At 40.3% G+C, this 72,089-nt stretch overlaps 1 protein-coding gene and 1 pseudogene across 1 annotated transcript; both read right to left on the reverse strand.

Moving 5' to 3' along the window:
- Positions 1 to 17,081: 17,081 nt before the first annotated feature.
- LOC104111134 (uncharacterized) lies at positions 17,082 to 17,405 on the reverse strand. Its single transcript, XM_009620747.2, has one exon. It carries the CDS (start codon positions 17,403 to 17,405, stop codon positions 17,082 to 17,084), a length of 324 nt encoding a protein of 107 aa, XP_009619042.1.
- A 15,800-nt stretch (positions 17,406 to 33,205) lies between these two features.
- On the reverse strand, positions 33,206 to 50,154 carry LOC104111135 (uridine nucleosidase 1-like; annotated as a pseudogene).
- Positions 50,155 to 72,089: the final 21,935 nt, after the last annotated feature.

Genomic DNA, 72,089 nt, shown 5'->3' on the forward strand with positions numbered 1-72,089 from the left:
ATATTCACAGCCTTTCTACTCAAAGCATCGGCCACCAGATTGGCCTTTCCGGGGTGATACAAAATGGTGATATCGTAGTCTTTCAACAACTCCAACCATCTTCTCTGCCTCAAATTAAGATCCTTTTGTTTGAACAGATATTGAAGGCTGCAATGGTCAGTAAATACCTCACACGAGACACCGTAGAGGTAATGCCTCCAAATTTTCAGTGCATGAACAATGGCTGCCAATTTTAAGTCATGAACAGGATAATTCTTCTCGTGAACTTTCAACTGCCGCAACGCATATGAAATTACCTTGCCATCTTGCATTAATACTGCACCAAGCCCAATGTGAGATGCGTCACAATATACCGTATACGATCCTGAACCTATGGGTAATACCAACACTGGCGTCATAGTCAAAGCGGTCTTGAGCTTCTGAAAGCTCAACTCACACTCATCTGACCATCTGAATGGGACACCTTTCTGGGTCAATCTGGTCAATGGGCTTGCTATAGATGAAAACCCTTCCATGAACCGGCGATAATAACCTGCTAAACCCAGAAAACTCCGGATCTTTGTAATTGAAGTAGGTCTAGGCCAATTCTGAACAGCCTCAATCTTCTTAGGATTCACCTTTATGCTTTCTGCCGATACAACATGTCCCAAAAAGACAACTTGAGTCTAACCAAAACTCACATTTTGAAAACTTGGCATATAACTGATTATCCTTCAAGGTGTGAAGCACACTTCGAAGATGTTGCTCATGTTCCTCTCGACTGCTGGAGTAAATCAAGATATCATCAATGAATATAACCATAAAAGAATACAAATAAGGCTTGAACAACCGATTCATCAAATCCATAAATGCTGCTGGGGCATTTGTCACCCCAAATGACATCACTAGGAATTCGTAATGCCCATACCGAGTTCGAAAAGCTGTTTTAGGGACATCAGATGCCCGAATCTTCAATTGATGGTAACTAGACCTCAAATCGATCTTCGAAAATACCTTGGCACCCTGAAGCTTATCAAATAAGTCATCAATTCTTGGCAGCGGATATTTGTTTTTGATAGTGGCCTTGTTCAACTGCCGATAGTCTATACACATCCACATAGAGCCATCTTTCTTCTTTACAAATAATACTGGTGCACCCCAGGGTGAGACACTGGGTCTAATGAATCCCTGGTCAACCAAGTCTTGTAACTACTCTTTCAATTCTTTCAACTCTAGCGGGGCCATACGGTATGGCGGAATAGAAATGGGCTGAGTGCCCGGAGTCAAATCAATACAGAAGTCAATATCTCTGTCGGGTGGCATCCCCGGAAGATCTGCAGGAAATACTTCTGAAAATTCATGAACAACTGGTATTGAGTCCATAGAAGGGACATCCGCACTGGGATCGCGAATATAAGCCAAATACGCTAGACACCCTTTCTCTACCATACTCCAAGCTTTCATATAAGAAATAACCCTGTTGACAGAATGACCAGGAGTTCCTTTCCACTCTAACGATGTAACCCTGACATAGCTAGGGTCACTGTCTTGGCATGACAATCCAATATAGCATGATAAGGAGACAGCCAATCCATACCCAAGATGACATCAAAATCTACCATATCAAGAAGTAGAAGATCCACACTAGTCTCAAGATTACAAATAGTAACCACACATGAACGATAGACATGATCTACTACAACAGGGTCTCCCACAGGTGTAGATACACACACACAGAAGCACTCAGAGAATCACAAGGCACAACCAAATATGAAGCAAAATAGGAGGACACATAGGAATAAGTAGATCCTGGATCAAATAGAACTGAAGCATCGCTATGGTAAACTGGAATAATACCTGTGATCACAGCATCAGATGACTCAGCCTTAGGCCTAGCTGAAAAAGCATAAAATCGGGGCTGGGCCCCACCACTTTGAACTGCGTCTCTGGGACGGTCTCTAACTGGCTGGCCTCTACCTCTAACGGCCTGACCTCCACCTCTAATGGCCTGACCTCCCCCTCTAGCTGCCTGACCCCTACCTCTAGCTGGATGAGTAGGCGGTGAGGCAACCGGTGCCGGTATGATGGCACGGGAATCTTGCCGAGATCTGTTACTCGCCAATATAGGGCAATACCTCCTGATGTGACCAATGTTTCCACACTCATAACACCCATCTTGATGCCGTGGCTGCTGAAGCTGAAGCTAACCCAAATGGGCCAGATAACCGCTGTAGTAACTCTGGAGTGGTGATGCACTGATAGGAGCTGAATGTGCAATGAATACTGGCTGCCCAGAATAAGGCATAATAGGACCGTGACTCCCTGAAGCACCGGGAGATACATGAAGTGCTGAATGAAACGGTCTGGGGGGATGGACCCTACCAAAATTACCTCTGCCTCCAGACGAGGCACCACTGAAACTACCAAACTGACGAGGCCTCTTATCGGGCCTCAACCCTCTCTCATGTGCAAGAACCATCTCGATCCTCCTTGCGACATTAGCAGCCGCCTGAAAAGAAATCTCACTTCCGGTCTCCTTGGCCATCTGAAGTCTGATAGGGTGAGTGAGTCCCTCAATAAACCTCCTCACTCTGTCTCTCTCCGTAGGTAGTAAAAGGAGAGCACGACGGGCCAAATCCACAAAACGGGACTCATATTGAGTAACAGTCATACTGCCCTGCTATAGACGCTCAAATTGCTTGCGAAATTACTCTCTCAGTGTGATAGGGAGGAACTTCTCCAGAAATAGCTGAGAGAACTGCTCCCAGGTAAGTGCAGGCGATCCGACTGGTCGGGTCAATGTATAATCTCTCCACCACCTCTTGGCGAAACCCCTCATCTGAAATACAGCAAAATCAACCCCATTGGTCTCAACTATGCCCATGTTCCGCAGCACCTCGTGGCAGTGTTCAAGATAATCCTGTGGGTGGTCCTCAGAAGGTGTACCACTAAAGTGAATTGGAAAGAGCTTGGTAAACTTATCCAGTCTCAATAAGGCCTCAAAAGACATGGAGGGCCTATCACCGATCTGTGCTGCAACAACTGGCTGAACTACCCCAACTGGCGGGGTTGCTGGAGCCTAATTTTGGAGAGCTATCTGCTTTAGAGCGGGAGTAGTGGAGTTTGTGCCCCTCCCCCAGCCTGCGAGACGACTGGTGCCACTGTAAATGTACCATTCTGGGCCACACCCTCCATAAGACTTACCAAACGAACTAGAGCATCCTGAAGTACTGGGGTGGCTATGAATCCTTCTGGGACCTGAACTGGTCCAGCTGGTACATTCTGAACTGGAACCTCCTCCTGAAGGTCCGCCTGAGGTTCTACAAAAGGGGTAGCTGCTCGAGCTCTGGACTAAGCTCTACCTCGGCCTCTAGCACGACCTTGACCTCGACCTCTACCCCTGGCCATAGTTGCCACCGGGTGTTCTGGTCCCTGTCCATCGGTAGAGGTATTACGTGTTCTCACCATCTGCGAGAGAATAAGAGTAGAATGATTCAATCATCTATGATAGAATAAAATCGCACGACAGAATAAGAAAGAAGTGATATTGTTCCTAAACTTCATAGCCTCTAAGAGATAAGTACAGACGTCTCCATACCGGTCCTTCAGACTCTACTAAGCTTGCTCGTGACTCGTGAGACCTATGTAACCTAGTGCTCTGATACCAACTGTCACAACCCGAAATTCACACCTTCGGACCGTGATGGCGCCTAACATTTCACTTGCTAGGAAAGCTAACGTTAGAATGATATTAACCAATTTTTAAACAATCTTTAGATTTATTAATAACAAAGAAATAAACGCGAAAGTAAGGTCTGAAATATAGTGATTAATCCATAAAAACAACGGTGTCTAAATACCATCCCAAAATTGGTGTCACAAGTGCACGAGCTTCTAGAATAAATACAACTAAAGGTCTGAATAAAATAAAGATGTCTGGAAACAAACACGCAGCTAAAGTAAAGTAGACGGGAACTTCAGAACTGCGAATGCCGTGCAGTTATATCTCAAGTCTCCTCTAAGTAGCTGAAATCCGAGCAAATCTATCGTACGCCGCTAGGACCAACTCCAAAATCTGCACAAGAAGTGCAGAGTATAGTATCAGTACAACCGACCCCATGTACTGGTAAGTACTGAGCCTAACCTCGACGAAGTAGTGATGAGGCTAAGGCGGGTCACTTACATTACCTGTACGCAATATTAGATAATAGAAATAAATCAGGTAACTTGTTTATAATAATTGAAGCCAACTCAGCAGTCATAACCAATTATCATTTCCATCAATTCTGTTGCAGCGTGCAACCCGCTCTCACAATATATTCACATTCAGTTCTATTGCAGTGTGCAACCCGCTCTCACAATATATTCACATTCGATTCTGTTGCGGCGTGCAACCCGATCCCCCAATATATATATATATATATATATATATATATATATTATATATATATTGTGTGTGTGTGTGTGTGTCGACTTTTAAATAAGTCTCTTGCGGCGTGCAACCTGATCCTCCAATATGGACTATTAATAAGTCTGTTGCGGCGTGCAACCTGATCCTCCAGTATGGACTTTTTAGTAAGTCTGTTGCGGCGTGCAACCCGATCCTCCAATATATTCATTATAATCAATTATGTTGCGGTGTGCAACCCGATCCTCCAACATATTCATTTACCAATTCTTATAAAAGAAATTTCCCCAATAAATGCAACAATTAATATAAAATTATAAGACAACAATCATACAATAATTCTGATTTAATTATGAAACAAACAAGGCAATTAGCAAATTATTATGGAAATCAGAGAGAAAATATGCAGTTTAATATTTAATATGCTAAATATCAAATAACAATTAAGGCACATAATTCAAATAGCATATAACAATTAATGCAGGAATTAAAGAATTAATATTTGACAAAGAATAGGAGAGAAATAATTATTATAATAATTAATTCACGATTTAAAACAATTTATGATTTTTCTAGTAAATACGCAAACAATTAATTTGACGACGTATAGACACTCGTAACCTCGCCTATACGTCGCTCACATGCATTTCACATAACAATTCTATTCCCCCAAGTCAAGGTTAACCACGACACTTACCTCGCTTTGAAAATTCCAATCAATTACTCAACCACAACTTTTTCTTTTAAATTTGTCTCCAAACGCTTCAAATCTATTCACAAACAATTCAATATACTCAATACGAATCATAGGAATTAATTCCATATGAATTTACTAATTTTTCGGAAAAAATCCGAAATTCATTAAAATATTTAGCAGTGGGACCCACGTCTCAAATTTCGGAAAAACTTACAAAATTCGAAGACCCATTCCGAGACGAGTCCAACCATATAAAAATTATCCAATTCCGATATCAAATGGATCTTCAAATCCTAATTTTTTGTTTTTTGGAAGAATTTATAAAAATCTGATTTTTCTTCCATAAATTCACGGATTCATAATATAAATGAGTATGAAATCATGAAATATAATTAATATAGTATAAGGAACACTTACTCCAATATTTTTCTGTGAATATCGCCCAAAAAAGCGCCTCTTGAGGTTTAGGGTTCGAAAAATTGAAGAATGAATGAAAAATCCCGTCTAAGCCCCTTTTACTCAGTTGCAGGTGTTGCAATTGCGACATGAGCTTCGCAAATGCGAAGAAACACTCGCAATTATGATGCCCATCACAATTCCGCTGCCTTCGCAAATACGGGGAAAGTGTCGCATTTGCGACCACTGAACCTCGCAAATGCGAGTATATGTTCGCATTTGCGAACCTGCCCTTCCCAGACTCCCATCGCAATTGCGAAGAAAATCTCGCAATTGCGAGAACATGCTGGCCCAGGCCTTCTTCGTAAATGCGATAGATACCTCGCAATTGCCAGGCCTGCTTATTTCGCATTTGCGAAGCCTGATCTCGCAATTGCGAGATCAAAGGCCTGCAACAGGTTCAGTTATACCAGCAAAATTTTCCAAGTTCAAAACATCCCGTGGCCTATCCGAAACTCACCCGAGCCCTCGGGGCTCCAAATCGAACATGCCCACACGACTAAAAATATCATACGGACTTGCTCGCGCGATCAAATCGCCAAAATAACACCTAGAACTACGAATTTAGCACCAAATCAAATGAAATTCTCAAGAACACTTAAAATTCATATCTTCTTAATTGGACGTCCGAATCACGTCAAATCAACTCCGATTTCTAGAAAATTTCACATACATGGCTTATATATTATATTAAACCTGTACCGGGCTCCGAAACCAAAATACGGGCCCGATACCAACGAGATCAAACATTAATCAATCTCTTTAAATCCATAGAATTTCAGTCTTACAATTTTCATCAAAAATTTATTTCTCGAGCTAGGGACCTCAGAAATCGATTCCAGGCATACGCCCAAGTCTCATATTTTACTACGGACCTTTCGAGAATGTCGGAACACGGATCCGAGTCCGTTTACTCAAAATGTTGACCAAAGTCAACTAAAAATTAATTTTAAATCCCAAAAATTATTACTTCATAAATTTCCACATAAAGGCTTTCCGGATTTACGTCGGGACTGTACACGCAAATCAAGTTGAGTAAAAATAAGGTTTTAAGGCTAACGGGACAGGAATAGAGTCTTAATTCACTAGATGACCCTTTGGATCATCACGAAAATCGTACGTTACCTCGCCCCGCAGGGAGGGGGTCGGCGATGTCCATTTCCCCCTTGATGAACAGCCAAGGGAAAGTGACTGAGTGGAGGTGCTCACCCGCTTGATAGATCATTGGGGCATATTTTTGGCACTGCTCGCATTTTTTCACGAAGTCCGCGACCTCTTTTTTCATAGTGGGCAAGTAGTAACCTGCCAGTATGACGCATCTGACCAGAGCTCGATTGCCGGAATGAGCTCTGCAGTGACCATCGTGTACTTCTTCTACGACGCATCGAGTTTGATTAGGGCCTAAGCATTTCGCCGGGGGCCGCCATACGTCCTCTTGTATAGGTCGTAATGAATGATGTTATACCTGGCTGCTTGCATCCGAAGCTTCTTGGCTTCCTTTTTATCATCTGGGAGTACGCCATCCTGTAAGTATGTAAAACATACGGTTGGGCCAGTCCCAAGTTAGATTTATGGTCCTTACCTCGATTTTATATATTGATGAGTGGAGGAGGGTGACCACGTTTCTTTCTCCGGTTATGCTTTTAGTGGCTGCTGCTAATTTGCCGACGTCGTCTGCTTCAATTTTTGTGCTCGACGAATCTGGTCGAGTTGGCATTCATTAAACTCGGACAGTAGTTTGCAGATCACAGTCTGGTATTTTTGTAACCTTTTCTCTTTGATCTGGAAAGTCCTCGCGACTTGGTTGACGATGAGTTGAGAGTCACAACGTAGAATGACCCGTCTCACCCTGTACTTGAGTTTTAGCCTTAATCCTACAATCACGGCCTTATACTCGGCCGCGTTGTTAGTCATGTCCGAAAACCTTATGGACTGGCGAATCACTTCGCCTATTGGGATTTCGAGTACAAGACCCAGTCCGGACCCTGACGCATTAGAAGTGCCACCGGTGTACAAACTCCATAGGTCTTGTGTTTGTGTAGAAGCATGGGCCGCTTCTTTGTTGATTTCGGGCATTATTTTTGCGCTGAAGTCGGCTAGGACTTGTGATTTTATCGTCGTTCATGGTTGATATGTGATATCATGCTTGCTTAATTCTATGGCCCATTTGGTTAACCTGCCTGATAGCTCGGGCTTATGCAAAATACTTCTCAAGGGGAAAGTTGTGACTACCGAGATAGGGTGGCACTGGAAGTAGGGTCTAAGCTTTCGTGAAGCTACGACCAAGGCCAAGGCCAATTTTTCATGGCGGGGGTACCTCGTCTCGGCGTCGACTAAGGTTTTGCTAATGTAATAGATGGGTGATTTCATACCTTTATCTTCTTGGAATAGGACTGCACTCATCTCCACTTCAGATATGGCGTGGTAGACGAGGAGGCACTCCCCAGGCTCCACTTTGGAAAGCAACGACGGTGATGACAGGTAAGCCTTTAAATCCTTTAGGGCTTGGGCACTCTCAAAGGTCCACTGGAGGCCGTTGTCCTTTATAAGTACACCGAAAAACTTGTGGCTTCTGTCGGATGATCGCGAAATGAATCTTGACAGGGCGGCGATACGGCCAGTCAGCCTTTGAACCTGTTTTTTGTTGGTTAAGTGCTCTGGTATTCCTTCTATGGCTTTGATTTGATCGGGGTTGACCTCGATACCTCGTTGTGATAGTAGGAAACCCAAGAATTTTCCTGAGATCACGCCAAATGCACACTTTTCAAGATTTAGTTTCATCTTGTATCGCCTGAGTATATCGAAGGATTCTTTCAAGTGGCCGATGTGATCTTCTTTCCTTTTGGACTGGAACAGCATATCATCTATGTAGACTTCCATAGTCTTGCCGAGTTGATCTTTGAACATTTTGGTCACCAACCTTTGGTATGTCGCCCCTGCATTTTTCAGTCCGTAAGGCATAACTTTGTAGCAGTACATCCCTTGATGGGTGATGAAGGTGGTCTTCTCCTGATCCTCCTCTTCCATGAGTATCTCATTGTAGCCTGAGTAGGCGTCTAAGAAGCTTAACAATTCATGCTCGGACGTTGCGTCAATTAGCTGGTCGATATGGGGTAACGGGAATGAATCTTTGGGGCATGATTTATTCAAATCTGTAAAGTCTACACACATTCGCCACTTCCCGATTTGCTTTTTCACCGTGACCATATTGGTGATCCATTTGGGGTATTTTGACTCCCCAATGGAGCCATTTTCCAGTAAACTTTTTACCTCTTCGCGGACTGCAACGTTTATTGTAAAACTGAACTTCGCCCTAACCTGCCTCACTAGGGGGTGGAATGGGTCGACGTTCAACTTGTGTGTGGAAATCTCCTTTGGGATACCTGGCATATCTACATAGGAAAAAGCAAACAAGTCTGCGTTAGCAGTTAAGAATTGACGGAATTTACCTGGTTTTTGAAGCTTGCAACCGATGTAGGCTTTCCTGCTGTGGTCGTTATCATCAAGTTGAATGGGGTCGAGGTCTTCTATGGTTTATCATGCGGCCTCTATTATTTCGGGATCTCTGATGACGTCCTCTCTTTCATCACAGCTCGACCTCGACCCTCTTAATTGCTATGCCTCTTTTGCTTTGCCCTTCATTTGTTGGGTAGTCGTACAATCCAGGGTGGTGCGGTCACATTCTCTAGATGTGTGTTGTTCTCCTCGTATGCTGAATATTCCCCATGGGTTGGAAATTTGATAACTTGGTACAAGCTGGAGGGGATGGCCCTCATGGCGTGTATCCAAGGTCGGCCTATTATGGCATTGTACGTCCTTTCCTGGTCCATGATATGGAATGTGGTTTCCAGAGTGACGTCGCTGGCCAGGACGGTGAGTGTGATTTCTCCAGACGTTCGTTCAACGGCATTGTTAAAACCTGTTAGCGTGATGCAGCGCGACACTATCTTATCCTCGAGTTTCATTTGTGCAAGTACTCGAGGGTGGATAATGCATGCACCGCTCCCATCGTCCATCATAATGCATCTTACATCTGTATCTAATATTCGTAAAGTGATAACAAGGGCATCATAGTGAGGGAAAACCAAATCGTGGGTATCTAACTTATCAAAGATGATACTTTTTTCGAGTTCGTCATACCGTTCGTGAGTGAGTGGCCACAAAAATACTTTCTTTGAGCTTGTGGGTTATGGTGAACTTTACACTGTTGATCGAAGCATCGTCGCCGTCTCTGATGATCATTTGAATGGTGCAAGTCGATGAGGGTGGTTTCGGCAGTCCCTGGTGTTGTTCATGTCCTCGAGAAAAGTTGGTCCTTCCTCGGTCGCTCAACAATTCTTTGAGGTGTCATTGGTGAAGCATGTTTACGAACTCCTTCCTTAGGTCGATGTAATCCTTAGTTTTGTGGCCTCGCTCTTGGTGGAACTCGCAAAGGGCGTTTGACTTTCTGGTGCTTGGGTCTGACCTCATCTTTTGTGGCCACTTTACTTTTGGTCTGAGCTTCTCTAATGCGTAGACTATTTCTGAGGGTGACACACAAAAATTGTGAGCGGCTAATAAATGGGGCATACCTCTCTCATTCCGGTGAGTCCCTGTCCTTGGACTAGATGGGCCCTCTTATTGGCGGGAGGGGGGGAATGATGGCGCTTCTTATATATGGCTGATGCCTTTCTCGGTTGGGTCGTGGAGCTGCAAGATCCACCTAGCATCATTTCTTCGATCCTTCCTAGATTCGGCGTATACCAGGGTCAACCGATGAGTTGGCCCATTCAGGTCATCTTCGTCTGCACGGACCTCGGCACAGTAGGCGTTGTGTATTTCATCCCAAGTTGTTGGAAGATATTTCATAAGTTGACTTAATAATTTTCTGGTCGCCCTTGGCCCATTCCTGTTCAGCCCGTTTTGGAAAGCTGCTACAACCATTCCTTCTGATACATTCGGTAAGGTCATCCTTACTCGATTGAATCGATCGAGGAAGTCCCTCAATCCCTCTCCGGGCGATTGTTTGATGGCAAATACATCGTTCACTCTTGCCTCCGCCTTTTTGGCCCCAGCATGGTCCGTTACTAACTTGTCGGCCATCTCTTCGAAAGTTTTGATGGAATGCGCGAGCAATTGTGAATACCAAGTTAATTCTCCTCCGGTGAGGGTCTCGCCGAACATTTTCAACAAGATGGAGGATACTTGTTCTTTGGAGAGATCATTTCCTTTTATCGCAGTGACATAGTGAGTCACATGATCTTCGGGGTCGGTCGTAGCATCATATATTTTCAAATAAGGCGGCATCTTGAAGGTCTTGGGTATGGCATACGGAGAGGCTTCATCTCTATAGGGTTGCTCAACGAACCGACCAGCATCTTCTTTTGGAAAGAGTTTTGGGGCACCCCATATTTTGTCGACTCTTTCTTGGTGCTCTCTCATTTGGTCCAGAAGCATTTTGTTCTAATTTTTCATTTCTTCCATCTTCCTCAGAATGGCTGTGAGGGTGTCGTCACCTGTATTGTTAATATTGTGAGTGATACCTGTTACTGGAGGGAGAGGGTCGTGCTGCTCGGCCGCGGTGTAATGCTGGTCCTTGCGTTTTCTCTAGCTGCCTCCTGGGCGGGCTTGTCGAGGATGCTGGTTAGCATGTTCGTTAGCCAAGCCTCAACTGGGTTTTTCACTCCTGGTGGCGTCTCTTCCGTCGTGGACGCCGAAGCTTCTTTACCGCGGGATGTTATGATACTGTCGTGAGGGAGGGGCGACCCAACTCGCCTGGGGGAGGCGTTGGGCGTTATATCCTTGCCTTCTGTTTCAGAAACCTCATTGATGGTGTTCAAGAGGTTGGTGGTGAGATCGGCTACTGCCTTCATCCTTTCTTCTCCATTACCTGACATGTCAGATCCGTGTGTACGAGGAAAAATGAGTTTTGCTCTTCTTTTTTTTGTAAATTGTGCTAGGTATAGATCTAGAAGAAACTAAATATTTAACTAGGAAATATCCATAGACGGCGCCAAATTGTTTGGCCAAAAAGTGTAAATCTTCGGTTAAACTAATTAATTTTATGTAATGAGGGATTAAGCCTAGTTGATAATAATATCACTGGATTTACAACTAGCTAACACAAATAACGCAGGGTATTGTTGGTGGGGGATTAAATGCAGTGTGCATTTAATATTACAAGAGGAGTAATGATGGAAGAATATTAAGCAATAAATAACAATAAATGACATTCACATAAATAAGGAGAATGATTCACCCAATATTGAATGAGGAGGATGATTCTTCTTTCTAACAGTGATGAGTGATAGACAAATCCTAAAATATTAGATCTATTCTTGGATTTGATGAAAAAGTCTAGAATAAATGATGGTAGAATCTTATTAGAAAGGTAATACTTCTATCTTTTCTAGAGATAATCTTCTTCTCAAAAAGTTCTCTTATCCCAAAATATTACATGCCCTTTCCTCTTATCTCGTTTTCCCTTTATATGGGACATATCCCCAATCTACCCTAAAAGTACCAGTATATAGAATATTCAGTGGAATATTTCTTTAAAATATCCTATTACAAAAACTAGCCGTTAGTACCGTCCTTGATACTTGACCTTGGCCATTATTGACCGTTCGGCTATGAGCCCCGTTGTCCACTAGTCGACCTCTGTAATGACCCAACCAGTCGTTTTGACTATTAGAATCCCGTTCCCCTAAATAAAACTTTCCGTATGTATTTTAATGATTTATGACTTGCGGGGATAGTTGGTTCGGGATTTGGAAGTGTGTGAGTTGAAATCGGAACACTTGGCTCCTTAAGTTAGCTTTAAATGAACAAGTTTGACTTCGGTCAACATTTTGAGAAAACGACCCCGGAATCGGGATTTGACAGTTGCAATAGATTCGTATGATGATTTTGGACTTAGGCGTATGTCCAAATCGGGTTTTGGATAACCCAGGAGCGTTTTGACGCTTAATAGTAAAAATCAACTATTTGAAGGTTTAAAATTCTTTAAATTTGGTTTGGAGTAGGATTTTAAGTAATTGAAGTCCGTTTCGAATTTTGAGTTTGGGAATAGTTCTGTATAGTGATTTAAGACTTGCACGCAAATTTTCGTGTCATTCCGAGTAGTTTAAGTATATTTCGGCGCATTGGAAGTAAATTGAAGAACTTGAAATTCTTAAGCTTGAATCAATTTGGTTTGGGGTATGATTCTTAGATTTGATGTTGTTTTACACGTTCCGTGAGTTCGAGCGAGTCCGTTTTATAATTTCAAACATGTTGGTATGTTCTGGCAGGGCCCCGAGTATTAATCGGACGAGACTCGGATCAATTTTGGAGTTTTGAAGAAGAGCTGAAGCCTTCTACTTCTGGTACGTTCGCATCTACGCTTGGACAGCCACAGGTGCAACTCTCGCAGATGCGAGGTTCATGCACAGAAGGGGGAAAAGGGAAGGGGAGGCGATCGCCGCAGATGCGGAATTTTGGCGCACCTGCGATTCGCGCATGTGCGAAGCAGTGTGCGCAGATGCGAGTTTGGCCAAGGCTAGTGAGACTCGCACCTGCGAGGATTTTTCCGCAGGTGCGAAAGCCGCAAGTGCGGTACCCCTTCCGCAGGTGCGAAACCACTGCTTGGCAGAATGGTTAAAAATCGGGGCTCAAACATTTTGAGCCCATTTTTCCTCCATTTTCGGGCGATTTCAGAGCTTTTGAGAGGGGAGTTCAACTAACAACCTGGAGGTAAGTTAATTCTATACCTCTTGAGTTAAATACATAGATTATAAGTAGATTATAACTAGTAAATCTTAGAAATCAAATGAATTTTAACCACGAAAATAGTTATGGAATTGGGTAGAAATTATATATTTAAGTTCTTGAGATTATGGGTAACGTGTTCATCCAAAAATTTTCAGAATCCGAGCACGTGTGGCCGGGGGTGAATTTTAGGAATTTTACCATTTTGGATAGGGTAATTTATTTAATAGACGAATTTCGAATTATTGAACATATATTAATTATTTTATATAACTTTTGGATAGTTTCGGCTTTTTCGGCATCGAATCGAGAATTTTACGCGATGCGATAATTGGAAAGTGGATTTTGAGACGAGGTAAGTCTCTTGTCTAATCTTATGAGGGGAAAATTACCCCATAGGGATTAAATTGAATAATTTTTGCTAATTGCGGGGGCTACGTACACACGAGGTGACGAGAGTCCGTGCGTAGCTACTATTTATGCTAAAGTCCGGTTAGTTTAGGACTCAAAGCATGAATTATATGTGTATATTGTATTCTTTATTTATTTAATATTAATTGATATATATGAATATATTGTGAATTGTCAAATAAAGATATTAAAGGATGTAAATCTCATATGCTTGATTTTCTGTTTAAATTAATTAATTGTTAAAAAAAATCTTTCTTCCTCCCGAATTTATCTTTAATAAATATACTCTCTTCCCGGAGGTACATAAGAAAATGTCCTCCTTCTTGTGGAGCGGGCCGAACGCCTCGGCAGGATAGATGCATCTATGGATCGTGTCGCACGTCCCTCGGCAGTGTACACAATACTCTGGATCGGGTCGTACGTCCTCGGCAGAAATCGTGCTTAATAATAATAATTACACGATACCTTAATAGTTTATTTCAGCTTGCGAAGCTCATTGATAAATTAAAAATCTTTGGAATTTAATGAATTATTATTCCTGCTTGTTAAGAATTATTGTTATTCCTGTAAATGAGACTAATTGATAAATTTAGAAATTTATTTGAATTGAAGAAATTTAATTAATATATTGAGAATTACTGCATTTGAAGAAATTTAATTATTTCTACTGGTCAATAAAATTACTGTTAACTCTGTGAACCACGTTGATATAAGTATTTCTATTTCATGATTATTTAATACTATTGACCCATAATGAGTGTTAAAGTCGGCCATCTCGTCTCTACTACTTCGAGATTAGTCTTGATACTTACTGGGTACACGTTATTTTTGTACCTATACTATACTTGCTGCACATTTTATTGTGCAGCTACATATATGTATAGCGGCCTTGTGGGTGCAGAGGTGTGGTTAATAATTGCGGGGACATAGGTGAGCTACATTCTATATTACGATCCGCAGCTAACAGAGTCTCCTTCAGAGTTATTATATTTTTCTGTCTAATTTGTATTCTGGACAGATGCTGTATTTTATTTTTAATTTTCTAGTAAATGTTCAAGCACTTGTAACACCGGATTTTGGGAATGGTTGTGAATTGTTTAGAAATTTAGTTGCTAAAAATATTTATCATTTACTTTATGAGTTTTATCTTTATTATTTCATTGAAGAAATTTTGATTTCAAAAATACTAAAATTGATAATTAAGTGAAGTTTGTATTGTTGGCTTGCCTGACAGCGGTGTCCGACGCCATCACGACCTTAATAGATTTTGGATCGTGATAACTTCGGTCACATCACTTTCCATAATACCACTCCATGCTAAATCCCATTGAGGCAGATTTTGACCTATACAAATACAAGTAAATGGTTACGCAACTCTTGAGGCTTTAAATGTATTGAGTTGTATGTTTTGTACACCTAAATAAATAAATAAAGAGTCACACACCCATCCAAAAGAAAAGAAAAAAGATTTTACGTGCTTGACAAATAAAAAGGTTCAGAATCGAACATGAGGGTAAACTGAAAACCAAAAATATTACATTATTATCTTCTTAACGAACACTAGTTAATTTATGTTTCTAGTGTTGTACTGTTGCCCATGCACTTGGGCTAACGAGATAAAGTTGTTGGGCCTATAGTTGTGGGAGCAGGCCCAAATACTTTGGGTGAAAGTCAAAAATAGCCACAAGTGGTAATTGAAAAATAGCCACAGTTTCAAAAGTAATCAAAATTTAGCAACTTTTTATGTAAAGATAAATTTGAACTAAAACACTGTTCAAAATTCGGAAAAAATTTCAGAGTGCGTGTGTATGTATATATATGCACACACACACACACTCTCGATTTATGTGTGTCATCCTTACTCTCTTTATTGAGTAAATTTCATGGGTGGCCATTCAACTTTGTGTTCATTATGCGAAAGTCATTTTTCTTCTTTTTGTTACGTAAAAATCATTCAACTTTGAGTTCATTACCCAAAAGTCGATTTTCTTTCTTTTGTTATACAAAAAATATTTTACTTTGCTCTATTTATCAAAAAATCCACCTTGGCCAGATTTTATCATACTTTTACTTGAAAGTCTATTATGTCCTTGATATTATAAATTCTCTCATTTATGTAATACCTTCTATATTATATATTATATAATATATTTTTACCTAGGTATTTTACTTATAATTAAAATAACTTTAAATTATTTTATTTATTATTTTAATAATATATCGATACATTTAATTTTTTCATTACACTAAATTTGTTTAATCATATTCAAACATGAACATATTTTAAATATAAAAATGATTTAAAAAATTATTTATTTTTTAGTATTTATTTAAAATAATAAAAATATATTTGTTTAACAAATGATAGTTTTTTATAGTCGAGAAAATTTTTAAAAGAAGTTTCAAAGATATTTGTGTTTAATATTAAGTTTTTAAAGCTTTATCTATTAATATTAGTTATTTGAAAGTATTAATCTGATGTGATATTTTGCTAAATGTGGGTATTTTATTTATTAAATTAATGGGTATGGCTTGGCTAATAAATCAATGAGCTTTGATTTTTTAATTTTCATTAAACATATTTCATTAAGCATGTTTAAGAACGTAGACTTGAGATTTGTTCACGGTAATGTTACTGACAAATTTAATAATGCTACTTATATATCTTGAAAATTAATATTAAGAAAAAATTAAATGTACGAATATATTATAAAAATAATAAATAAATTAATATTAAGTTATTTTAATTATAATTAAAATATCTAGGTAAAAGTATATTATATAGCATATAATATAGAAGGTATTACATAAATGGGAGGATTGATAATGTCAAAAGCATAATAGACTTTTCAGGTGAAAGGTTTGTAAAATCTGATCAAAGTGATTATTGTGATAACTAGAGCTTAGTAAAATAATTTTTGTGTAACGAAAGAAGAAAAAAAAAATGACTTTTGGGTAATGAATACAAAGTTGAATGACTTTTACCTAACAAAAGAAAGAAAAATGACTTTTGGGTAATGAACACAAAGTTGAATGAAGAGAATAAACCCTGTTTTTTTTAAGAGATTGACATATGCAAATATCTACAATATATATTGTATTTCCTTCTCCAGTAGGTGAAATCAAAGTTGAATTGACGAAATTCAGGTGTCCTATTAATTTCCCTCTTCATTTGTTCTAAGTCCCGTTTAAACATACCTAAAATAAAAGAAAAAGAGAAGTTGGATAGAAAACAAGATGTTATATATATAGGTTAATGCCACTAACCCTCTTGAGAGTAAAATTTCTTGAAAAATCAGCAAATAGAAATTAAATTACACAGAGAGCTCATGCATATACATAAGTAAAATTCAAAAACATAAGTAGTAACAAAACCACAAGTTTAATTTTTTTCCTTTTTAATTACGTATTCTTGTAAGGAGTAATCTTGATAACTAAGCCAGGGAAAACATCATCAGGATCATGAATATGTGGATTTTCTTCAACAATAAAAGGATCTCCACATTTCTCACTTATTGTATGCAATGTTTCTCCTTCTCTCACCACATAAATTTCATCACATAATGGCAGCTTCTTCATAGCCAAATTCTGCTGCTCATGCATTTGCACTGCGAATTCACTTTCTGTGGATTCGCAGCAGCTCAAGACCAACATGATTGCCAAGAACAAGGTACAATACCATGAAATTGTCTCGGCTAATATTGTCGATGAATGAACACTAGACATGACTACAATATTAATGATTTTTGTTTTCTTGTTCTTAATATTCCTGGAGATGTTTTTGGAGGGTATTTGTAGGGTTTTGTAAGAGGATTAGGAAGGAACAAGACAGAGTGTTGGTTTAAATTGAATTGCAGTACTTGTAGGTCGAGTGGTTATTATGTGAAATTGTTGGGAGTTGAAAAGGTTACTTCTAAGGTTGGGAGTAGGTAACTGTCATAGCAAGAAATTGAAATGTATGAGATGAGAGGGAAAATAAGTTTGTTCAACTGCTTTTTTCAATATATGATACTACATTTCAATTTTTTCAACTAAACAAAGAGAAGTTCTCTCTCTCTCTCCTTTCTTTTTGGTGCTGCAAGTTAATTTATAACAAAGTCAAACAAACAACAACAATACTCACACAGTGTCACACCCATTTATATAGCTTTGACTTTGTTTCTTTCTACTATTGACTTTTTGTCATAAGTTTTTCCTCAAATATATAAGGAGAAAGAGGGTCCAACATTAGAGGAGAAGGTAGACTTTGAGCTCCTAAGGATAAAAATCTTAATTTATATTAATATCTAACGTTCTATAATTTTACTACCATCTTGGAACTTCTGAAAATTTGACATGTATCCAGTTGTATGTTCCAATATGTTGGTAAAACTTGATTGTAATAAAACTATAAACAATTGATAGAAGTTTTACATGATTAGAGATTGGTTTCTTATAATTATCTAATGATGAGTAGTTTGAAACGAAAACATCTTCTATGAGCGTTTGGGAATAACAAACTCTTATTGCTAAATACTGCATCTCAAAGGAAGTCTGCCACTACTTTCGAATTAATTAATTACGTTCATCTCAATTATTTTAAGGGTACCTATTATTTAGCTAGTTTTCACCAACATAGGTACTATATAACTATGTGAACCAAAACTTAGATAAATGAAAAAAAATCGCTTAGTATTTTTTATCTCTAGTTAAGATTTAAATTTTAATTTTCCATGTTTTCATTTGCTAGTTTATTGATCGATAGGACAAACCCTTTGTATGCTGTTTGAGATTAGTATTTGTTTAGACAAAGGCGACATTCTAACTCCTTTGCATAAAAACTATGGTAAGTGGTAGGTCAACAAGTCCCTTTCTCACTTTCTCCTAATTAATTAGTACTAGCAAATTGAAAACTAAAATGCTAGGGTTCCAAAAACTGAGTCCTTGGACGTTTACCATTAGATGACTTTTTCTTTTCTCCTTTACTTTGACCTGGTTGTGTTTGAATGCGTGACTTCTCAAAGAACTTTAATTCAACTATAATTTGATAAAATTTCCACAGAAAGCTTTATGACACTTACTAATATTACTGAAAAAAATAGAAATTTAAATATCTTGAAAAGTGTGATGACCTGATAGGTCATCTTATGTTTTAGAACCTAGTTATGCGCTTTGAAGCCTTAAAAATCTCATTTTTACCCTTTTCGATTTGCGTGCGCAGTCCGGTCGTGTTTCCGAAAAGTTTTTATGTTAAAAATTGTGAAAAATATGAAATTTTGCTTTGAAATCCATTTGAGTTGACTTCGGTCAACGTTTTAAGAAAACGGATCCGGATTCGTATTTTCACGGTCCCGATGGGTCCGTATCGTGATTTGAACTTGGGCGTATGCCCGGAATCGAATTCGGAAGTCCCTAACCCGAGTTATCGGACTTTGTTAAAATTTGAAAGTTAAAGGCTTAATGATTTTGAAATGTTTGACCGATGTTTGACATTTTGGATATCTGGTCCGTATTTTAGTTCCAGAACCCGGTATAGGTCCAATACTATATTTATGACTTATGTGTCAAATTTGGTGAGAAACGGAGTTGGTTTGACGTGATTCGAATGTCCGGTTGTTAATATAGCAATTCTAAAGTTTCTTGAAAATTTCATTTGATTTTGGTTCTAGGTGTTATTTTGGCGATTTGATCGCGCGAGCAAGTTCGTATGATGATTTTAGACTTGTGTGCACTTTTGGTTTAGAGCCCCGTGGGCTCGGGTGAGTTTTGTATAGGCTACGGAGTGAATATTGGACTTAGAGCATTGTTGGTGTGCTTCAGTTTTATTGCAGGCCTCAGACCCCGCAATTGCGAGGTCAATCATTGCAATTGCGACCACTGATGGGTTCGCATTTGCGAGCTACTCATCGCATTTGCGAAGAGTAACTAGGAAAGCCTGAGTTCGCATTTGCGAACAAAGCTTCGCATTTGCGAAGAGGGACAGGGGGAGACAATGATCGCAAATGCGATCAAATGGTCGCATTTGCGGAGATCATTGTTCGCAATTGCGAACCATTCTTCGCATTTGCGAAGAAAGCAGAAGTGTGGAGAGCTTTGCATTTGTGATGGTTTCTTCGCATTTGCGGTGTTCGTATTTGCGAACCCTAGGTCGCAAATGCGATATCTGCACCTGATCAAATATAACTTAGACGGGATTTTTGGTTCATTCTTCAAATTTTCAAACTCAAGAACCGTAGAGGCAATTTTTCAAAGAATGTTTCTTCCCCAAATCATTGGTAAGTGATTCTAAACTAGTTTCTTTCAATCTTTCACTACTTTTTCCTAAGATTTCAACCTAAAATCTAAAGTTTTCATGGTGAAAATTGGGGGGTTTGGGTAGAATTAGGGATTTTTGAAAAAAATAGAATTTAGACCTCAAATTTAGGTCGGATTCCAAAATAAATTACATAACCGGGCTCGGGGGTGAATGGGTAATCGGATTTTGGTTCGAATTTCGAGTTTGGACCAAGCGGGCCCGGGTGTTGACTTTTTCAATAATGACCTAAATTGAATTCTTTGCAATCGTGGGTAGTTCCTAAGGCTTAATTTGAATCGTTTGGTTGGTAAATTGCTAGATTCTATTAGTTCGGAGGCTTGTTTGAAAGAAAAAGTCATGATTGAGCTTTGAGTTTGGTCTTCGGAGCGAGGTAAGTGTCGTGGTTAATCTTGACTTGAGAGAATATGACTTGTTTATCTATTTGCTACATGTTTAAATATTAGGGAACAACGTATATGTGAGGTGACGAGTACTTATGCGTTGTAGTCGGGTTAAAGCATGCAGACGGGGCTTGGTTTCTTGCAATTATAGCTTCATTTGTTCATATTATCCATGTTTAGACTCATATTGTTAAATTGATCGTTCTTATCATGTTTACGGATCTTCTGGTGATAATGGAGTATTGATTCCGAAGTTGAGGTTGATATAGTGGAACCAAATATTGAAGTAAGACTTGTACTTGTTATTCTATCTCCTTGTTATTATTTGTTCATTGCATTATGATAAGGGAGAGTGTTAATGCACGAAGGGTGATGCCGTGTATATTGTGAGTGTTAATGCACGAAGGGTGATGTCGTGCCATATTGTGAGTGTTAATGCACGAAGGGTGATGCCGTGCCATATTATGAGTGTTAATGCACGAAGGGTGATGCTGTGCCATATTGTGAGTGTTAATGCACGAAGGGTGATGCCGTGCCATATTGTGAGTGTTAATGTACGAAGGGTGATGTTGTTCCATATTGTGAGTGTTAAAAGCACGAAGGGTGATGCCGTGTCGTTTCTATCGATTTTATGGTGAGGTTGAGAGTAAAAGCACGAAGGGTGATGTCGTGCATTTTTCCTTTACTGTATTTACTTGTTCTTATTGGTTCATAGTGTATTGGCTGTTCAAGTTACCATTCTGTTGTAGTTCTCTATTTCGTATTCCCTTCAGCATGCTCCCCCTCCCAATAGTATATGTTTAGCTGTTATTTGTACATATACTGTTAAATTGCACATGTTTGTTAGGTAGGTGTCGTGTCATAGCCTCGTCACTACTTCGTCGAGGTTAGGGTCGACACTTACCAGTACATGGGGTCGATTGTTAATGTCGCCCAAACTCACACCACTGATTGTGATTGTGAGGCAGTCGATGCAATTATAAATACCCAACGCGAGTCGGGGTCGATTCCACAACGAGCTTTATGTTGGATTAGGTATATACCTAGTCTAAGTATATGACGTACCCAAGATTGCACTTCCACATATTCAGTTGTTTCTTTTATACTTCTAATTTTTATGTTATTGCTTGTAATTGTAAAGCTAAGGGACAATTTTTATGGTATTGTTGTTTTTCAGGTTATAAAAAATCTAGGGTTGTAACTTTCGCCTAGTTGGTTACCTACCGGATTGAGAGCTTTAGGGAATGTTTGGTTGGTCGGGATACAATATAACAATCACACGCGATTATTCACTCTATACCTCTCGGTAGTTTGAGTGATTTTGCCCAATTTGGCTTTCTCAAGTCCAAATGGGTATCTCACGAAACAAGTAATAGATGCTCGAGTCGGGTCTTACTATCTCTAGATTCAACTCTTTAATTGGGGCTATCAATTTCTCGAGTTCAACCCAATTTCTTGTTAGCCAAGTTTTCCTAGACTTAGTTTCTCTTTCTTAAGTAGAGACTTAGTAAATTAGGCATGAATCAATATTTGCAACCATCAATTCTTAAATTCAAGCAAGAACTAGGCTAAATATCATATACCCAATCATAAAAATTCCCTAAACCAATCACCCATTAGATACCCATACTAGGGTTGGGTCACAATCCTAGCTAAGGGTTTAGCTACTCATAGGAAATGAAGAAATTAAAGAAGAAACTAAGATAAAACTCATAATAGATGATTAAGAGAAGAAACTCTAATGTTAAAATGATAAACTGTTGCAAAGTTACCCAAAATAGTAAAGAAAAATGGCTATCTATTCTCTGGTGTTCAAAACTTAACCTAAAAATGACAAAAAGATCTATTTATACCCAGCTAAAATTATCGAATAAAATTACCCCTGCGGAGGTTGTGTGGCCGCACAATTTTGTGTGCGGTTCATACTTTGAAGCTGACTTAATAGGGTGGTTTTCTGCGGCCGCATAAATCTGGGGTGCGGCCGCACTTCCTCTGATTGTGCGGACCACACATTTCTGAGTGCGGCCGCACTCTTGGGTTGGACATGGAAAATTTTTGCGGACCGCACATTCATAAGTGCGGCCTCACTTTTGCATTCTGCGGCCTCACATCTTCAGGTCCCTAAACACATCTCTCTGAACCTTGTCTTCTGCGACCGCACAATAATTGTGCGGTCCGCACTTTGTGAAGGAATTCTGACAGTGGCTCTTCAGAGTCTGCGGCCGCACACAGTATTGTGTGGTCCGCACTTTGGTCCCTCTTACCTTGTGTTGGTTATTGTCCAATTTTTACTCCTTCTTAGTTGATTTTCATTTCTTTAGCTCATTTTTCAATATTCCTGCAAGAAAGCACATTTCATTAGTTCTCGGGAATACCTTTAAGCATTTTTGAGCTAAAACGTAAGTAAAAGAGAGCAAATAGGAGTCAAAATCTCTACTTATCAGTTGTACCGATACTGCACTTTGCACTTCCTGTGCAGATTTTAGTATTGGTCCCAGCTGATCGAGAGGCGTATTAGCTCGGACTGGTTCATCGGAGACTCAAGGTAGATCTGTTGGCGTTCGCACACCTTGAAGTCCCCGTCTATCTTTTCTGGTTTTTTTCTTTACTGTTTCTTTCATTCAAACAGTTGTATTTCTTTCAGTATTTTACTTGTAGTAATCCTAAAAGTTCGTGAATTGTGATCCCAGATCCGGGTGGTAGAAATAAATGAAGTTGTTATATTATTCCGCACTCGCTGTATTTTATTTTAGCTTATTTGTTGTTATTTACTGAATTGAATAAGGATTGGTTTAATAATTCTCTAAGGTCGGCTTGCCTAGCAAGTGGAATGTTAAGAGCCATCATGGTCCCGACGGTGGGAATTCCGGGTCGTGACAAGTTAGTATCAGAGCACTAGGTTGCCTACATCTCACAATTCACGAGCAGACTTAGTAGAGTCTGGAAGATCGGTACGGAGACGTCTGTACTTATCTTCCAGAGGCTATGAAGTTTAGGAACAAATTTCACTTCTATTCTTCTCTGTCGTGCGAGTTTTGTTCTCACAATGCTAATTGAACTCTTCTACTCTTATTCTCTCGCAGATGGCGAGGACACATACTGCGACCGTATAAATCTGGGGTGCGGCAGCACTTCCTCTGATTGTGCGGACCTCACATTTCTGAGTGCGGCCGCACTCTTGGGTTGGACATGGGAAATTTCTGCGGACCGCACATTTATAAGTGCGGCCACACTTTTGCATTCTGCGGCCTCACATCTTCAGGTCCCCAAACACATCTCTCTGAACCTTGTCTTCTGTGACCGCACAATAATTGTGCGGTCCGCACTTTATGAAGGAATTCTGGCAGTGGCTCTTCAGAGTCTGCGGTCGCACACAGTATTGTGCGGTCCGCACTTTGGTCCCTTTTTCCTTGTATTGGTTCTTGTCCAATTTTTACTCCTTCTTAGTTGATTTTCATTTCTTTGGCTCATTTTCCAATATTCCTGCAAGAAAGCACATTTCATTAGTTCTCGGGAATACCTTTAAGCATTTTTGAGCTAAAACGTAAGTAAAAGAGAGCAAATAAGCGGTCAAAATCCCTACTTATCAGTTGTACTGATACTGCACTCTGCACTTACTGTGCAGATTTTGGTATTGGTCCCAGCCGATCGAGAGGCGTATCAGCTCGGACTGGTTCATCGAAGACTCAAAGTAGATCTGTTGGCGTTCGCACACCTTGAAGTCCCCGTCTATCTTTTCTATTTTTTTCTTTATTGTTTCTTTCGTTAAAACAATTGTATTTCTTTCAGACTTTTACTTGTAGTAAATCCTAAAAGTTCGTGAATTGTGATCCCAGATCCGGGTGGTAGAAATAAATGAAGTTGTTATATTATTCCGCACTCGCTGTATTTTATTTTAGCTTATTTGTTATTATTTACTGAATTGAATAAGGATTGGTTTAATAATTCTCTAACGTCAGCTTGCCTAGAAAGTGGAATGTTAGGCGCCATCATGGTCCCGACGGTGGGAATTTCGGATCGTGACAAGTTGATATCAGAGCACTAGGTTGCCTATGTCTCACAATTCACGAGCAGACTTAGTAGAGTCTGGAGGATCGGTACAGAGACGTCTGTACTTATCTTCCAGAGGCTATGAAGTTTAGGAATAAATTTCACTTCTATTCTTCTCTGTCGTGCGAGTTTTGTTCTCTTAATGCTAATTGAACTCTTCTACTCTTATTCCCTCGCAGATGGCGAGGACACATACCGCATCTTCAACTGAGCAGCAGCCAGAGCCTCCAGTGGCAGCTCCTATGAGGGGCAGAGGTCGAGGCCGAGGCCGTGCAAGAGGCTGAGATAGGGGCCGAACTCAGCCCAGAGCTCGAGCAGCAGCACCAGCAGGGGAGCCTCAGGTAGAGTTTGACGAGGAGGTCCCAGCCCAAACTACTCCTGCCGGACCAGCTCAAGTTCCGAAGGGGTTCATCGCCTCCCCAGTGCTTCAGACACTTATGGAGAGTGTGGCCCCAACTGGTACATTTCCCATGGAACCAGCCGTCTATCAGGATGGAGGAGGAGCACAAACTCCTGCTACTCACACTCCGGAGCAGATGGCTCCCCAGTATCAGACTCCAACAGCTTAGCCAGTCGGAGTAGTTCAGCCGGTTATTGCGGCACAGGCCGGTGATGAACCAGCTATGTCTTCTGAGGGCTTATTGAGATTGGACAAGTTCACCAAGCTCTTTCCAGTTCACTTCAGTGGTATACCTTCTGAGTACCCACAGGATTATCTTGACTGCTGCCATGAGGTATTGCGGAACATGGGTATAGTTGAGACCAATGGGGTCGATTTTGCTGTGTTTCAGATGACGGGTTTCGTCAAGATATGGTGGAAGGATTTTATATTGACTAGACCAGCGGGGTCGCCTATTCTTACTTGGGACTAGTTCTCTCAGCTCTTCCTAGAGAAGTTTCTCCCTATCATATTGAGAAAGGAGCATCGTCCTCAGTTCGAGCGTCTCCAGTAGGGCAGTATGACTGTTACCCAGTATGAAACCTGTTTTGTGGATTTGGCCCATAATGTTCTTCTTCTGCTTCCTACTGATCGAGATAGGGTGAGGAGGTTTATTGACGGACTTGCTCAGCCTATCAGATTGCAGATTGCTAAGGAGACTGGAGTGAGATTTCTTTTAGGCGGCTGCCAATGTCGCCAGGCGAGTCGAGATGGTACTTGCTCAGGGAGGTCAGGGGTCTGACAAAAGACCACGTCACTCCGGGGGTTCAGCAGTGCCTCATCTGGAAGTAGGGGAACTTTTGGTAAAAGCCATCCTCCCAGGCCGTTTCATTCAGCACTCCAGGCATCCCACGGTGCCTCAGGTGGTCGTGGCCCTCATATGCCTCATTCCGACCAGCTAGCCTATAGTGCACCACCAGCTCCTATTAGTACACCTTCACTCCAGAGTTTTCAGGGTGGTTACTCGGGTCGACAAGGTCAGTTTCAGTGTCAGCAGTCATAGCAGCCGAGGTCCTGTTATACTTGTGGTAATCCGAGGCACATTGCTAGATTTTCCTCTCGGGCATGGCATATCACAGCATCAGGGTTCTCGTGCCATGGTCTCGGCATCGGGTGCTTCACCGCCCGCTCAACCAGCTAGAGGTAGGGGTCAGGCAGCTAGAGGCGGAGGTCAGGCCATTAGGGGTGGGTTCATTTTTGCTAGAGGTGGAGGCCAGCCAGCTAGGGCCCGTCCTAGAGATATAGTTCAGAGTGGTAGAGCCCAGCCTCAATGTTATGTTTTTCCAGCCAGGCATGAGGCTGAGTCATCTGATGCTGTTATCACAGGTACTGTTTCAGTTTGCAGTAGAGATGCTTCAGTTCTATTTGATCCGGGTTCTACTTACTCCTATGTGTCATCCTATTTTGCTTCATATTTGGTTGTGCCTCGTGATTCTTTGAGTGCTCTTGTGTATGTGTCCACACCTGTGGGGGATGCTATTGTTGTAGATCGTTTTTATCATTCGTGTGTGATCACCATTGTGAGTCTTGGGACTAGTGTAGATCTTCTACTTATCGATATGGTCGATTTTGATGTTATCTTGGGTATGGATTTATTTTTTACCTTATCACGCTATATTGGACTGTCACGCTAAGACGGTGACCTTAGCCTTACTGGGGTTGCCTCGATTAGAGTGGAGAGGGACTCTTGGCCATTCTACCAGCAGGGTTATCTCTTATGTGAAGGCTCGACATATGGTCAAGAAGGGGTGTCTAGCTTATTTGGCTTATGTCCGTGATTCTAGTGCGGAGGTTTCTTCCATGGATTCAGTACCAGTTGTTCGTGAGTTTCCAAAGGTTTTTCCTGCAGATCTGCTGGGGATGCCACCCGACAGAGATATTGACTTCTGCATTGACTTGGCTCCGGGCACCCAGCCTATTTCCATTCCGCCATACTATATGGCCCCGCCAGAGTTGAAAGAATTGAAGGAACAGTTGCAAGATTTGCTTGATAAGGGCTTCATTAGACCTAGTGTCTCACCCTGGGGTGCACCTGTGTTATTCGTGAAGAAGAATGATAGATCGATGAGGATGTGCATAGATTATCGGCAGTTGAACAAAGTCACCATCAAGAACAAGTATCCATTGCCAAGGATTGATGACTTATATGATCAGCTTCAGGGTGCCAAGGTATTTTCGAAGATTGATTTGAGATCTAGCTACCATCAGTTGAGGATTAGGGCATCCGATGTCCCTAAGACAGCTTTTCGGACTCGGTACGGGCATTATGAGTTTCTGGTGATGTCCTTTGGGTTGACAAAGCCCCAGCAACATTCATGGATTTGATGAACCGGGTGTTCAAGCCTTATTGGGACTCCTTTGTGATCGTGTTTATTGATGATATCTTGATCTACTCCCGCAGTCGAGAGGAGCATGAGCAACATCTCAGGATTGTACTTCAGACTCTGAGAGCCAGCCAGTTGTATGCTAAATTTTCAAAGTGCGAGTTTTGGTTGGATTCAATCACTTTCTTGGGGCACGTTGTATCAGCAAAGGGCATTCAGTAGATCATAAGAAGATTGAGGCAGTTCAGAACTGGCCTAGACCCACTTCAGCTACGGAGATCATGAGTTTATTGGGTTTGGCGGGCTATTACCGTCGATTTGTGGAGGGGTTTTCATCTATAGCAGCCCCGTTGACCAAGTTGACCCAGAAGGGTGCCTCGTTCAGATGGTCAAATGAGTGTGAGGCGAGCTTTCAGAAGCTAAAGGCTGCTTTGACTACAACGCCGGTGTTGGTGTTGCCCACAGGTTCAGGATCTTATATGGTATATTGTGATGCGTCCCATGTTGGGCGCGGTGCGTTATTGATGTAGGAGGGCAGGGTGATTGCATATGCGTCATGGTAGTTGAAGGTTCATGAGAAGAATTACCATTTTCATGACTTAGAGTTGGCATCCATTGTTCATGCGCTGAAGATTTGGAGGCACTATCTTTACGGTGTGTCGTGTGAGGTTTTCACAGATCATCGGAGCCTTCAGTATTTGTTCAAGCAAAAGGATCTCAATTTGAGGCAGAGGAGGTAGTTGGAGATATTTCAGAGCCCAGCCGTGTTCTAGCTTGTACAGTCGCTCGGTCTTCTTTGTTTGAGCGCATCAGAGATCGGCAGTATGACGACCCTCATTTGTTGGTCCTTAGGGACACAGTGTGACACGGTGGTTCCAAGCAGGTTACTGTTGGAGATGACGGAGTTTTGAGGATGCAGGGTCGTGTTTGTGTGCCTAATATGGATGGACTTTGTGTGTTGATTCTGGAGGAGGCCCGCAGTTCTCGGTATTCTATTCATCCAGGCACCGCCAAGATGTATCAGGACTTGCAGCAGCATTATTGGTGGAGGAGGATGAAGAAGGATATAGTTGCATATGTAGCTCGGTGTCTAAATTGTCAGCCGGTAAAATGTGAGCATTAGAGACCTGGTAGTTTGCTTCAGAAGTTGGAGATTCCTGAGTGAAAGTGGGAGCATATCACTATGAATTTCGTTGTTAGACTCAGATAAAGTTCGATGCAGTTTGGGTCATTGTGGACAGGCTGACTAAGTCAACGCATTTCATTCTTGTGGCAGTTACCTATTCTTCGGAGCGGTTAGCAGAGATTTATATCCTCGAGATCGTCTGTCTTCACGGTGTGCCCGTGTCTATCATTTCTGACCGAGATACGCAGTTCACCTTACACTTCTGGAGGGCAGTACAACGTGAGTTGGGCACGCGGGTCGAGTTGAGCACATCGTTTCATCTACAGACGGACGAACAATCCGATCTCACTATTCTGATATTGGAGAATATGCTTCGCGCATGTCTTATAGACTTCGGAGGATCGTGGGATCAGTTCTTTCCCCTTGCAGAGTTCTCCTACAAAAACAACTACCAGTCGAGCATTCAGATGGCTCCCTATGAGGCATTATATGGTAGGCGGTTCCGGTCGCCAGTTGGGTGGTTCGAGTCGGGGGAGGCTCGGTTGTTGGGTACAGACCTAGTACATGATGCCTTGGATAAGGTCAAGATTATTCAGGATTGATTTCGCATAGCTCGGTCCAGGCAGAAGAGTTATGCCGACCGCAGAGTTTGTGATGTTGCATTCATGGTCGGGAAAAAAGTGTTGCTCCGGGTATCACCCATGAAGGGTGTAATGAGGTTCGGAAAGAAGGGCAAATTGATCCCTAGGTATATCGGACCTTTTGAGATTCTGGAGAGAGTGGGAGAGGTGGCTTACAGGCTTGCATTGCCACCGGGGTTATCAGCAGTTCATCCTGTATTCCATGTGTCCATGCTCTGGAAGTATCATGGCGATCCGTCCCACGTGTTAGATTTCAGCTCTGTCCAATTGGACAAAAATTTGACTTACGAGGAGGAGCCGATGGCTATTCTAGCCCGGCACGTTCGTCAATTAAGATCGAAGAGTTATCCTTCAGTTCGAGTGTAGTGGAGAGGTTAGCCCGTCAAGGAAGCTACTTGGAAGTCCGAGTCGGATATGCGGAGTATATATCCCCACCTTTTCACCAGCCCAGGTACTTTTCTATGTCCATTCGTGGACGAACGATTGTTTTAGAGGTGGAGAATATAATGACCCGATAGGTTATCTTATGTTTTAGAACCTAATTTTGCGCTTTGAAGCCTTAAAAATCTCACTTTTCCCTCCAAGATTTGTGTGCGCAGTCCGGTCGTGTTTCCGAAAAGCTTTTATGTTAAAAACTGTGAAAAATATGAAATTTTGCTTTGAAATCCATTTGAGTTGACTTCGGTCAACGTTTTGAGAAAACGGATTCGAATTTGTGTTTTGACGGTCCTGGTGGATCCATATCGTGATTTGGGACCTGGGCGTATGCTCGGAATCGAATTCGGAAGTCCCTAGCCCGAGCTATCGGACTTTGTTGAAATTTGAAAGTTAAAGGCTTAATGATTTTGAAATGTTTGACCGATGTTTGACTTTTTGGATATCGGGTCCGTATTTTGGTTTCGGAACTCGGTATAGGTCCAATAATATATTTATGACTTGTCTGTCAAATTTGGTGAGAAACGGAGTTAGGGTTTGACGTGATTCGGACGTCCGGTTATTAATATAGCAATTCTAAAGTTTCTTGAAAATTTCATTTGATTTTGGTATCCGATTCATAGTTTTAGGTGTTATTTTGGCGATTTGATTGCGCGAGCAAGTTCGTATGATGATTTTAGACTTGTGTGAACTTTTGGTTTAGACCCCCGAGGGCTCGGGTGAGTTTTGGATATGCTACGGAGTAAAAATTGGACTTAGAGCATTGCTGGTGTGCTTCACTTTTATTGCAGGCCTCAGACCTCGCAATTGCGACCACTGATGGGTTCGCATTTGCGAGCTATTGCGATGAGTAGCTGGGAAGGCCTGAGTTCGCATTTGCGAAGAGGGACAGGGGGAGACAGTGATCGCAAATGCGATCAAATGGTCGCATTTGCGGAGATCATTGTTCGCAATTGCGAACCATTCTTCGCATTTGCGAAGAAAGCAGAAGTGTGGAGAACTTTGCATTTGCGATGGTTTCTTCGCATTTGTGGGGTTCGCATTTGCGAACCCCAGGTCGCAAATGCGATATCTGCACCTGATCAAATATGACTTAGACGAGATTTTTGGTTCATTCTTCAAATTTTCAAACTCAATAACCCTAGAGGCGATTTTTTAAAGAACTTTTCTTCCCCAAATCATTGGTAAGTGATTCTAAACTAGTTTCTTTCAATCTTTGACTACTTTTTCCTAAGATTTCAACCTAAAATATAAAGTTTTCATGGTGGAAATTGGGGGGTTTGGGTAGAATTAGGGTTTTTAAAAATACATAGGGATTTAGACCTCAAATTGAGGTCGGATTCCAAAATAAATTACATAACCGGGCTTGGGGGTGAATGGGTAATCGGATTTTAGTCCGAATTTCGGGTTTGGACCAAGCGAGCCCGGGTGTTGACTTTTGTTGACTTTTTCAATAATGACCTAAATTGAATTCTTTGCAATCGTGTGTAGTTCCTAAGACTTAATTTGAATCATTTGGTTGGTAAATTGCTAGATTCTATTGGTTCGGAGGCTTGATTGAAAAGAAAAGCCGTGGTTGAGCTTTGAGTTTGGTCTTCGGAGCGAGGTAAGTGTCGTAGTTAACCTTGACTTGAGAGAATATAGCTTGTATTTCTATTTGCTACATGTTTAAATGTTGGGGAACAACGTATATGTGAGGTGAAAAGTACTTATGCATTGTAGTCAGGTTAAAGCATGCGGGCGAGGTTTGGTTTCTTGCAATTATAGCTTCCTTTGTTCATATTATCCATGTTTAGACTAGTATTGTTTAATTGATAGTTCTTATCATATTTACGGATCTTCTGGTGATAATTGAGCATTGATTCCGAAGTTGAGGTTGATATAGTGGAACCAAATATTGAAGTAAGGCTTGTACTTGTTATTCTATCTCCCTGTTGTTATTTGTTCATTGCATTATGGTAAGGGAGAGTGTTAATGCACGAAGGGTGATACCATACCATATTGTGAGTGTTAATGCGCGAAGGGTAATGCCTTGCCATATTGTGAGTGTTAATGCACGGAGGGTGATGTCGTACCATATTGTGAGTGTTAATGCACGAAGGGTGATGCCGTGCCATATTGTGAGTGTTAAAAGCACGAAGGGTAATGCCGTGTCATTTATATCGATTTTATGGTGAGGTTGAGAGTAAAAGCACGAAGGGTGATGCCGTGCATTTTTCCTTTACTGTATTTACTTGTTCTTATTGGTTCATAGTGTATTAGTTGTTTAAGTTACCATTCTGCTGTAGTTCTCTATCTCGTATTTCCTTCAGCATGCTCCCCCTCCCAATAGTACATGTTTAGCTATTATTGTACATATACTGTTAAATTACACAGGTTTGTTAGGTAGGTGTCTTGTCATAGCCTCGTCACTACTTCGTCGAGGTTAGGCTCGACACTTACCAGTACATGGGGTCGGTTATACTGATATTGCACTTGTACTTCCTGTGCAGATTTTGGTATTGGTCTCAGCTGATCGAGAGGCGTAGCAGCTCGGATGGTTCATCGGAGACTCAAGGTAGATCTGTTGGCGTTCGCAGACCTTGAAGTCCTCGTCTATCTTTTCTGGGTTTTTTTTCTTTACTGTTTCTTTCGTTCAAACAGTTGTATTTCTTTCAGACTTTTACTTGTAGTAAATCTTAGAAGTTCGTAAATTGTGACTCCAGATCCGGGTGGTAGAAATAAATGAAGTTGTTATATTATTACGCACTCGCTGTATTTCATTTTAGCTTATTTGTTGTTATTTACTGAATTGAACAAGGATTGGTTTAATAATTCTCTAATGTCGTGCCTAGTAAGTGGAATGTTAGGCGTCATCACGGTCTCGACGGTGAGAATTCCGGATCGTGACAAAAAGCTTTCTATACTGTCTAAGATATCCTGAAATTCGCCTTATGTGTTTTTTCAATATAGTTTGGCTAAAGAGTGTTGTTACATATTGTGGAAAATGGGATAGTAATATAATATTCGCCTCTGTTTTTTAGGAAAATTTTTTACTTGATTATTGGTAAGTATATCAAATTTTGCTCGTAGATAATCCCAATTCTTGCGGAGATGAACATGAACATTAAGGTAAATTGCACTAGTCTACTTCCTAATTTGAAGCTTTCAGATGGATATTCCTATTTGATTAATACTACTATTTAAATTAATATTATACAAAATCACATTAAGTTTCTTGATTTTCTTTTTGAAAAGTTCTTATCATTTGTTGTTCGTCCATCAATTTTAAACTACTCTCTTCTCTCTTAACTTATACATCTTAACCAAAAAAAAAAAAAAGAATAACATAAGTAATTTTGATGGTGATCAAAGTTTTCTTTTTATGGAAAAAATTAATGACTTTGCTTGGGACTTTCCCAAAGGTGAAAAGGTAAAAAGGAATGAAAAGATAACAAATGAGAGCTTTTCTTTAATTAGAAAGTATAAGTTAAGACGTTACTTTCGTGTTCTTGGTATTTCATTTTGAGCTCCTTGAAAATGCAATTAATTAGGTAAGGCCAATCAACCTGGCAATACATATTTGACACACTAACATGATGTATATGTAAAAGCAAGTAATCTGTATTGTTGAAAAGGGATGTTTCGTTTTCCCTTTTCTCCTCCTTTTTTTTGGGGGGGGGTTTACTTTTATCAGTTTTAATTTGCAAACTATTACAAATTCTAAAATACGCTTAGTAGCTGCTCTAACATGTGAATAAAAATTAAAGATTCTCTTTCATATAAAGAAGCCTGTTAAAGAACGTTTGATAACGGAGCAAATGAAGACCAAGAATCAAGGGATTTCATCATCAAAGTGGATAAACTCTTTTACTTTCAGCTTCAACATAAATATGTGTACATGGGGCATATCATGCCCAAATTTCAGTACAGAATACAGTTTAAATAAAGCCCTCTACATCCCCACAACTGCGGTTTATCAAATGTATATATAAGGAAGAAAAGAGATAAAGAGGACCAAAAACAATGGATACCAGAAGTCAGAAAATGCATTCCTCAATTCAAGAATAGGATTGCTATGGTACAGGGATGAGAATTTCATATGATATTCAAGGTTTCATTAAGGTTTTCTTGATATAATTCAGAACTTTGTCCACGTCAACTGTCCATGCAACTGAAACTGGAGAACACTCTGTCCACGGATTGCTTGTATTCCACCTACATAAAATTTATTGTTATAATCCAAATCTAAAGATGAGCCGAGGGTTTACGGAAACACTTCTCTGCCTTCCTATAGGTAGGGGTAGGGGTCTGCATACACACTACCCTCCCAAGATCCACTTGTGCGATTTCACTGGGTTGTTGTAATTCAAATCCAAAGAATGGAGTTAGACTCTAAGATTTGCGTGACGTGATCAGTTGAGGATACTTACTTCTTTAGTCCTTTGTCCAAGAGCGTGTACCCAACGCAAATGCCCTGTGTCTCAACCCGTACAACGCCTTTCTTGTACGAGAAGAGGTCAGGTCTAAGTAGTGCCACAAAAGTGACAGGATCGTGAAGAAAAACTCCTGAAAAGTAAAATTTGCTCGGAATTATTACAGCGAGGTATCAAGTAACAAGGGTCAAGAAATAAATTGAGGGAAGGTGGGTTAAGAACATATTGTGCGTCCAAAAACAATGTAAGAACTGAATCAACAACAATAACAGCAAACCCAGTATAATCTCACAAGGAGGTCTGATGAGGGTAATGTGTACGCAGACCTTATCCCTACCTTATGAAGGTAGAGAGGTTATTTCCGATAGAACCTCAGTTCAAGAAACAATGACAAGGAAATGTAAGGACAGAAAAAGAGTACCATAATAGTCATCTGACTTTACATTAAAATCTCGGTAAAATTTGCACATGTTGCACAATAATTTGACATGTTTTCTGTCGGATTGCCTCAGTTCGTCAAGGTCAGCATCTAAAACAAGAAAAAAAAGGAAAATATGAAGTCTGAACTGAAAATTGAAATACATCTACACTTAAGGTGGAAAACAAGAAGAGTGATAGAAACTAAGAGTCCACCAAATTGTATAGGTTCCCACAGTAAGTAATAGACTGTAAAACCAAATATTATAGGAAACCGGGTTCTCTATCTGTTCCCACAGTAAATCGGCAGTAAATAAAGAACATGTGATATTTACGTGGAAAACTCCTTGCTCAAGGGATTAAAAATCACGACCTACCCTAGTAGGATTTCAACTCCACTAAACGGAGCAAACGTCAGATTACAACCTATTGTAATCTAGGAATTAAACTATTAATCTCTCACCCCTTACAATAACTCTATTGTAAGCCCTTTGCAATAACTCTATCACAAAGCAACAAGCCTTGACTAACTATAGTCAAGAAACTAAACCAAACAATGGTTTAAATATGTCCTACAAAGATACTTCTTGAAAGTAGTGTAGGATTACAAATGAAGAACAAAATAACAAAGACTCAACAAACCTAAGGACTTAAGATATTTTCAATCTTTGGATCTGGTCCTTGAAGTTGCAACAGCTTTGTTCTTGAGAGAGAGGTGGTGGCTAGCACTTGAGAGAATATTATCTTTTGATTGGCAAGTGTTGAAGAGATGAAATCCCTTGCCTCATGTTGATAATATGTGTGTGTGATGTCATCAAGGATGATGCAATAAAGTGTCCTTTAGTTTGGCCTTAGCAAGCTACAACTGTGCTGTTGTACTGCTGCCAGACGGTACAGTGCAACAACCTACCAGACAGTACAGTGCAACAGCTTTTACAGCTGTAGAGTTGACTGTACGACGACCAGGGGAACTGATCCATAATTGTTCCTTCTGATGTTCCCTTATCTAATTTCATTGAGAATTAAACCAGACATCTGACTAGTTACTCTGAATGTAAGGGAACTAATTGTATTAGGTTCCTTATCTGATTTTCTCATGAAGTTTGTCAAATCATCAAAACAAAAGACATATAACTTATCAATTTCCCCCTTTTTGATGATGACAAACTTAGAATTGATATTCCCCCTAAGAACCAGATCTCTACATTATTTAACCTACGAATCAGCCAATTCCCATTGAGAACCAGAACAAAGGAACTGATCAAAACCGGTTCCTCGAGATTATTTGGTAAATCATCAAAACACAAAATAGTATAACTTATCAATTTCCCCCTTTTTTGGTGATGATAAACGCAGAATTGATATTCCCCCTGAGAATCAGATTCCTTACATATATTGATCACATCTGGTCCGTACTTGGTTCCTTGAGAATATTTGGTAAATCATCAAAATATGAAACATCATAACTTAGAGCAATTTTCCCTTTTTTGATGATGACAAACCCAAACATGATGTTCCCCTTGAGAACCAGATTCCTCATATGTTCCCCTACGGATCAGACCTATAACCAACATGATATCAGCAACGTTCCCCCTGCGAAGCAGAGCTATCTTTCATGCACAACACATAATATCAATTCAATTTTGTTCCTCCCCCCTGTTGACACCTACGTAACTTCCCCCTTTTTGCATCATTGAAAAGAATAACAGAAGAAGCACAACCAAAAAGAAGTTCAACAACATTAACTCATGCTACTTGGGCAACACAACATAAATAATAACAAGAACAACAAGTGAATGTCATTGCACAAAATAGAGTGATTGCCCATAGTAGAGTAATTATAACAAAAGCACAGTAATTTCAACAATACAGAATATGACAATTTAAACTCTAAAGTACTAATATCATCAAACATAGGGAATAAAAGAAGATATGAATTCGAGGGAATTTTGAAGGAGTGAAAGACATGGATCACTGGGCAGGAAGAAAAGTAAGGGGCTAAGGCATTGATAAGCTTGTCCATTCGTTCATTCATAATCCTTTGATCAATGATCATATGCTCTCTCAGGTTCTCCACGTGTTTCCTCAATCTTTCATTCTCACCCTTCAAATTAGAATTATATTCTGCCAAGGGTCCACGGGGACCTGGTTCTCTACCTATCTGAGCAGGTTGATCCATCAATCAGATCACCAAGAATCTCTCCAAGCTTCTCCTCATCAAGAACAAACTCAGTCCCATGCACATATAGCATCAGAGTATCACATACACCATAGAAGTTTTTACTTCTTCTTCATATATGTTGGGACTTGGAGGAACAAAGAGGTGATTCTATTTTTGGAACTCAACAATGTCAAGAAGTTCCTTCATTTTTCAGCAATATCAGAGTCAACATTCTGCCTAACAATACTTTTTGAGACTTCAGAGTCTTCTACCTCTCCAAACCCGATAACTCAACCTTTTGCTTCTGTAAGGAACCAGGTTCGTCACTCACACTACCCTTTCTTTCCCTGAGCGGCCATGTCTCCCTCTTCTTCTTCTCAATCTGTTCACCCTTATCATCTGCTGCATTTTTCTCAGCCAACTTTCTTTTCTTCATTTTTTTTTTGAATTCTTTCTCACAAGTGAAGATTTTTCCACTTCATATTCTCTTCCACAATCACCACATTAGCAGGTCACACCACTTCATCATCAATCAGCCTACTTTTCATCAATTCTTTCTACTGGATCGGAGGTTCGTTTAAGCACAGAACTCACGAGAAAAAGATTTTCATCGGAATTAACATCCTAAGAAGGATTTGAGGGACCATGTCCCTCATTCAGTTCCCCATTTTCCAGCACATTTACTGATTTTCCCATCCTTCAAGTCTTCTACAAACCCAACAACAATTTCAGCCTCACTCTCTAGAATGTTATATCTACCCTATTCCTTTTCAGTTAAAGTCCCATCAAAACCTACCAAAGACTGTTTGGGTTTCGATTCAGATGGAGTTAGTATTTTGGAAGGTGACAGAGTTGGGTTCACTTCTGGTATATTTGGAGAGAATGATTCTTTTTGAGATAAGGTTGATTTAGTTTTGAAGAAAAGAATCAGTTTTGGTTGGGTGTGAGAGAAGGAAATGGTTTCTTAGGGCAATGGGTCAGTTCAGAAAAGGTTTAACATTTTGGACTTCAAATATTTGGAGAGAGACGGGGATAAATTAATGACATTACACTCCAGCAGTTTAAAAGTCATATAAGTATTGAAGAGACTACTAACATGAGTCACAGGAACCAGGTTCCTTGACGGTTTTTGAAAATTTGAGCAAAAACTCCTAGAAGTGCAATGTCACTCTTACTTGTTTTATCCTGAAACTGCCATGTATGTATACCAGTAACACTATAGATTTGAGTTAGATGTCGCCAAAAAATACTTTTTAGCATTGTACCTTTCCTTCTTATCATAGCCAATCATCGAGGGACCGGGTCCTTAGTTAAGCTTGATCAACCCCAACTCCTGACAATTTCTTTCAAAGTGTTCCCTGCTCAGTGCCTTAGTGAAGATGTCTGCTACCTGGTCCTCCGTCTTCCAGAAGTTCATACAAATCAAACCCTTTTCAACATTATCCTAAAAAAAGTGATGTCGCACATCAATGTGCTTTGTCCTTTTGTGTTGTACCGAGTTCAAGCTGTAAATACACCGAGGTCTTCAAGATGTTTCTTGATCTGTAGTAGTTGAGCACAACAAGAAGCATCAGCCACGTATTCGGATTCAGCAGTAAAAAGAGCCATACAGTTTGTTTCTTTGTACCCCATGAGATCAAGCATGACCCCAGAAAATGTGTCGTTCTAGATGTGCTCTTTCTATCCACTAGATATTCAACATAATCAGCATCAACATATCCAACCAAGTAAAAAGTATCTCCTGAAAAATATTCAAGGACCAGGTCCTGCGGTCCCTTAGGATACCTCAAAATTCCCTTGGCAACATTCAAGTGAGAGTCTTTTGGACCAGGTTCCAATCATTGTTCTGTCTGAAGGCCTAGGGACCAGGTGCCACACTTTGTTCCTCTCAACTAGAGGTGGCAAAATGGGTAAAAGAAAATAATTATCCCCCCATATTATCCATTAAAAAATGGGTTGGATAATAAACTTTTTAAAAATGGGTTGAGTATGGATAAGAACCATATTATCCACTTAGAAAATGGTTAACCAAATAGATAACCAATGGATAACTAATGTGCTTAACTTTTTCATTTGTAAAGCCTCAAATTGGGGGTTCCTCAAGTTTGAGAGACTAGGAATTCCCCCATAAGTGATCATATTCAAGAAGTCATGGATAATATCGATATCAATATCCATCGGATAACCCATTTTTTATCCGTCTCAAATACGGGTCGGGTCGGATAATTTATCCGTTTTTTGAATTACCCGTTTTTGACCCGCGAATATCCGACCCTAGCCGACCCGCCTGTTTGCCGCCCCTACTCTCAACTGATGGAGTTCTTTTTGCATAGCAGCTATCCAGTTAGTATTTTTCAATGCATCTTTGATGTTCTTAGGCTCGATTGAGATAAGAAGGCTGAGAGGGCAAACATGTTCCTTGTCTTAGAACTAGGTTGAATACCAGAGTCTAAGGGTGTGATTTTATTTTGAAGGGATTTGAAATCTTTTGCTTCTAGTTGGATACTTGAACTTTAGAATTTGAAGGACCAGGTTCCTCCATATTTGAAACATCATTAACATTAATAGAATTATGACTTCTACTCCTTTGTTTTGCATCAGGAGTGTCTAATGCAGCATCAACAACCCTATGTTCAACTTCAGTTGAGGTGATAAAGGGACCAGGTTCCTCTGTGTCTTTTGGAGATTGTGCTGCATCTCCTTAATCGTTTTGCTTGATTTGACTCATCAAATCAGTTTTTCCATCTACAATATTTATAGCTTCACCGGGAGCATTTGTAAATTCTCCATCTTCATTTTCTTTGTTATGTGACCATTTTCCACCATTCTTGAGAACAAAATATTTTGCATCCAAAGGCTATCGGGTAAGTCAGATTGAGTTTTCTCCCATTGAGTAATTCATAGAGAGACTTTTCGAGAAGGGACCTGATCATGCATTTGTTAATCAAGTAGCAAGCAGTGTTGAATGCTTCATCCCACGAACCAGGTCCTTTATAACCAACTTGTTCAGCAAATAAAAACTCACATGCCCCAATGGTCTGTGCCATAACTCTACATTTTCATCAATGACACTTAGGCATATTATATCACACCATTCAGTGAATCAAGGTCTGCAACATAGATGTTCTTGAATCGCTTGGCTATCAATACCATTTCACCAATTTTAAGATTGGTGAAAGTGCAAGATTTGGACAAGAACTTCACTTCATTTTTCCTTATCACGGATTTGAGACACACTCAACAAGCTATATTTCAAGCCATTCACATAGTACACATTTTTAATTGCATGGGAGAGTGTTTTGTCAATTTTGCCAACACCAAGAATATAGCCTTCTTGACATTTCCAAAGGACACACTCCCACCTTGGAAGGCCTAGAGTGAAAGGAAATCATTCATTCTTCTAGTTTTATGCTTAGAGCAACCACTATTCATGTGCCATTTATTTGATTGCTTCCTCTCACTCCAGCTTGCATACGAAATCAATAATTAGACTTAGGAACCCAAGCCAGCTTGGGTCCCTTATAATGATAGAATGGGCGGATCAAACTTCTGTTTGCCCATGCAGGCAATACATATTTTCTTTTCAGGGAACCAGGTTCCTCAACAGTAGGCCTCTTTTCAACAAAAACTTTATTTTTCTGCAAAGACTGAATTTTAGTTTTATAACAGTCCTTATAATGACCCGTTTGACCACAGTGAGTACACAACCAATTATCAGCCACTTTTACATACTTTCTATAGGGATTATAGGAGGTTTTAGCTTTTTGGAACTCGATTCCTTGCTTGTTTCCACCATTACTCTTGTACATAGATGTTATTACATCAGAGGACCAGGTACAATTAAGTGACTTATCAAGATCATTTTTAACCCTTTACAAATCCTCCTGAAGTTGTCTATTCTTTTCAAGCTCAGCAACAAGACTTGTTTTAACTTTCTTAAGCTCACTCTCAAGCTCAAGTTGAGCCTCACAAGCCACTTCTTTACCCTTAGTATTGTCCATCCATTTTTTCGTTTGGTTTGTCAACAAGTTATTTTCTCTAGTTACTTCTTCCACTTGTTCCTTCAAATCTACAATGAAAACTACCATATTATCCCTCTCTTGTTCTATGTTACCAATTTCTTCTATTAAAGTATTTTTCTCATTAATGAGGCTATGATAGGCATCAATCAACACATTTGCTAAGGACATCAATTTTTTCTTAGAGTAGGTTTTCAAATTTCTTTGAACATCAAGAAAACTTACCTCATCCTTGTCCTCATCATTATCAGATTTGGCCATGAGTGCAAAGATTGACTCATATTCTGAAGATACATTGTTAGCAACCATCAGAGATGTATCTCTTTGGTCATCTTCACCTTCAGATTCACCAGAGGAAATTCCCCAGTCAGCCAGGGCTTGCTTCACCATGTTATCAGCAGCATCTCTTCTTTTGAACTTTCTGTCAGGGACCTGGTTCCTCTTAGCCATATTTTCAACATTGGTTTTGTAATGATACTGCTTATGAAGAGGATAGTCTTTAATGAAGTGTCCAGGCTTTCCACACTTATGACAATAATCATTTCCTTTGAAATTCTTGTTGGAACTTCCTTTCTTTGGAATCCCACCATTTTTTCGAATCATCTTTTGGAATCTTTGAGTGAGATACTCCATGTCGGATTCATCACTACTTGAATCCTTCTTGGCGGCCTTGAGAACCAGGTTCTTCTCCTTCCTGGGCTCTCTTCTTTCGAGATCCTTCTTTCTCTTCATCTCATAAGTTTTGAGATTTCCAATAAGCTCGTTAATAGTCAGCTTCTACAGTTCTTTGGCTTCAGTGATAACATTAACATTGCTCTCCCAGAAACCTGGTAGAACACTGAGTATCTTCCGGACCAGCTTGTTGGTTGGAATGATTTCACAAGTGAATGAAGCTCATTGATTATGGAGGTGAAGCGGGTATGCATCTCTTGAATGGACTTATCTCTTTCATTTTAAAGAGTTCATACTCAGTTGTAAGCATATCTATTTTCGACTGCTTTACCTGAGTAGTCCCTTCGTGAGCCGTTTGAAGAGCTTCCCAGATTTCCTTGGCAGATTCACATGCCGAGATACGATTATACTCGTCTAGTCCAATACCACACACAAGAATCTTCTTCACCTTCTTCTTAACAGCTTTTCGGTCAGCACCATTGTATTCTTTCTTGTCTTTGGAACAATCTTTGTTCCCTATCCAACAGCCTTCATAGGGACAAAGGGACCATCACAAATCACGTCCCAAAGCTCGTAGTCTTAGGCCATAATGAAGTCATGCATTCTTATTTTCCACCAACCATAGTATTGGCCGTTGAATCTTGGGGGTTTATAGGTTGATTGTTCTTCCTCGAAGTTTGGTGGAGCAGCCGTGATGGGGATCCTTTCTAGGTGTTAACCTTTTAGAAAGAACCTGCTCTGATACCAATTGATAGAAACTAAGAGTCCACCAAATTGTATAGAGAACCAGGTTCTCTATTAGTTCCCACAGGAAGCAATAAACTATAAAACCAAACAGTATAGGGAACCAGGTTCTCTATCTGTTCCCACAGTAAATCGGCAGTAAATAAAAAATACGCGATATTTACGTAAAAAACTCCTTGCTCAAGGGATTAAAAATTATGACCTACCCTAGTAGTATTTCAACTCCACTAAACCGAGAAAACTTTATATTCCCTCACCCCTTACAATAACTCTATTGTAAGCCCTTTGCAATAACTCTATCACAAAGCAACAAACCTTGACTAACTCTAGTCAAGAAACTAAATCAAACAATGGTTTAAATATGTCCTACAAAGACTCTTCTTGAAAGTAGTGTAGGATTACAAATGAAGAACAAAATAACAAAGACTCAACAAACCTTAAGGACTTAAGATATCTTCTATCTTTGCATCTGGTCCTTAAGGTTGCAACAACTTTGTTCTTGAGAGAGAGGTGGTGGCTAGCACTTGAGAGAATATTATTTTTTGATTGGCAAGTGTTGAAGAGATGAAATCCCTTGCCTCATGTTGATAATGTGTGTGTATGATGTCATCAAGGATGATGTAATAAAGTGTCCTTTAGTTTGGCCTTAGCAAGCTACAGTTGTGCTGCTGTACTACTGCCAGACGGTACAGTGCAACAACCTAACAGACGGTATGGTGCAATAGCTTTTATAGCTGTAGAGTTGACTATACGATGACCAGGGGAACTGATCCATATTTGTTCCCTCTGATGTTCCCTTATCTGATTTCATTGAGAATTAAACCAGACATCTGACTAGTTACTCTGAATACAAGGGAACTAATTGTATTAGATTCCTTATATGATTCTCTCATGAAGTTTGTCAAATCATCAAAACAAAAGACACATAACTTATCAAAGAGTTTGGAAAATCTCATTCCTGAACAAGCGCTTACCTGTCATTTTGATTTGTGTAGTAATGTTAATACCAACAACATCAATATTTGCTCCTGAGGTAAACACAATATCTGCAGCCTCTGGATCCCCATATATCTGCATTGTCAGAACACTTTCTAAATTAGATAATCAAATAATACAAATATTTTTGAACGGCCGAACCACAATGGTCTATTGTACGCAGCCTTATCCTATATTTCTGCAAGAGATTGTTTCCATGGCTCGAACTTATGATCTATTGGTCACATAGCAACAACTTTATCAGTTACGCCAAGTTCCCCTTCTAAGTTAACGATGAGCTTAAGAAAAAAAAAATCAGTTTTAGATAGTCCTATGAATTAGGGTTTCAAACAACTATGAGATATACTGGCATGTTTTTGCACATTGTCAATATCGATTTACTTATAAACGGATTAATGTGAAGTCAAACTAAAAGGGAAAGAAGATGACGCACATTTGCTTCTGCAGCAGGATTAACATTTCCCAAAGCAAAGAAGGAACCACCAAGTATCACCACCCTCTTCACCTTGCTTGCAAAGGTTGAGTCCCTTTTATCAGCCTAAACCGAAACACAACAACTAAAATGTTGCAAATGAAAAGCAATAAAAACCCTCGAAAGTTTCTAATTTTTGAGATACAACTCACCAAAGCCAGATTAGTCAGTGGTCCTAGTGCAAGTATAGATACTTCACCAGGATATTCGGATACTTTATCAACCAGAAATTCAGATGCAGATTTCTCAATTTTCTTAGAATTTGGAGCAGGTAAACATAAGTTGCCTAATCCGTCGGAACCATGAACAAAGTCCGCAACATGTGGCTCCCCTCTCTACATAATGTTAATATCCAAGTCAGGTGATAGTTCACTTGAGAAAATATGGACGAGAAATGAACGCGGGATGCCTTGTGCACCAGATACAAAGAACTAACTGGCCAAGCAAATTAAACAGTGATCATAGCAGGAAAGATAAGCATAGAATTATGATTGCATATTTCCCTAGCAACCTGAAATATGGTTAAGCTTTTGCAATTATACATAAACCTAATTACCTTCAAAGATTCAAGGCTACCCTCTGCCACTGGGATATCTGGATATCCTTCAGTCTCACACTATCCTTTTGCAAATTAAAAAGGTGACTGATCGAGATTTTGTTCTGAAGACATCAAAATGCTTAAATCAAGGATTAATGTAAAAGCATACCAAAATTAATGCATTTCTTCTCAACTTCTGGAGTTTGGAATGCCATTAGTATCGCCACGCTGTCATCTACATATCAATAAAACTCAATCAGATCAATGAGAACATGTCGAACAGGACCGTACTTGGCCAAATAAACTACACAAGTTAACCAGATCAAAATTTGTCTTGAAAATGAAAGAGGCTTCACAGTCCATAGAGTGGACAAGTTATTTCCACATTTTAGAGGATAACAAAGAATAGAGTATCTTCTATGATTATATTAAAAGGGCATATAGTTCGGTTTGTTCTGTAATGAACTGTGAACATTTTTTACATTTCAGAGAGTTGTTTGGCTCAACAAGAAAGAGCTCTTCTGAGTTCTAGCTTTTCAAATTCCCCACATTGATGCTCCCAAAAATGTTTCTTCCAAATTAAGAAAAACATCAAGAAAGAAACTCTCAAAATTTTAGTATAAGGTAAAAACCTTCTACCTTATAGTTATGCGTAAGGCAATCAAAGTTAGCAAACAAGAACTTGTCCTAAAGCTATTGTCGAACAATGACAGAAATCATAAACAACAATTAGCCAAAAGAGTCATAAAAATGATGAACTCAGCCAATTTTGGTAATTGGCTATATCTCTGCATTATATCTTTTCTTTATGAAGGCAACACACATGTCTTTACAGAGAGAATATCAAATGTTTAATCCTACGATCGACTAGATGGAACTCTTAGAATTTGATCCGATCAGCAAAGATCATAACATAAATAACGAAAATAAGTGAATGTTCCAGCAATGTTAACTTTTTCAAACATCTCTTTGAAGAATGATAGCAGAGAGTATTAAATAATAAAAATCCATAGAGCCAAAGGATATGAACTGATCATCTTTGTATCAGAAAATTTCATGTATAGATGTTTTGTTTAACCATAATCGGCCTATTTACTTTTCACCCAATGTTATCAAAATACATGGTTCTAAAAACGAACTCATAGGATGGCACCGTAGCAGTGGCGGAGCCAAGATTTTCGCTAAGGATTATCAAAATATAAGAATTTAAATACACCGTAAAATGAAGAGGAGTCAATGTATCGTAAATATACATAAAATAAAAAAATTTAGGATGTCAACCGACACACCCCTGGTTCAATGTGGCTCCGCCACTAATCATCAGTATTTTCTTTCTTTAATGTTGTGGAGGTACATACAAATATTCCTAATATGTCATCGTTCATTCAAGAAATTTGAAACTCAATAGCAATAGAACAAAAAATTGCTCAAAAATGCTAAAGAATACAACTTTAAGGAAGAGGAAAATCTTACCAATGCCAGGATCAGTATCTATGATGATCTTTTCACGCTTTTTAGCAAGAAAATCGCTCAGTATTCGACATCTTTGTCTAGGAAACTCCACGGATTACCAAGAAGTTGAAATTCAAGAAAATGAAGGAGCTTTTAGAAATGGTTAATATTTAGTGCGTTTAGAAAATGGAAGTGTAATAAACAAATGAACTTCAAATTACAAACGTGTGGGTTAAGCTAAAAAAAGATGGAGTTGTATAGTCAGCTCTGACGATGAGCTGAATTTTTATATACAGCAAGCTCTATTATTTCCCACCAGCTGTTCTCTCCTCTATATATAGTGTCGTCGATTTACATGAGTTAATGGGTTCGTTCTTTATGCATACAAACAAATAGTATTAGTACTACTATAGGCTTGGGAATATTATAGTGCGTAAACAAATGGCTTAGTTTTACTGGCTACGAGTATCCTAATTTTATTAACTTTGTCATTATAATGCTAAGCAAGTCATAATGGCGAATAAAGAGGCGTGATGATCTTCACCTTTACACTTTCATACTTTATACTTAATCACTTATGAGTTGTTTGTTGAAATATTCGAGGAGATTAATTATCTCACTTTTTATTAGGAATAACTAATCTCACCATTTTAGTAAACATTATTTCGGGATTGACTAATACCCCAAATCAAACATGGGATAAAGTTAATCTCAAATTTTATCCCGAAATTATTATTCTTTTCTCGTGTACCAAACTACCACTCACACCTCTCGTAGGCTATATAATAAAAAATAAATTATTAATACCTCAAGAACAAGGAAATAATCAAGAAAAGAAAGTGCAACGTTCTTGGATAAACTCATAAACTGAACTCAGTAAGGGGATAATTAAGAACCTAAACATTTAACTAAAGGTGAAGAGATAATCTCATAATCATCAGGCCACATCACTTGGTAATAGTATTATTGTACTTCGTATTCACTTATTTGATAACGAGTACTCCTAAGATTTTTATTCTTTAAATGTATAAATTTCTCTTAGACGATTAATAAATATTATTGTAGTAAAGGATACTAATTACTATAATATTAATTGAGTGAAACTATTGGAAGTAACAGCTTGTCAGAATGGTTGATATGTATTGTTTCGTAATGTATCATATAATATTGTATCTGTATCGTTTTGATGTACATAATGTTTGGATAGATTGTATTGTTTATCGTCGTTTCATGATATCATGCACCAATAATATGAAAAATAAAATTACAATATTATAAAGCAAAAGTAAGGTATAAGAAGTAAAATTATTATATAAAAGGTAGAATAAAGGATAAAATAGAATTATTTAATAATAAGGAAGGGCAAGATGAGCGAAAAAATAAGGTAATGATGCGATCACATCAAATCGGTCGTTTCATAAAGTGACATTTTTCGTCGTTACGTAACGACGGATTTAAAAATACGATACAATAAAATTTAAGTAAACAACAACAACAACCCAGTAAAATCCCACTAATGGGGTCTGGGGAGGGTAGTGTGTACGCAGACCTTACCCCTACCCCGAAGGAGTAGAGAGGCTGTTTCCGAAAGACCCTCGGCTCAAAAAAAAGAAGACAAAAGGGACAGAAAGGGAGACAATATTAGTATCACAACAACAATCATAGGATAAATAGGAACACCATGAAATCCAGAAGAAAGATGCAAAGTAAAGGGAGACAATATTAGTAAATATTAGTATCACCACAACAGTCATAAGTAAAATAGGAATCTCATGAAATCTAGAAGAAAGATGTAAAGCAAAAGCGATAGCTAGTAAATAGGACCTGCACTGAAAAGAGAAATAGTAAGCCACAACATTTTCACTAGTTATCTTAAAAAAAAAAAAAAAAAAAAAACCTACATGGCTAGTCCCACCATGTTACGAAGTAAGGCACGACTCAACTACCTCCTAACCTACAACCCTAATACTCTACCTCCACATCTTCCTATCAAGTGTCATGTCCTCGGAAACCTGGAGCCTCGCCATATCCTGCCTGATCACCTTTCCCCAATACTTCTTAGGCCGCCCTCTACCTCTTCTCGTGCCCTCCGTAACCAGCTGCTCACACCTCCGTACCGGAGCATCTGGGCTTCTCCTCTGAACATGTCCGAACCATCTAAGCCTCGCTTCCCGCATTTTATCATCAATGGGAGCCACATGCACCTTCTCCCGAATATCATCATTCCTAATCTTATCTATCTTAGTGTGCCCGCACATTCACCGCAACATCCTCATCTCTGCTACTTTCATCTTCTGGATATATGAGTTCTTAACAGGCCAACACTCAACCCCATACATCATGGCCGGTCTAACCACCGCTTTATAAAACTTACCTTTGAGTATCGGTGGCACTCTCTTGTCACACAAGACTCCAGATGCTAACCTCCACTTTATCCATCCTATCCCAATACGGTGTGTGACATCCTCGTCGATCTGCCCTCCCCCTGGATAACCGAACCAAGGTACTTGAAGTTGCCTCTACTCGGGATGACCTGCGAATCAAGCCTCACATCCACACCCACTTCCTCTGGCTCAGCGCTGAACTTGCACTCCAGGTATTCCGTCTTCGTCCTGCTCAGCTTGAAACCCTTAGACTCAAGAGCCTGTCTCCAAACCTCCAGCCTCTCGTTAACACCGGCTCGCGACTCATCAATCAGAACTATGTCATCGGCGAATAGCATGCACCATGGCACATCCCCTTGAATATGGTGTGTTAACGCGTCCATCACTAGGGCGAATAAGAACGGACTGAGCGCAGAACCTTGGTGTAGCCCCATTACAACAGGAAAATGCTCAGAGTCACCTCCTACTGTCCTAACCCGCGTCTTAGACCCTTCATACATGTCCTTAATCGCCATAATGTAGGGAACCAACACACCTTTTGCCTCCAGGCATCTCCAAAGAATTTCTCTAGGAACCTTGTCCTATGCTTTCTCTAGGTCAATAAACACCATGTGCAGATCCTTCTTCCTCTCTCTGTATAGTTCCACCAACCTTCTAACAAGGTGTATAGCTTCTGTAGTCAAACGACCCGGCATGAATCCGAACTGGTTGTCGGATACAGACACCGCCATCCTCACCCTCGCTTCAACCACCCTCTCCCATACTTTCATGGTATGATTCAGCAATTTGATACCCCTATAATTGTTACAATTCTGGATATCACCTTTGTTCTTATACAATGGAACCACCGTACTCCACCTCCACTCATCCGGCATCCTTTTCCCCTTAAAAATAATATTAAACAACCTAGTCAACCACTCCAAACCTGCTCTCCTCACACACTTCCAAAATTCCACCGGAATCTCATCTGGCCCGGTCGCTCTGCCCTTACTCATCTTACGCATAGCTCCCACGACCTCCTCAACCTCGATACGCCTGTAGTACCCAAAGTCACGGTGACTCTCGGAATGCTCCAATTCGCCTAGCACAATATCCCGATCCCCTTCTTCATCAAGAAGTTTACGAAAGTAAGTTTGCCATCTCCTCTTAATCTGGGCATCTTCTATCAATACTCTACCATCTTCGTCCTTGATGCATCTCACTTGGTCCAAATCCCGAGCCTTCCTCTCTCTCAACTTGGCCAGCCGGAATAACTTCTTCTCCCCACCTTTTTCCCCCAATTCTTCGTACATACGACCATAAGCCGTAGTCTTAGCCTCTGTGACCGCCAGCTTAGCCTCCTTCCTAGCTGCCTTATACCTATCCATGCACACTCGCCTCTCCTCCTCGCCTATGCTCCCCACTAACTTCAGGTACGCCGCCTTCTTTGCTTCCACTTTACCTTGGACCACTTCATTCTACCACCAGTCTCCTTTGTGCCCACCAGAGACGCCCGTCGAGACCCCTAACACCTCTCTCGCAACCTCCCTAATACAGTCTGCTGTCATTGACCACATAGTGCTCGCGTCACCACTGCTCCTCTAAGCTCCTATAGCCGACAACCGCCCCTCCAACGCTTGGGCTTTATCCTTAGTTAAGGCTCCCGACCTGATTCTCGGTTTTCCTCGAGTAGACCTTTTCCTCCTCTTTAACATAATACCAACGTCCATCACCAAGAGCCTATGCTGCATCGCAAGTATCTCACCCGGAATCACCTTGCAATCCTTGCACAACTCTCTGTCACACCTCCTGAAGAGGAGATAGTTAATCTGGGTCTTCGCCACCGCATTTTGAAAAGTAACCAAATGCCCCTCCCTCTTCTGAAAGCTAGAGTTCGCAATCACCAACCCAAAAGCCTTAGCGAAGTCCAACAATGATGTACCTCCTCCGTTCCTCTCCCCAAAACCAAAGCCTCCATGTACCTCGCCATAACCACCTGCGGTTGACCCAATATGCCCATTGAAATCCCCTCCTATGAATAGCTTCTCAGCAGGCGGAACCTGACGCACAATCTCATCTAACCCTTTCCAGAAGCACCGTTTAACCTCCTCATCTAGGCCCACATGCAGCGCATAGGCGCTAACGATGTTTAGGGTGCACTCTCCAACCACCAACTTAATAGTCATCAATCTATCATTCACTCGTCTAACCTCAACCACCGACTCTCTAAGTTCCCTATCCACCAAGATGCCCACTCCATTCTTACCTTTCTGGACTCCTGAGTACCAAAGTTTATACCCGTCCACGTCCTCGCCCTCGACCCTACCCACCTTGTCTCCTGGACACACGCTATATTGACCCTCCTCTTCTCAAGGATCTTCACCAACTCTATAGATTTACCTGTCAATGTACCTACATTCCATAACCCAATTCTCAACCTACAGACACCCTTGTTCCCTTTACCTCCTTTGCCTTCCGCCCCACCCACTAAACCCTGCCCTACCTCCCGCCCCACCCCCTTTCCCCCCGAGGACATGACCTTACTCGACCATCGCAGACCACAGCCACTCTACCTACGGCAGAGTAAGGGGAATCACTATCACACAAGGTAACATACCAAACCAGAAGAATACAAGTTACAACAACAGGCACACTAATATGGTAAATAAACTAGTACGAGGTAAGATGTCAGCAATTTAACTCACACAACAAAGGGAAACTGGAAAACGGGAGGTACCAACTCCCACGGGCAGAAAAAATACAATAAAAATACCGATACCACGAGTACCAGATATAGAACGAAAGAACCTGGAGCAAGTTTTCCTGAAGCGTGTCGGATCTGCTCAAGAGCACTGGCAAGTCCTGCTATGTCTCGCCTGAAAGTTGTTCGGAAGTCGCCAGAATTTACGAAACTTGCCGGCAATCTAAACACACCGGGAAATAGTCTGTCCTCTTCGGGAAGAAGTAACAATCAAAATAAATATTATATTTAAAGTAACAATACTGTGATAACCCAAAATATCATCTTTAAATTTAATGATTAATTATGTGATCTAAGCACTATTTACCATTACTCGACTTGTGTGTGCAGTCCGTAAAAATTTTTTCGAAAAGTTTTCAGGTAAAAAATGGATTAAAATGTGAATTAGATGCTTAAAACACAATTAAGTTGACTTTGATCAACATTTTGAGAAAACGGACTCGGATCAGTATTTTGACAGTTCCGGTAGGTCCGTATCGTGAATTGAAACTTGGGCGTATGCCCGGAATCAAATTCCGAGGTCCCTAGCCCGAGATGTGGAATTTTGACGAAAAATTTAAAGTTTAAGTTTAAATAGTGACCGGATGTTGAATTATGTGAAAATGACCCCGGAATAGAATTTTGATGATTCCAACAGCTCCGTATGGTAATTTTGGACTTAGGAGTGTGATCGGAATTTTATTTGAAAGTTTGTAGTGGAATTAGGCTTGAAATGCCGAAAGTTGAATTTTTGGGAAGTTTGACCGAGGGGTTGACTTTTTGATATCGGGGTCGAAATCCGATTCTGAAAATTTTTATAGCTCCGTTATATTATTTATGACTTGCGTGCAAAATTTGAGGTCAATCGGACTTGATTTGATAGGTTCTGGTGTTATTTGTAGAAATTGAAAGTTTCAAAGTTCATTAGGCTTGAATCTATGTGTGATTCGTGATTTTAGCATTGTTTGATGTGATTTGTGGTTTCAAATAAGTTCCTATGATGTTTTATGACTTGTTGGTGTATTGGGTTGAGGTCCCGACGGCCTCGGGTGAGTTTCGGATGGTTAACGGATCAAAAATGGTACTTAAACAGCTGCTATAAATTCTCTTCTGCTGTGCAATCGAGCCCCAGAAATCAAGCCGAGGATCAAAGGCAGGCTCGAGATCCATGATCGAAGGCCACTGATCGAAGGCCCAGGATCGAGGGTTATGACCAAGGCCAGTGATCGAAGGCCATAAGGATCGAAGCCATGATCGATAGCCAGGATCGACGGCTGTGATCGAGCCCCAGCATCGAGGGCCATGATCGGACTCCCCATGATCAGACTCCCATGATCGAGGTCCAGAATCGTTCTCTCATGATAGAGGTCCAGGATCGGACTCCACGATCGAGGTCAGCCTGGACAGATCCGTAAGTTATAAAAACAAGGGGGTTTCGTCCCATTCGCCATTTTTAACAACTTGGAGCTTGAGCAGAGGCGATATTTGATATATCTTCAAGGAAAAACATTGGGGTAAGTGCTCTTAACTTAATCTTGGTTAGATTACCCGAATCCATCACTGTTTTTAACATTTAATTGGTGATTTAAGTTGAAAAAAATTGAAAACCCTCTTGGATAGATTTGTGAATTTGAGTGTCGAATCGTTATTGGAATTTAGTCATTTTGGTATGGTTAGACTCGTGGTTGAATGAGCGTTCATATTTCGTAACTTTCGCCGGATTTCGAGACATGGCCCCACGGGCCATTTTTGAGTTAATTTCGGATTTTTATTGAAAAAAAAATATAGTATTTTCATATAGAATTAATTCTATAATTTTTGTTGACTGTATCGAATTAATTATGACTAGATACGAGTCGATCGGAGTCGAAAAATCGAGAAAAATACATAATACTTGATTAAATTAGAGCAAGTCGAGGTAAGCGACTTGTCTAACCTTGTGTGGGGAGAATTTTCCCTAGAATTGATATTAATGTGATTGTTGAAATGTGTTGAAAGTCATGTACACGAGGTGACGAGTGTGTACACGGGCTAAATGTGAAAGATTATATTTTTAAATTGTGTAGATCATTGTTGCGTAGTTATTAAATTATTTTATCTTGTTATATTCTTCATCATTGATCTGTGATATATATATTTTAGATTTGTTTACCTTTTTTCGGCTAATTGTTTTACCTGTTTAATTAAAACTTGGTTTCTTTTATACTGTGCATTATTTGAAGATTGATTTTTTTTTAAATTAAATATTATTAATATGAAGTATTTGATATTTTTAAATTTGATATTGAAGCAACGTATTAAAAATTTAAAATATTATTTTTCAGAATTATTTATTCTTGAATAATTTCGTAAGATGTTTTTTGGATTATTCTGGCATGAGCCGTGAGCTCTTTATTATTGAAAAATATTGTTGTTGATTTTTTGTGAAAAATTGAAATATTGGGTACTTGAGGTGCAAATTATGATATATTGTGATATTGATACGCATGCGGTGGTATAAGGTCTGCGTGTTGAAACGCATGCGGTGAGATAAGGGTGGCTTGATACGTGTGGCTAGTAGGGGTGACTACTAGAAGTCATGCGGTGTGATAAGGGTGGCTAAAACGCGGGATGCTATTTCGAAAAAAAAAATATTTTCTTTAAATAAATTGTGAAAGCTCCCGCGGTGATATAAGGAAATGAGATATTGTGAAATTATTTATAATTTGGGACTATGAGGCGGTACCTCGGTAGTTCCCTTGTTGATATTGATTTATGGCCATAGTTGCTTTCGATTAATTGTTGTGATTTTCATAAAGTTGAAGGAAATTCTGTTTTGATTTCACGAGATATTATTTGCAATTATTTGGTGTCGTTAAATGTGACATACTATTTGATTCATTTCCAATGTCATTTTATTTTACTATATTGATAAACATTTTACCATGCCATTATTATATTCCAGTAGGGCCTCACCTGACCTCGTCACTACTCTACCAAGGTTAGGCTTGGCACTTACTGGGTACCGCTGTGGTGTACTCATACTACACTTCTGCACATCTTTTTGTGCAGATCCAGGTACATTTTACCAGCCTAGACGTCAGTGAGTTACCTGCGCACGGAGACTTCGAGGTATATCTGCCAGCGTCCGCAGACTCCGGAGTCCCCTTCTATTATTTTATGTTGCTTCCTTATAATTTATTTAGACCTTGACATATAGAGACATTGAGAATAAATTCTTAGAAGCTTGTGATTTATTTCTACCAGATTTTGGGAGTTGAAATTGTTTGAATTGTAGTTTATTTATTTTAGATATTATTATTATTCCGCATTGATAGGCTTGCCTAGTCTTAGAGACTAGGTGCCAACACGACATCCTACGGAGAGAATTTGGGGTCTTGACAAGTTGGCATCAGAGCACTAGGTTCATAGGTGTTATGAGTCACAAGCAGGTTTAGTAGAGTCTTGCGGATCGATACGGAGACGTCTGTACTTATCTTCGAGAGGCTATGGAACTGTTAGGAAATATTCACTTCTTTGATTCCTTATCGTGCGCCTTTATTGATTTCAAAGTTCTAAACAATTGTCTTTCTATTCTCTCACAGATGGTGAGGACACGCACAACTGGATCTGATGATCAAACACTCGCGCCCCCTGTTGGAGCCGCAAGAGGTCGGGGTCGGGGCAGAAGGCGAGCCAGAGGCCGAGGAAGACCACGTGGTGCAGCCAGAGCACCTGCACGAACTGCTGCACCAGAGCCACCAGTAGCTCCAGTTGGAGAGCAGGCACCTGAGATGCCTGTTACTACTCTTGCACTTCAGGAGACTCTTGCCCAGTTTTTGAGCATGTTTGGCACTTTAGCTCAGGCAGGATTAATTCCACTTGCTCCTGCCACATCTCAGGCTGGGGGAGGAGTGCAGACTCCCGCCGCCCGTACTCCAGAGCCACGTGCCCAAGTTTACCATGCCCCAGAGGTTATACCAGTGCAACCAGTTGTCCTAGTTCGGCCTGATATTGGGACAACAGTTTCAGAGGGGGAGCAGCTCAGGCTCGAGAGTTATAAGAAGTACCACCCTCCCACTTTCAGCGGTTTAGCTTCAGAGGATGCTCAGGATTTTCTGGAGGAATGTCACTGTATCCTTCGTACTATGGGTATTGTAGATTCCAGTGGGGTTTCTTTCACTGCATTCTAGTTTAGAGGAGCAGCCTACCAGTGGTGGCGGGCATATGAGTTGGATAGTCCCGCTGAGGCATCTTCACTCACTTGGACTCAATTTTCGGATATGTTCTTAAGGGAGTATGTTCCTCAGAGTCTTAGGGATTCATAGCACGCAGAGTTTGAACATTTGCACTAGGGTTCTATGACTATGTCAGAGTATGCGGTCCGATTCAGTGATTTGGCTAGGCATGCACCAGCCTTAGTTGCTATTGTTCGAGAGCGGGTTCGTAGATTTATTGAGGGTCTTCACCCTAGTATCAGATACAGTATGGCCCAAGAGCTAGATATGGACATCACATACCAATAGGTGGTGTCAATTGCTAGAAGATTGGAAGGTATGCAGACTCGGGAGAGGGAAGAGAGGGAAGCTAAGAGACCCCGAGATTCTGGAACATATAATAATTCTCGTGCCCCAGTTGCAGCCTGTCATGGTAGTGGTTATGTGAGCCATCCTATTCATTCAGCACTTCTAACTTCCAGTGGTATTCCGACTACTCCCAGACCACATGTTCCATATTATGCACCACCAGTGTCTGCTGTACCTCCTGTACGGGGTGCTTTCAGCGGACAGTCTAGTCGATCAGGCCCGAGCCAGTCTCAACAGCCACGTCTTCCGAGGGCTTGTTTTAAGTGTGGTGACACTCGTCATATTATGAGATATTGCCCCAGATTTAGGAGGGGTGCACCTCCATAAATTTCTCAGGCCCTACCTATTCCACAGGGTCCTCAGACTTCTCAGGCCATGAATACTGCACTAGTTGCCACTCTACCTGCACAGCCAGCTAGAGGTAGAGGTCGAACAGGTAGAGGTCGCCCTAGAGGGGGAGGCCAGGCCAGATATTATGCCCTTCCTGCTAGGATAGATGCCGTTGCATCCGATTCTGTTATCATAGGTATTATTCCGGTCTGTCATAGAAATGCATCAGTTTTATTTGATCCAGGCTCCACTTATTCTTATGTGTCATCTTATTTTGCCCCGTATTTGGGCATATCATGTGATTACTTGAGTTCTTCTGTTTATGTATCTACACCCGTGGGTAAATCTATTATTGTGGACCGTGTGTATCGCTCGTGTTTAATTGTTATTAGTGGTTTTGAGACCAGAGCTGATTTATTATTGCTCAGTATGGTGGACTTCAATATTATTTTGGGCATGGACTGGTTGTCACCCTATCACGCTATTCTTGATTGTTATGATAAGACGGTGACATTGGCTATGCCGGGTCTACCGCGGCTAGAGTGGAGAGGTACCTCGGATCATGTTCCTAGCAGGGTTGTTTCATTTCTTAAAGCTCAACGAATGGTTGAGAAGGGGTGTGATGCGTATCTGGCCTATGTGAGAGATGTTAGTATTGATACTCCTACTGTAGAGTCAGTTCCTGTAATAAGGGATTTTCCTGATGTATTTCCAGCAGATCTTTCGGGTATGCCACCCGACAGGGATATTGATTTTGGTATTGATTTATTACCGGGTACTCAACCCATTTCTATTCCACCATACCGTATGGCCCCAGCAGAGTTGAAAGAATTAAAAGAACAGTTACAAGAATTTCTTGATAAGGGTTTCATTCGGCCTAGTGTATCGCCGTGGGGTGCTCCTGTCTTATTTGTAAAGAAGAAGGATGGTTCTATGCGGATGTGTATTGATTATCTCCAGTTGAACAAGGTTACAGTGAAGAACATATATCCATTGCCACGTATTGATGACTTATTTGATCAGCTTCAGGGTGCCAGGGTATTCTCTAAAATTGACTTGCGTTCAGGCTATCATCAGTTGAAGATTCGAGAGCCAGATATTCAAAGACTGCTTTCAGGACTCGGTACGATCATTACGAGTTCCTTGTGATGTCTTTTGGGCTGACCAATGCCCCATCAACATTTATGCACTTAATGAATAGTGTATTTCAACCCTATCTTGATTCCTTCGTCATTGTGTTTATTGACGACATTCTGGTGTATTCCCGGAGTCGGGAAGATAATGAACAACACCTGAGGACTGTGCTTCAGAATTTGAGTGAAAGGACGTTATATGCAAAATTTTCAAAGTGTGAATTCTAGCTTGATTCAGTGGGATTTTGGGTCATATAGTTTTGTATGAGGGGATCAAAGTAGATCCAAAGAAGATTGAAGCAGTGCAGAGTTGGTCCAGACCATCCTCAGTTACTGAAATCCAGAGTTTCCTTGGTTTGGCTAGGTATTATCGCCGATTTGTAAAGGGTTTCTCTTCTATTGATGCATCTATGACCAAATTGACCCAGAAGGGTGCTCCGTTCAGGTGGACCGAGGAATGTGAGGAGAGCTTCCAAAAGCTCAAGACAGCTTTGACTACAGCCCCAATATTGGTATTACCTATAGGTACAGGATCTTATACTGTGTATTGTGACGCGTCGCGTATTGGTCTCGGCGCAGTGTTGATTCAAGATGATAGGGTGATTGCCTACGCGTCCAGACAGTTAAAGGTGCATGAGAAGAATTATCCTGTACATGACCTGGAGTTAGCAGCTATTGTTCATGCCTTAAAAATTTGGCGGCATTATTTGTACGGTGTCCATTGTGAGATCTACACCGATCACCGTAGTCTACAGCATCTGTTTAAACAGAAGGACCTTAACTTGCGGCAGCGGAGGTGGTTGGAGTTGCTTAAGGATTATGATATCACCATTCTCTATCATACTGGGAAGGCCAATGTAATGGCTGATGCCTTGAGTCATAAGGCAGAGAGTTTGGGCAGCTTAGCATATTTACCGGTAGCAGAGAGGTCTTTGGCCTTGGATGTTCGGGCCTTGGCCAACCAGTTTGTTAGATTGGATGTTTCCGGGCCTAGTCGAGTTTTGGCTTAAGTGGTTTCTCAGTTTTCTCTTTATGATCATATCAGGGAACGTCAGTATGATGACCCTCATCTGCTTGTCCTTAAGGATACAGTTCAGCACGGTGATGCCAAGGAAGTCACTATTAGAGATGACGATGTATTACGGATGCAGGGAAGGCTATGTGTGCCTAATGTGGATGGCTTGCGTGAGTTGATTCTCCAGGAGGCTCACAGTTCGTGGTATTCCATTCATCCGGGTGCTGCAAAGATGTATCAGAACTTGAGACAACATTATTGGTGGAGGCGGATGAAGAAAGACATAGTAGGGTATGTATCTCGGTGTCTAAATTGTCAACAGGTGAAATATGAGCATCAGCGACCAGGTGGATTACTTCAGAAGTTAGAGATTCCAGAATGGAAATGGGAGCGGATTAGTATCGATTTCGTTGTTAGGCTCCCACGGACTCAGCGGAAGTTTGATGTAGTTTGGGTGATTGTGGATAGGCTGACCAAATCAGCTCATTTCATTCCTGTGATTATTACTTACTCTTCAGAGCAGCTGGCTCAGGTATATATTCGCGAGATTGTCAGACTTCACGGTGTACCGGTATCTATCATCTCTGGCTGAGGTACACAGTTTACCTCACGATTTTGGAGGGCAGTACAGTGTGAGTTGGGTACTCGGGTAGAGTTGAGTACATCATTTCACCCTCAGACGGACGGGCAGTCCGAATGCACTATTCAGATACTGGAGGATATGCTTTGGGCGTGTATGATAGATTTTGGGGGTGCTTGGGATCAGTTCTTACCACTTGCGGAGTTTGCTTACAACAACCGTTACCAGTCAAGCATTCAGATGGCTCCGTATGAGGCCTTGTATGGTAGGCGGTGCCGGTCTCCAGTGGGTTGGTTCGAACCATGCGAGGCTAGACTTCTGGGTACAGACTTGGTTCAGGATGCGTTGGAAAAGGTTAAGATGCATTCGTACAGCCCAATCTAGACAGAAGAGTTATGCGGATCGGAAGGTTTGCGATGTTGCATTTATGGTTGGTGAGCGGGTATTGCTCTGGGTTTCACCTATGAAGGGTGTGATGAGGTTCGGGAAGAAGGGCAAGTTGAGCCCTAGGTATATTGGGCCTTTTGAGATTCTTGAGAGAGTTGGAGAGGTGGCTTACAGACTTGTACTACCACCTAGTCTTTCTGCGGTTCATCCGGTATTCCATGTTTCTATGCTTCGGAAATATCACGGCGATCTGTCTCATGTGTTAGACTTCAGTTTGGTTCAGTTGGACAAGGATCTATCTTATGTTGAGGAACCAGTGGCTATTTTAGATAGGCAGGTTCGAAAGCTGAGGTCTAAGAACATTGCTTCCGTGAAGGTTCAATGGAGGGGTCATCCGATCGAGGAGGCGACTTGGGAGGCCGAGCATGATATACGCAGCTGTTATCCACACTTATTCACCAGCTCAGATACTTTTTCTAACTTCGTTCGAGGAGGAACGTATGTTTTAGAGGTGGAGAATGTGATGACCCAAAATGTCATCTTTAAATTTAATGATTAATTATGTGATATAAGCATTACTTACCATTACTCGACTTGCGTGTGTAGTCCGTAAAAATTTTTCCGAAAAGTTTTCAGGTAAAAAATTGATTAAAATATGAATTAGATGCTTAAAACACAACTGAGTTGACTTTGGTCAACATTTTGAGTAAACGAACTCGGATCAGTATTTTGACAGTTCCGGTAGGTCCGTATCGTGAATTGGGACTTGGGCGTATGCCCGGAATCAAATTTCGAGGTCCCTAGCACGAGATATGGAATTTTGACGAAAAATTTAAAGTTTAAGTTCAAATAATGACCAGATGTCGAATTATGTGCAAATGACCCTGGAATAGAATTTTGATGATTTCAACAGCTCTGTATGGTGATTTTGGACTTAGAAGCGTGATCGAAATTTTATTTGGAAGTCCGTAGTGGAATTAGTCTTGAAATGCTGAAAGTTGCTTTTTTGGAAATTTTGATCGAGGGGTTAACTTTTTGATATCAGGGTCGAAATCCGATTCTGAAAATTTTTATAGCTCTGTTATGTCATTTATGACTTGCGTACAAAATTTGAGGTCAATCGAACTTGATTTGATAGGTTCCGGTGTTGTTTGTAGAAATTGAAAGTTTCAAAGTTCATTAGGCTTGAATCTATGTGTGATTCGTGATTTTTGTTGGTGTATTAGGTTGAGGTCCCGAGGGCCTCGAGTGAGTTTCGGATGGTTAACGGATCAAAAATAGGACTTAAACAGCTGCTGCAAAAGCTGCTGCAAATTCTCTTCTGCTGTGTAATCGAGCCCCAGAAATCGAGCCGAGGATTGAAGGCAGGCTCGAGATCCATGATCGAAGGCCACTGATCGAAGGCCCAGGATCGAGGATTATGACCAAGGCCAGTGATCGAAGGCCATAAGGATCGAAGCCATGATCGATAGCCAGGATCGACGGCTGTGATCGAGCCCCAGGGTCGAGGGCCATGATCGGACTCCCCATGATCGGACTCCCCATGATCGGACTCCCATGATCGAGGTCCAGGATCGGGCTCTCATGATCGAGGTCCAGGATCGGACTGCACGATCGAGGTCAGCCTGGACAGATCCGTAAGTTATAAAAATAAGGGGGTTTCATCCCATTCGCCATTTTTAACAACTTGGAGCTTGAGCAGAGGCAATATTTGATATATCTTCAAGGAAAATTTTTGGGGTAAGTGCTCTTAACTCAATCTTGGTTAGATTACCCAAATCCATCACTGTTTTTAATATTTAATTGGTGATTTAAGTTGAAAAAATATAGTATTTTCGTATAAAATTAATTCTATAATTTTTGTTGACTGTATCGAATTAATTATGACTAGATACGAGTCGATCAAAGTCAGAAAATCGAGAAAAAAACATAATACTTGATTAAATTGGAGCAAGTCGAGGTAAGTGACTTGTCTAACCTTGTGTGAGAAATTTTCCCTAGAATTGATATTAATGTGATTATTGAAATGTGTTGAAAGTCATTTACATGAGGTGACAAGTATGTACACGGGCTAAATGTGTAGGTCATTGTTGCGCAGTTATTAAATTATTTTATCTTATTATATTCTTCATCATTGATCTGTGATATATATTTTAGATTTGTTTACCTTTTTCTTGCTAATTATTTTACCTGTTTAATTGAAACTTGTTTTCTTTTATATTGTGCATTATTTGAATGTTGATTTTCTTTAAATTAAATATTATTAATATCAAGTATTTGACATTTTAAAATTTGATATTGAAGCAACGTATTAAAAATTTAAAATATTATTTTTCTGAATTATTTATTCTTGAATAATTTCGTAAGATTTTGTTTTGGATTATTCTGGCGTGAGCCGTGAGCTCTTTATTATTGAAACATATTGTTGTTTATTTTTTTGTGGAAAATTGAAATATTGGGCACTTGAGGTGCAGATTGTGATATATTGTGATATTGATACGCATGCGGTGGTATAAGGTCTGGGTGTTGAAACGCATGCGATGAGATAAATGTGGCTTGATACGCGTGACTAGTAGGGGTGACTACTAGAAGTCATGCGGTGTGATAAGGGTGGCTAAAACGCGGGATGCTATTTCGGGGAAAAAAATATTTTCTTTAAATAAATTATGAAGGCTCCCGCGATGATATAAGGAAATGAGATATTGTGAAATTATTTATAATTTGGGACTACGAGGCGGTACCTCGGTAGTGCCTTTGTTGATATTGATTTATGGCCATAGTTGCTTTCGATTAATTGTTGTGATTTTCATAAAGTTGAAGGAAATTCAGTTTTGATTCCACGAGATATTATTTGCAATTATTTGGTGTCGTTAAATGTGACATACTATTTGATTCATTTCCAATGTCATTTTATTTTACTATATTGATAAATATTTTACCATGCCATTATTATATTCCAGTAGGGCCTCACCTAACCTCGTCACTACTCTACCGAGGTTAGACTTGGCACTTACTGGGTACCGTTGTGGTGTACTCATACTACACTTCTACACATCATTTTGTGTAGATCCAGGTACATTTTACCAGCCTAGACGTCAGTGAGTTACCTGCGCACGGAGACTTCGAGGTATGTTTACCAGCGTCTGCAGACTCCGGAGTCCCCTTCTATCATTTTATGTTGCTTCCTTATAATTTATTTAGACCTTGACATATAGAGACATTGAGAATAAATTTTTAGAAGCTTGTGATTTATTTCTACCGGGTTTTGGGAGTTGAAATTGTTTGGATTGTAGTTTATTTATTTCAGATATTTATTATTATTCTGCATTGATAGGCTTACCTAGTCTTAGAGACAAGGTGCCATCATGATATCCTACGGAGGAAATTTGGGATCGTGACAAATACAATACAATACAATACAACAAGTAACAACCATCCAAACATGCTTTAAGTATGGGAACCATGGGTTATTTCATTATTTGCAAGAAAATATATAGGAAATATAAGAAGTTTATTTAAACATCCTTTTCGCAAAGCAACATCCACTACTATTCCTTTATCAATTAAAAGTAAATTTAATATGAGAGGTAATAAGATAGGTGAAAAGAAAACAAAAGAGAGCACCTGATAACCAAGTTGGTAATTTAAAATTTGATATAGAAAAAATTACTAATTACTAGTAATCCTAATCTTAAGGAATAAGGGACATAAATTATTAATAGCAAGCACATGACACATGGGATTTGACCTGAAGGCTGGGATAAATTATTTTTAATTTACCTCACTCATAATTTACGAGTCCGGAACCTAAATGTGATCTTTTTAGACTCAAATGACCGAAATAAATAAAAATAAAACATTGTGACCAAAGTATATATATCGCCCTTTTAAAGGACGCTATATATGAAGTTGATTAGACTGCCAAGTATAGCGTAGTTTATTAAAGCGCTATATGTATAGTGCCTTAATAAACAACGATATACCCCTTCAAATATCCGTCTCTTCCCTTTCCCCCGTTACAGAACCAAAACAATCCCCCCCCCCCCCCAACCCATTTTTAAAATCAAACTAGCGGTCCCTCCCCCATTAACGACCGAAAAAAACTCTAGTGGACCCCACCCGTCCCACAAAAAGTAAAGATTATTGGTCTCACATCCTAGCTAAGCCTTTTCTCGTTGTGGGTTGCTCGTTTCGGATTCAAATCTTCAACTTCCAAAAAAATATAAATCGAGGTATTCCGATTTTATTTTTGTCGAAACTCGTATAAAAAATGCATATTAGTTGTTTTAAATGTGTTCTATGTTGTTTTATATTTTTTTTTGCGATTAAACTGGTATGTTATTTTTATCCGGACTAAGATATTAGTGTGCTAAAAAAAATGTAAAAATTGAGATATCATTATTATTTGTTCAAAAAAAATGTTAATAAGTTACTTTTTACTGTTGTATATGTATTTTCGTGAATGTTTTGTGATTAAATATATTTATAGTTTTTATCTGGTTTAGATTATTTATTTACTTAAAGATTAGTAATATAGTGCCCTTTTAGCGTAGTAAAATGTAGTGTCTTTTAGCGTAGTATCCCTATAGTTATTGAAATTAATCGTTTAAGTATCTCTTATACACAAAAATACGTCAAAATAGCTGATAGATCAAACACAAACTTTGTCCAATTCTAGTTAACGATCGTAAGAAAATAACATGAGAAAAATAACAATATTTTCAGGATATCTTGGTGCTACTGGGCCTCAAATATCGAGCTTGGAACCCATATGTGAATACTTAATAATTAAATCTTGTATAATTATAAAAATTAATTATTTATTTTACAAACAAACATATACAATTATAAAACTAACATGTAAAATAATAAAACTAATACATACAAGAATTCAGGATATCTTGGTGCTATTGGGCCTCAAATATCGAGCCTGTAACCCATATGTGAATACTTAATAATTAAATATTGTATAATTTTAAAAGTTAATTATTTAATTTATAAACAAACATATAAGATTATAAAACTAACATGTAAAATAATAAAACTAATACATACAAGAATTCAGGATATCTTGGTGCTATTGGGCCTCAAATATCGAGCTTGTAACCCATATGTGAATACTTAATAATTAAATCTTATATAATTATAAAATTTAATTATTTAATTTACAAACAAACATATAAAATTATAAAACTAACATGTAAAATAATAAAACTAACACATACAAGAATTCAGGATATCTTGGTACTACTGGGCCTCAAATATCGAGCTTCGAACCCATATGTGAATACTTAATAATTAAATCTTGTATAATTATAAAAATTAATTATTTAATTTACAAACAAACATATAAAATTATAAAACTAACATGTAAAATAATAAAACTAACACATACAAGAATTCAGGATATCTTAGTGTTATTGGGCCTCAAATATCGAGCTTAGAACCCATATGTGAATACTTAATAATTAAATCTTGTATAATTATAAAAATTAATTATTTAATTTACAAACAAACATATAAAATTATAAAACTAACATGTAATTAATGTTGTTTAATTTACAGTAGACGACATGGAGGTTCCGCCTATGCATCCCGGACCTTCTAGCGATGAGCTACTGTCGTTACAAGGCAATCATAGGTCCTCCCACATATGGGAGGGAGAGTTACTGGCCCAGACTCTCCGCGTCACGAGAGTGGACGGCATGTGGGACTTTCTGAAGGAAAAAGTTCTCCATCTTCGTGTAGTCAGACGCCTGCAGGATACGGGCTTCTATAGAATTTTGGAGATCGGGCGGCTGCAACTTGATTAGTCTTTGATCACGACCCTAATAGAGCGGTGGCGACCGGAGACGCACACATTTCACTTGCCCATTGGTGAGGCCACCATCACACTGCAGGACGTGGAGGTTATATATGGGTTGCCCGTTGATGGACACCCCGTTGCTCTGCCGCAGGCCATGAGAGAGCTGACAGGTGGGCAGTACCTGGACATGCTGCAGCAGCTTACTGGTTTCCGGCCACAGGAGGAGACTGCACTGGTTGGGGCCAATCGACTGCAGCTGACGACTATCCGAGACCATTTGGAGGTATTGCACCCTGACATCACAGGCGATACACCGGAGCTGCATATTCACCGGTACACGAGGTTGCTGCTGCTTTTTATGTTTGGAGGGGTCTTGTTCCCGAACACTTCAGGGAACCTAGTAAGCTTGAGATTTCTTCATCATCTTGAGCGGCTAGATGATTTACCCCACTACAACTAGGGTGTTATTGTTCTCGCCTACTTGTATAGGCAGATGTGCCGGGCGACCATGGGCACCCAGCGTGACGTTGCTGGAATTTTGCCGCTGCTACAGGTGAAAACATATTCGAATACTCTATTTATTATAACATACCCAGTAAAAATATATCTTAAATTTTATGTCCATTTTGTATGTTAGGTTTGGGCCTGGGATGGGTTCATGCAGTTGCAGCCACATCTACCACCATTAGCTCCGGGTGTACCACCTCCGTTTCTCCCTCTAGCTAGGAGGTGGGTTCTCCGGCGGGGATATGGACAAGAGTACGAGGCTCGACATAATCTCCCCTTGTGCAGGGATTTGTTGGATTTGCTGGAGGGCACATAGGTAAATATATACCTAAGTTTACTTGGCCTAGCTTCACATGTGTTGCGTATACTCACGTTTTCTGCTATTACTTAATAGTTTATCTGGACGCCATACAGCGAGGCGCTGATAGCTGGCTTGCCCGATTATTGCTCGGCCGACCGACTTATTTGGAGCTCTTCCGTCCCGTTGATATGCCTTGATATTGTAGAGTATCATGCCACCGAGCGGGTAATTCACCAGTTTGGCCGTCCGCAGCTTGTACCGCCACCGCCCACTTAATAGACCACACATTTCCAGCGGGATGATTGTTCCAGGGTGGACCAGGCATATGTGGCATGGCTAGAGGTACAGATCGATACTTGGGACCGGCGACTTGACCTGATTTCGCCCCCTTCACCGCGGTGGACGGATACTGAGCATGGTTATATGGGCTGGTACCGCGGCGTTACCCGACTTTTCATCGGGAATCCCATTCATCGCGCTGGCAGTTGGTACGTTCCATACGCCGGGAGGCACGAGGCACTGGTATGTTATTTGGTATTCTTACTTATAACTGTAACATGGCGTTCCGTAATTTATATTTTACATGTTGTGCAGGTTATTGGCCTACATTTGTTCCACTAGTTGGGACTGCAGATGCAGCAGCATGCCGGTGAGGGAGCGGCCACTTTGCACGAGTATGGCTGGCAGGTTACAGAGCTGGCTGGCCGGACACAATGCGAGCCCGAGAGGATGAGCGCTTAGGACATGATCCTGTTTATGTGGCACCAGAGCAGTACCATCGAGGTAGGGTTGTCCCACGAGGTAGGGCCACAATTTCTCATTTCATTTCAGACTCACGGTATTGGTATTCACAGTTCATATCCCAAATATACTGCAAAGATCATTTGTAGCATTCCTTCTTAATGGGTTCATCAAGTCATACCTCAAAATTGCAATAATTTTCGTCATTGCCTCCAAACCTGTTTACACTTAAACACATCCAGTATTTGCGCCCAACATGACCATCGGACCAACAATCCTTCACCATACAGTGTTTGCCACAATATCACATTGGTACATAATTGCGTCCAGACATTTGTTAATGCAAAAAAAAAACCCTGCTTTTATGAAAAATTTTGCTATTTGTTTTGGTTAAGCGCAGATAATAACTAAAATGCGCTAGTTATTTATAGGCAAGGAAACACACATAACATAGTATTTAACCGCGCTATACTTTGCGTGTTAAAGATTCTTTCAGGTACAATACAGCTTTTGCAGGCGGGCAGCTTTTCAGGTCGTCAAAAAATCACTCAAAGTTTCATCATCCTCGATGTTAAACTCAGCGTAACAAGCAACCCCTTGAGGAGTGACAGAATACGGATATCTTTCGATTACTTTAAGGTTCACTGAACGTTTGCTCACACTCATTTTGTTACACAACAACGATATCAGTCTATCGTACTCCATTATATGTGGTAACTTAACATGACACTGTGGAGATAAACTATAGCTCACTGAGTTATTCGTCACCACAACCTCATCCCCCCCTCCCCCTCCCAATATAATGAAACCCTTACTTTTCGCTCTTCAGACGTTATGACAAAATGCTTGAGAATTTAACAAGAAGAAAAATTTAACAGTAGCGCAAAAGAGTTATTGGTGGGCCCACAAAATATGTATAGCGCCGTTTATAAAGGCACCTATACCTAGCAGTCTAATCAACTTCGTGTATAGCGCCCTTTAAAAGGACGCTATATATAGTTTGGTCACAATATGTTTTCACGTATTTCGGTCATTTGAGTCTAAAAAGACCACATTTAGGTTCCGGACTCCATAATTTTCCACATACATCACGTGGATGCATGCCACTTGTTCCTTCCAAGAAAAAAAGAATTTTTATCGACCAATATGTTGGAACTTTATTTTCTTTGGTTCGAGGGAAAGGTAGTAGAAAGGTAATTTAAATCTTTCGCAAATGTCTGACTCAAAATTTATCATAACTTCAGTTTGTTTTTTCAAATATAAATAATTACATTGAACATCTTTTCGAAAATTCTCCCTCTGATCAAATGCTAATCGTTTTAACAAACTAGCATATTTTAAAATGTTTCCATTTAAGAAAAGAAAAAGTCATTTATTACTTTTTCGTATTTTTCTATTAGTTCAGTATTAATTTTGTGAAACATTAAGGGTAATTTTGATAACTATTTTTATGATTAAAACTATTAACTACTCCTATTTCTTTTAAGAGATCTACAAGAATATTAAAAATCATATAATGTGAACCCAAAAGAGTATTGTATATATGCACTCACAACATTGGAAATTCCTAAATCCTTTTTCAAGCAAGATTGGCATATGACTTTTAATTTCCATCAAGCAACAGCATATAAAATAATAGCCAAAAATTAGCACATAGCAATTTCAAGTTTCAAACAAATAAATAAAGGCACATAAAATAATTGAAATGCCTACACAAGACGCAGCCTTTTTCGCAAAATGTACAAGAAATTATGCAAAGTATTTCTATAAAGCTTTACAAAAACTGTTTCAAGGCGATGCAACTTTTTAAAAGGTTCTATACCATTTATGGAGTTAAGTCATTTCAGATATCATAAAATTTTCTAAAATTCAGCAAGTTTCAACGCTTTAGATTTGTGGCATTTTATTTCATCGCATTCGTAATTGTTTTTTAGTTGTCAATATTTGCAAACTCTCAAGATTGACAGAAAATTCTAAAACAAAAAAATATAATGATATATTGTCAAGAATTTCTTGAAAGATGTCTTCCATTTAATATTTGGTCCAAAAATTCCGTTGAACTATTAGAAACTAGTGAAATTTTTTACGCTTTGCACGGTTATTAAAGATATTAGTAAATTTATTCAAGGCGCCTTCCCGAGATAATACAAAATGGTGATATGATAGTCTTTCAACAGTTCCAACCACCTCCTCTGCCTCAAGTTGAGATCATTTTGCTTGAACAAATACTATAGACTCCGATGATCCGTGAATACCTCACACGACACGCCGTATAAATAGTGCCTCCAAATATTCAGCGCATGAATAATGGCCGCCAACTCTAGATCATGAACACGGTAATTCTTCTCATGAACCTTCAACTGCCGCGACGCGTATATAATCACCCTGCCATCCTGCATCAATACTGCACCGAGCCCAATACAAGATGCATCACAATACACCATCACTACAAAAAAAACTGAAATTAGCTACGAACATCGTTGCTAATCTGTCGCTAACAAAATTTCTTGATAGGCCGTTGCTAATCCGTCGCTAAATGAGATTAGCGACGGATTTTTCTGTTTAGCTACAGAATTTGTCCGTCGCTAAAACCTGATTTTTTAGTAGTGCGTGTAGGATCATGTACCTGTGGGCAACACCAACACCGGCGTCGTAGTCAAAGCAGTCTTGAGCTTCTAAAAGCTCAGCTCACACTCATCCGACCATCTAAATGGGGCACCCTTCTGGGTCAATCTAGTCAATGGGGCTGCTATGGATGAAAATTCCTCTACGAAACGGCGATAATAACCCGCCAAACTCAGGAAACTACGGATCTCTATAGCTGAAGTAGGTCTAGGCCAGTTCCGAACTGCCTCAATCTTCTTAAGATCCACCTTTATGCCCTCTACCGATACAACATGCCCCAAAAAGGCGACTAAGTCTAACCAAAACTCATACTTTAAAAACTTAGCATATTACTGGCTATCTCTTAGAGTCTGAAGTACAATCCAAAGATGCTGCTCATGCTCCTCTCGACTGCGGGAGTGGATCAAGATTTCATCAATGAATACAACCACAAAAGAATCCAAGTAGGGCTCGAATACCCGACTCATCAAATCCATAAATACTGTTGGGGCATCTATCAACCCAAATGACATCATTAGGAACTCATACTGCTCATACCGAGTCCCAAAAGTCATCTTAGGGACATCGGATGCCCTAATCTTCAACTGATGGTAGCCAGACCTCAAATAAATCTTGGAAAACAGTTTGGCACCCTGAAGCAGATCAAATAAGTTATCAATCCTCGGCAACGGATACTTGTTCTAGATACTGACTTTGTTCAACTGCCAATAGTCTATACACATCCTCACTAACCCATCTTTCTTTTTCACGAACAATACGGGCGCACCCCAGGGTGAGACACTAGGTCTAATGAATCCCTTATCTAGCAAATCTTGTAGTTGCTCCTTCAATTGCTTCAACTCCGACGGGGCCATACGGTATGGCAGAATAGAAATGGGTTAAGTGCCTGGAGCCAAGACAATACAAAAGTCAATATCTCTGTCGGGTGGCATCCCCGGTAGATCTGCAGGAAATACCTCTGAAAACTCACGCACGACTGGTATTGAATCCATGGAAGGAAACTCCGCACTCGAATCACGAACATAGGCCAAATAAGCTAGACACCCCTTCTCGACCATATGTCTAGCCTTAACATAAGAGATAACCATGCTAGTATAATGGCCAGGAGTCCCTCTACACTCTAATCGATACAACTTTGGCATGGCTAAGGTCACCGTCTTGGCATAACAGTCCAATATAGTATGATAAGGTGACAACCAATCCATACCCAATATAACATCAAAATCTATTATATCAAGAAGTAGGAGATCTACGCTAGTCTCAAGGCTCCAATGGTAATCACACACGAGCGATAGACACTATCTACAATAATAGAATCTCCCACAGGCGTGGACACATACACAGGAGCACTCAAAGAATCACGAGGCACAACCAGATATGAAGCAAAATAGGATGACACGTAGTAATAAGTAGAGCCCAGATCAAATAGAATTGAAGCATCTCTATGGCAAACTGGAAAAATACATGTGATAACGGTGTCAAATGACTCGAACTCAGGCCTAGCTGGAAAAGCATAGCATAGAGGCTGGGGGCCCACCACTCTAAACTACGACTCTGGGACGGCCTCTAGATGGTTGTCCTCCACCTCTAACGGCATGACCTCCACCTCTAATAGCCTGACCTCCACCTCTGGCTGCCTGACCCCTACCTATAGCTGGCTGAGCGGGCGGTGGAGCAACCGGTGCCAGGACCATAGCATAAGAACTCTATTGTGGCATACCATCCAACAATCTCGGATAGAATCTCCTGATGTGATCAGTACCTCCACACTCAAAACACCGATCCTACTGTTGTGGCTGCTGAAGCTGAAGCTGACCCAAATGGGCCGGATAACCACTGTGATAGCTCTGAATCAGAGGTGCACTGATAGGAGGTGATGGTGCACTATAGGCTGGCTGCCTAGAATGAGGCACATAAAAATCACGACTCCCTGAAGCATTGTGAGATGCCTGAAGCACTGACTGAAATGGCCTGGGAGGATGGCCTCTTATCAGACACCATCCCCCTCCTGAGCACGAACCATCTCGATTCGTCTGGCAATATCTACGGCCTTCTAAAAGTAATGTTATCTCCGGTCTCCTTGGCCATCTATAGCCTGATAGTTAAAGTGAGTCCATCAATGAATCTCCTCACTCTCTCCCTCTCAGTAGGAAGCAAGATAATGGCATGACGAGCTAGGTCCACAAATCGAGCCTCGTACTGGGTAACAACCATACTACCTTACTGAAGACACTCAAACTGCCTGCTGTAATCCTCTCTCAGGGTGACAGGGATGAACTTCTCTAGAAATAGTTGTGAAAACTAATCCCAGGTAAGTGTAGGTGACCCAACTGTTTTAGTAAACATATAATCTCTCCACGACCTCTTAGTGGAACCAGTCATCTGAAACACTGCAAAATCGACCCCATTGATCTCAACTATACCCATGTTCCGCAGCACCTCATGGCAGCGGTCTAGATAATCCTGTGGGTCCTCAGAAAATGCACCACTGAAATGAACAGGAAAGATCTTGGTAAACTTATCCAACCTCAACATGGCCTCAGAAGACATAGCGGGCCTATCACCGGCCTGTGCCGCAACAACCAAGTGAACCACCCCAACTGGCGGGGCTGCTAGAGTCCGATACTAGGGAGTCGCCTGCTCCAGGGTATGGGTAGCAGGAGTCTGTGCTCCTCCCCCAGCCTGAGAGACGGTTGGTACCACCAGGAATGTACAGGTCTGGGCCACACTCTCCATAAGGCCCACCAAATGGACTAGAGTATCCTGAAGCACTAGACTGGCTATGAAATCCTCCGGGACCTGAGCTGGTCGGACGGGTACAGTCTGAGCTGGAACCTCCTCCTCGTGATCAATCTGAGGCTCCACTGCGGGTGCTGCTGCTCAAGCTCTAGGCTGAGCTCGGCCTCGGCCTCAACCTCTACCCATGGTAGTAGCTACCACATAGGGCTCCGGGTCTTGTCCGGCTGTAGATGCAGTGCGTGTTCTCGCCATCTGCGAGAGAACAAGAATAGAATGGTTCAATCATCAATGATAGAATAAAATCGCACGATAGAGAAAGAAAGAAGTGAATTTTTTCCTAAGCTCCATAGCCTCTAGAAGATAAGTATAGACGTCTCCGTACCGATTCTCCAGACTCTACTAAGCTTGCTCGTGACTCGTGAGACCTAGGCAACCTAGGGCTCTGATACCAACTTGTCACGATCCGGAATTCCCACCCTTGAGATCGTGATGGCGCCTAATGTTTCACTTGCTAAGCAAGCCAACGTTAGAACAATTTCTAGCCATTTTTAATAATTCAAATTAAATAATAATCAAGAACTAAATAAACTAAAGTAGAGTGAGAAAATCATACAACCACGATATCTAAATACAATCCCAGAACCGGTGTCATAAGTGCACGAGTGACTAGAATAATACAAATAATAGTGTGAATGAAAGTACAATTGTCTGAATAAAATAAACAACTAGAATAAGGTAGAAGAGGACTTCAGGGCTGCGAATGCCGTGCAGCTGTACCTCAAGTCTCCGAATTGGCAATCAATCCGAGCAATCTACTGACCGCAACAATGACCTACTCCAAAATCTGCATAAAAAGTGTAGAGTGTAGTATGAGTACAACCGATCCCAAGTACTCTATAAGTTCCGAGCCTAACCTCGATGAAGTAGTGACGAGGCTAAGGTGGGTCACTTACAATAACCTGTACGCAGTATAATAATAATAATAGGAAGGAACACAGGAAA

This window comes from Nicotiana tomentosiformis, chromosome 2, assembly GCF_000390325.3.
Source record: "Nicotiana tomentosiformis chromosome 2, ASM39032v3, whole genome shotgun sequence".
Lineage (NCBI taxonomy): Eukaryota > Viridiplantae > Streptophyta > Magnoliopsida > Solanales > Solanaceae > Nicotiana > Nicotiana tomentosiformis.

What these genes read in the sequence shown, in the direction of transcription:
- LOC104111134 (XM_009620747.2), bottom strand. Translation starts at nt 17,405, where the DNA reads ATGTCTAGTGTTCATTCATCGACAATATTAGCCGAGACAATTTCATGG.